Here is a 67,923-nt window from a genome sequence, read left to right as displayed (position 1 = left end):
AAAATCATAAAGGTTACTGCTACACTTAAGTATTTTTGAATTGTACAAAAAAACAGGAAACTTATCTGGTAAGACCAGCAACCTCTTGTCAACAAGGAAAAACTCCAAAAAATCCTCTGGAGAGGAAACATTGGAGAAATTCCAAGGGAAGATGTCGGCAAGAGGGGCCCTCTTCCAGGGCTTGCTGGTGTCCTGACTTTACAATCATAAAGGTTACTGCTACACTTAAGTATTTTTGAATTGTACAAAAAAACAGGAAACTTATCTGGTAAGACCAGCAACCTCTTGTCAACAAGGAAAAACTCCAAAAAATCCTCTGGAGAGGAAACATTGGAGAAATTCCAAGGGAAGATGTCGGCAAGAGGGGCCCTCTTCCAGGGCTTGCTGGTGTCCTGACTTTACAATCATAAAGGTTACTGCTACACTTAAGTATTTTTGAATTGTACAAAAAAACAGGAAACTTATCTGGTAAGACCAGCAACCTCTTGTCAACAAGGAAAAACTCCAAAAAATCCTCTGGAGAGGAAACATTGGAGAAATTCCAAGGGAAGATGTCGGCAAGAGGGGCCCTCTTCCAGGGCTTGCTGGTGTCCTGACTTTACAATCATAAAGGTTACTGCTACACTTAAGTATTTTTGAATTGTACAAAAAAACAGGAAACTTATCTGGTAAGACCAGCAACCTCTTGTCAACAAGGAAAAACTCCAAAAAATCCTCTGGAGAGGAAACATTGGAGAAATTCCAAGGGAAGATGTCGGCAAGAGGGGCCCTCTTCCAGGGCTTGCTGGTGTCCTGACTTTACAATCATAAAGGTTACTGCTACACTTAAGTATTTTTGAATTGTACAAAAAAACAGGAAACTTATCTGGTAAGACCAGCAACCTCTTGTCAACAAGGAAAAACTCCAAAAAATCCTCTGGAGAGGAAACATTGGAGAAATTCCAAGGGAAGATGTCGGCAAGAGGGGCCCTCTTCCAGGGCTTGCTGGTGTCCTGACTTTACAATCATAAAGGTTACTGCTACACTTAAGTATTTTTGAATTGTACAAGAAAACAGGAAACTTATCTGGTAAGACCAGCAACCTCTTGTCAACAAGGAAAAACTCCAAAAAATCCTCTGGAGAGGAAACATTGGAGAAATTCCAAGGGAAGATGTCGGCAAGAGGGGCCCTCTTCCAGGGCTTGCTGGTGTCCTGACTTTACAATCATAAAGGTTACTGCTACACTTAAGTATTTTTGAATTGTACAAGAAAACAGGAAACTTATCTGGTAAGACCAGCAACCTCTTGTCAACAAGGAAAAACTCCAAAAAATCCTCTGGAGAGGAAACATTGGAGAAATTCCAAGGGAAGATGTCGGCAAGAGGGGCCCTCTTCCAGGGCTTGCTGGTGTCCTGACTTTACAATCATAAAGGTTACTGCTACACTTAAGTATTTTTGAATTGTACAAAAAAACAGGAAACTTATCTGGTAAGACCAGCAACCTCTTGTCAACAAGGAAAAACTCCAAAAAAATCCTCTGGAGAGGAAACATTGGAGAAATTCCAAGGGAAGATGTCGGCAAGAGGGGCCCTCTTCCAGGGCTTGCTGGTGTTCTGACCTTACAATCATAAAGGTTACTGCTACACTTAAGTATTTTTAAAAATTGTACAAAAAAACAAAGGAAACTTATCTTGGACTTGGAGCTTGTATCTGGGACTTGGAGCTGAAAAAAACAACAGGAACATGTCAGAAAATGTGTCACCTGCTATTGGATAGTTAAAAACTTATCGTATTAAGATTATAAAATGGAAAGTTAAAACTTACCTTGTCAAGGTAGCTGGGTAGCTGGGACTTGGAGCTTGGAGCTGGGACTTGGAGCTGAAAAAAACAATAGGAACATATGTCAGAAAATTTGTCACCTCCTATTGGATATTTAAAAACTTATGATTATAAAATGGAAAGTTAAAACTTACTTTGTCAAGGTAGCTGGGTAGCTGGGACTTGGAGCTTGGAGCTGGGACTTGGAGCTGAAAAAAACAACAGGAACATGTCAGAACATGTGTCACCTCCTATTGGATATTTAAAAACTTATCGTATTAGGATTATAAAATGGAAACTTAAAACTTACCTTGTCAAGGTAGCTGGGTAGCTGGGACTTGGAGCTTGGAGCTGGGACTTGGAGCTGAAAAAAACAACAGGAACATGTCAGAAAATTTCATATTTCAAACCCACCCTTATCTAATATTTACATGATAGCTCTGCTCCAGCAGCTTGGAGGACTCAAGGCCAAAGCTGATGAATTTGAGGTCTGTATTTTGATTCACCAAAATGATGCCATGTGCTTTCATATTTGTATTATACCAACAGTCTTCAGTCTGGATGGCTGTGAGCAGCTACAGGGACAGAAAGTTAAAGAACCCACCGGAATAGGTCTCAGGAAAAACACAGATTTCCAGACCATTCAATGTAATCATTTTCAGTTTGAAGAAGCACTTATCGTTTCTGATGCTGAGTAAAGCTGCAGATATTTAATAGTCAAAAGAAAGAATGTTATCCACAGTCAGCTTTTGGTAGTAAATAGGTTATCTGTAGGTATAATGATGTTTCTGATAAATCCACAATTCTAAGAAATCTGAACATTATTGTTTTACAAATTAACTTGAAATCAGAGACTTTGAAGAGAGGGTCAGCTTCTGAGGCCACATTCTCCATCAGCTATGAAACACTGATACAGTCAATCAGCTGCAGTGAACAAAACCACTCAGAATAACCAGGGGCGTACCTACCATTAGGCAAACATAGGCAATTGCCTAGGGCCCCGAGATTTCCAGGGGCCCCCAAACGTCTCATAAAATCTGAATAATAAATGCTTCTTTGATTTGAAACAAATACTTTTTTCTTGTCTTAATTTGTGCACTTGAAAATACATTAAAATGGTTGGTCTAATACTGTCATGATCGTTCTCCCCCCTCATTTCTCACACAATGGACTATTCCACGTTACTGCCCATGTGCAGGCTTAATTCAGGAAGACGGCAGCAAAACAAACTTGTTGGCGCGGTTTTGAGAGGTGAGCGGTGAGCAAGATGAAGCGGAGTTATCCCAGTGGAGCAGAGAAGAGGAGAAGGGGAGAGGAAAACCAACAGTTTTTATCACAACTACCAAAGGTATCAACCTTTTTCACAGTGGTGCCAAATACAGGAGGACGACAGACAGAGCCAGATGCTGCTGTCAGTGTCAGCCCAGGAGGAGAGAAAGTGGAAAGTGACGCAAGGGATGCTTTTCACGAAGTTGTGAGTACTACATCGGTCGTGATGGTAAACTAAAACTATATTGAATGTTGACCAATACTCAGGGTTTCCTCTACATTCATTCAGCAGCAGCGGCCCGAGGAAAATATTAGGAACGGTACGTATAGTTAGTAATACAGGCGGATTCACGAGGTAAAATACCGATCGCGTGGGAGGAGGAGGGAGGGATGGGGGGGGGGGCTGCTCCTGCTGAGAAAAATCCTAGAGGAAACACTGATGCTCTTATCAGTTACAGTAAAAGTATTGAGATGATTCACCTACATAATTATCCCCTCAAATTCACACTTTTTAGTTGATTCAAAATCGTTGTTTAGTGATACATATCATATGATATATGAAAACGGTTAAGTAACTAGAAACTTAGGCTGTCAGATAGTTGTAATAACAACTGGGTACGAGATCCTCACTGTCTGATGTGTTGATTCTCAGAATGAGACAGTTTTTGACCCAGGAGAAGACCAGTCTTGCTCTGAGGATGAACAGGAAGTGGATTGTGAGACACCAACATTCAGTCAGCAGATTAGTGATCACATTGATCAACTTTCCCCACTTGAAGATGATCCTGCACTCTGGCTGAAACACCTTTCAGACAATGAGCGCTGCTCAATAGTGCAGAAAGGTCCTGTTCAGATCAAGGAAAGAATATTTCCAAGGAATCAAGAGGGCCGCAGATTTACAAAGAATTACTTCTATATGCACATGAGGAATGGAGAAAAGATAAGCAGGTTCTGGCTTATGTACAGTGAAACTAAGGACAGTGTTATCTGCTTTTGTTGCCCTGTGTTTGGTAACAAAGACAAGAGCACTCAGTTAAGTGGGGATGGAGTTAATGACTGGAAGAATCTTTCAGTTATCCTTAGACAACATGACAAGTCTGCTGAACACATTGTTAACATGGAAAAATGGCGGATTCTAACACAGAAGCTGCAAACAAAAACTGCCATAGATCAGGTGAATCAAAATCTACTTGCTCTTGAAGTAAACCGCTGGAGAGAGGTCTTGACAAGATTAATTGCCATTGTGAGCCATCTTGCAGAGCGTAATCTTTCATTTCGTGGACACTCAGAGCAGTTGTTTGAGGCTGGCAACGGTAACTTCCTTGGACAAGTGGAACTGATGGCTCAATTTGACCCAGTCATGCGGGAGCATCTGAGGAGAATAGAGGCAAAAGAACAAAATGAAACTTTCCTCAGTCCTAGAAATCAAAACGAATTAATCTCCCTTGTTGCAAAGTGTACAATAGACGCAATTGTGGAAAGGGTCAAGAATGCCAAATATTATGCTGTGATCATGGACTGCACACCAGACGTCAGCCACACAGAGCAGCTCTCAGTAGTGCTCCGCATTGTGACTTGTGAGACCTCAAAAGGCATCTGCATTCATGAGCACTTTGTTGGTTTTCTTCAGGCACTTGACACATCGGGAAAAGGCTTATGAATGTTAACTGTGATAAATTTCTGTCTTCCATAAGCTTACTATTGACATGTACGTGTATTTATAATAACATTTAGTGGACATGATCGTTGCACCTCGTTAAAGTGGAGATCATAAGGCATTATAAAGCGTCATTTATCCACTGGATGTGCACAAATTGTAGAGTGGAGGATTTAATCAAAGGGTTAATGCATACTGGCATAATATTACTTGAATATCATCTTTGGATGTTTCATTACTTTGCGGTTTTAGGACACCTAGAAAACCTAGGTTTGGATCTTTCCAACTGTCGAGGCTAGTCTTATGACAACGGCAGTAACATGCAGGGTAAAAAGCAGGGAGTACAAAAGAGAGTGCTGGAGCTAAACAGTAAAGCCTTATGTGTCCCTTGTGGAAGCCATACCTTAAACCTGGTTGTTGGTGATGCAGCAAAGTCATCTGTGACATCCATCAGTTTCTTTGGTTTACTACAGCGACTCTACACTCTGTTCAGCTCCTCAGTTCACCGCTGGACCATTCTCACAAATCATGTGAAGAACTTCACTCTGAAGGCTTTGTCCACAACCAGGTGGGAGTGTCGAGTGGAAGCTGTTAAAGCTGTTCGGTACCAGTTGCCTGAAATCCTGGAGGCATTGACCACTTTAAAGGACTATGCCACAGAAAACGGGATGCTGATGTGGTCTCTACAGCTGAAGGCATACACAAAGAGATGCAGAGATTGCCCTTTGTGGTAAGTACTATTGTATGGTACAATGTGCTCTTCCAGATAAATAAAGTGAGCAAGGTCCTGCAGAGCCCCAAGGTTTCAGTTGAAACTGTTAAGAGGGAAACTAGAGCAGTGACAGACTTCCTTGAGGAATATCGAAATGAGGGATTGGAGTCTGCGCAAACAGATGCCAGGGAAACTGCAGAAAAGCTTGAGATGGAGATGAGTTGGCCAGAGGTGCGTCAGAAGAGGACACCTATGCACTTTGAGTATGAGGGAAAAGAGCAGACCCAGTCAACTGCAGTGGATTTGTTCAAAAGAGAGTTTTTCCTGCCTCTCATAGATACAGCCCTGGTCACATTGAAGGACAGATTTTCACACATGGAAACATTTTATACGTTGTATGGATTTCTCTTCTCCACTGATGCTATGAGAAACACGGAGAAGGAAGGGAGGCTTGCTGAATGCTGTGACAGAGTTGAGCAGGAGATGGATGATGTTGATGCAGAGGACCTCAAGCTAGAGGTTAAGGGTGCAGCCAGATCATTCCCCGCACACATCTCGTCTCCATCTGAGATGCTTGATTACATATATAAGGAGAGTGGTCTGGACATTTACCCAAATCTCAGCATCGCTCTTAGACTACTTCTCACTCTTCCAGTCACAGTGGCTTCAGGTGAGAGAAGTTTTTCAAAACTAAAAATGATTAAAACCTACCTGAGGTCAACTATGTCCCAGGATAGGCTGTCAGCACTTGCAGTTCTTTCCATTGAGCAGGAAGTCAGAAAGTCAGTGGATATGGACCTACTCATTTCAAGGTTTGCTGAGGCAAAGGCTCGAAAAGTCAAATTTTAGTGTGATAATTTTAATAAAATTGAGGAAGAAAAAAATCACAAAGAAAAATGGAAGTGAAAAAAGGGAGAATAGAAAACATCACAAAGAAAAGAGAAGAGAAGAAAATATCACAGAAAAAAGGGAGACAAACCATTACAAAGAAAAGGGAGCAATAGGAAGAAAGGAGAGAAGAAACCACCACAAAGAAAAGGGGAAATAAGGAAACATCACAAAGAAAACAGGGAGACAAAACCATCACAAAGAAAAGGGAAGAGAGAGAAAGAAACAGGGAGAGAAGAAAACACAACAAACAAAGAGGAAGAGAACAAAGAACAGAAAAAAGGAGAGAAAGAAAGATGGAGAGAAAAAACATGATAAAAAAGAGGGAGAGAAGAAAACATCACAAAGAAAACAGGGAGAGAAAATCATCAGAGAAAAAGGGAGAGGAAAAAAGAGGGAGAGAAGAAACATCACAAAGAAAGGGGAAGAGAAGAAAATATCACAAAGGAAAAAGGGGCACAAAACCATCAAAGAGAATAAGGGAGAAATAGAAATAAAGGAAAGAAAAAACATCACAAAGAAAAGGGAAGAGAGAGAAAGAAAGAGGGAGAAAAGAAAACACAAAAAAGAAAGAGGAAGAGAACATTACAAAGAAAAAAGAGAAAGAAATAGGGAGAGAAAAAAACATGACAAAAAAAGGGAGAGAAGAAAACATCACAAAGACATGAGGGACTGAAAGAAAATAGAAAAGGAAGAAAGAAAGAAAGAAAGACAAAAGGTAAATTTGATTTTTAAAAAATTATACTGTTGAAATTTTTGTTCTCATAATTGACCTTGTTATATTTTGTGGTGTCTTCTTTTATAGTAACACAGCGTGCAGGGCAACTCCAGGCTGAACCTGCTCCTGCTGCCACACTGAAGACATGTTGAGGTGAGAATAAAACTTTAGACAGTGCAGTACCAGAATGTCGAGGGCCCCAATGACTGGGTTTGCCTTGGGCCCCCAAATGACTAGGTACGCCCCTGAGAATAACGCTGAACCTTCTTGACATTATGAGCAGTCAGCAACAGGCCTCATCCGAAATAAGCACACAAAAGTGTGAGCTACTGTGACAGTCTCTTATTCTCCAGCTTCGAAACTGGAAATCAAACATCGGACAGGAGGCAGGAAACACGCAGTTACTCACACGGTTATGAAAGAAAACAGCAGAACAGCTCGGTTTGACTCGGAGAGATGAAATAACAGGTGGAGCATCAGACCGACACTGGTTCAGTTCAGCTCTGAGTTCAGAACACAAACCTGACTGTGCGTTTTAAACAACATCGTAATATCCGTTCACAGACAGGATCAGCTCTGAACTGAAAAAGACCTGATGTCCAGACATTTTCAACAACCAGCTAAACTCAGCTACGATCTCTGAGCCTGGACGCTGTGACGTCATAACGCCTCTCCGAACACTTCTGCTGACCGTTCCATGGATTCCACAAATAAACACGGAGCATTTTTTGAAAAATGGCCTCGACGCCATTTTGTTTCTAAAAGTTTCAAAACCAAATTCTAGAAAAATCCATGTCCTCAAACCAAAATATCAGTTTTCCCGAATGACTACAGTAATATTAACACATTCCATACATTTCCCTCAACTTTTTATATAAAATAAATTCATAAACACGGAAATTACACCAAGAAACCGTCTGTATCACCAAAACTGTTTTTCAAACAGGTCGTCAAACATTCCGTTACTTAACAAACTTTAAATTCAACAATTTATTCTAAATTTTCTCCTGAAATCGCGTCCAAAGTGTTTCTGAAGGGCAGTTTAGGAGTCATGCAAAGCAGAAACACCACTTTTATTTTCCTACCTGTGTGCTGACTCTCCAGGTCTGTCAGGCCTCAAAACAGCAGCTGCTCTTCTGTCTGATCCGTTTGTCCAGCGGGTCGGTTTTCTTCTTCTTCTGTCAGTAATCCACTGAGTTTGTTCTTCAACAAGGTCCATTCTTCAGATGCTTTCCATCGTTTCAAATCTCCACAGTTCAGCTTTCCAGCTCCCAGTTTCTCTAACAGATCAGCTCCAAATCCAGGTGCATAATGACAGTTGAAAGATCTGCAGGTCTTTTATAGGAGTTCGGCTGCGCGTCATAGTTGCTTCCATGGTGTTAAGATGACGCACGCACGCGCATGTGCGTGACAGACGTTGATATGAAGTTAAATATATGATCTATACCTAGTGATGAAGCTTAGCAAGAGGCTCTATTTTAACCTTAACCATTATTGTTTTTTTCTTAGTTTTTTTCTTTTCATAACCAAGAAAAAAGCCCAGCAATGACAGGGAGCTACCAAGGTTCGTTGAAGTATGGTCGAAAAAAAAGCGACGATAAAAGGAAATTACCACGATTTGTGAAATATCCTGGCTTTTGAGGGAAAAAAATGCATTTTTTGGGCATTTCAGATGATGTCTGCCATCACGCGGCATCTTGACATGGATTCTCAGAAAAGACGGGTTTGCCAGATTTTAAGAAGGAAAAAAAAACGTCGGTAGTCAGAGGAAGTTACTTTGTAGGATGCCAGACTATCAATATAAAAGCACGGAGACGTTAATAGAAACACATCAGGGTCTTTTCCAGCTGCGAAGAAGATACACAGGATGTATTGAGTAATGGCAGCGCACAAGAAAGTTTGAAGGAAGAGGAGACGACATTAAGCTTGCTGGGTGGAACATTTTCTTCTAACAATCTTCCCGATGGCAGCTTGGATAAAAGTGTGGTTGTGTGCAAATTGTGCAACAAAGAGTTTACTGATCACCTTAATGCAAAGCATGTTGCTGCTAGCACCAGAGTTAACGTTAGCTATGACAGTCCTGCTACCATCAAACAATGTACCCATCCCATAATAGACCACTTTTCAAGACACTGAAAGTGCTTGAGTTTACAAAAAGTCTTAAAATGTTGAATGTAATCGCTATAATTGCACTTTGAGTTTGCAGTAATCTGTGAATGTAGTAGACATGAAAAAAGCACAGATAAATATGAATGAAACAAACATTTTTGTTGTTTAAGATGTCTCTTCATCGATAGCCACCACTACATTATTTGCATTCATAATCAATAATATCATCACGTGTAATATGTCAAATTTGAGGCTAGAAATGGACATGTACGCAACAAACAATGACAATAAAGTAAACAACAACAACTACAATAAATAGACATGTGGAAAAATACAACAAACAACTGAGAAAACAAAACAAAAAACTGGACAAATCAAATGAACATCTGCGAAAATGAAAGAAAACTCGGTAAATAAAGTAAACAACTGGAAAATTTAAAAAATTAAACAAACAACAGAAAATAAAATAAACAACTGGAAAAATAAGATAAACAATTGGAAAAATAAAATAAACAACCAGAAAAATAAAATAAACCAGAAAAATAAAATAAACAACTGGAAAAATAAAATAAACAATCAATCAAAAAAATTTAAATAAACAACTGGAAAAATAAAATAAACAGCCAGAAAATAAAATAAACAACCGAAAAAAGAAAAAAGAAAATAAACAACTGGAAAAATAAAATAAACAGCCAGAAAATAAAATAAACAACCAAAAAAAGAAAAGAAAAGAAAATACTGGAAAAATAAAATAAAAAATTGGAAAAATAAAACAAACAACTGGCAAGATAAAATAAACAGCCAGAAAATAAAACATACAACTGGAGAAATAAAATAATCAGAAAAATAAAATAAACAACCACAAAAATAAAATAAAGCCAGTTGCAGCTGATGAGGAGCATCATCACGGTCCAATAGCTGAGAGTTGGTAAACTCATTGTTTATGTATTAATATTGTCCTGTGGAAAACTGTTCATTACCTCCTGTAGAGCTGAGAAATGTGCAGTGTCAGGCTCAGTTTGTGACAAGTGTTTTTGGAAAAGTTGTAGCTTGTTTCCAAAGGCTTTGATGTGTGCAGACAACTGGCTCTAATCCTTGAAGTCTCATGTTCAGCACATTCAGATGCTTTTTTTAGGTCAACTAAAAACGGCAAATCTGCCAGCCATATAGGATCTGATCAGTTTCCCCACTGAGATAGAAAAAGTGCTGCTGTGAAGCAAAGACATTTTCCAGTTACTTCATGTTCTTAATGCAGTCACTCCTGGATAAGTTGTCATGTGCCCTAGAAGGTTTTGACTGACAGGGTCTTTTTTTTTTTTTTTTTTTAAATCTGCAGTTTCCATTTCAGAAATCGTCTGGAAAGGATGGCACCAAAGTTACATATTCAGAGGGGGTCAACAGAGTCTTGCTGCTAACATTCAGCAACAAAGAAAATTGCATTTTGCATCAGAGATATGCGTATTCTGTTTGACAGCACTGGTGGGCCAGAAATTATACATTATATGATAGATGCATGTTATTAAAGAGACAAGCTAACAGGGCTCCTTCTGTTCTTCTCCTCCACATCCTGACTCTTCCTGCCCAGATCTGCCTTCATAGTTGTGCTGCTTCCTCCTCAGCTTCAAGGTGGTTTTATGGTCACATTTTTAAATTAATATTCAACCCTACCATTCAAATGAAAATAAAGACAGATATTTTGTTGTTGTGCATGTTCTTTATCACAAATATCTGTAAAATACGGTAAAAATTAAGGTGAAAATTAAGGTGAAAATACAGGCAAGTCCACCACCAAGATTTGTTCCTCAAATGAAATATATTTTGCATACTTGTACAGTTATAATTATGTGTCTGTACTGGTGTTTCACAGTGCACTTCAGAAAATTTCCTCAGCCAACGGAGAACAAAAGCAGCAAGGATAGGACAGAGTAAGGTAAGATATGCTGACAGTCTGATAATCTGAAACGGTCAACTAAATCTACAGAATGAAATAACTGTCCTTTTAACAACCTGGTGACTGCCATTTTCAGCCATGTATTGGAAGCAAGTGTTCAGATTTCTCACTGACAAGAGAGTGCTTGGAAAAATCAGTTGCTTATACAGTGCTGCCCTTAGTGTGGTGATCCGTGACAGGCCACACTGTCAGGTGTTTTCTTAAAGTATGGATTGCAGAATCAATGCAAAGGGACAGGCAGCGCATGGTACTTACTAATTTTGGCAATGGTGCAACGGTTGCGGTATCCTAGTATTTTAATACTATTGTGAAAGGTGACTGATCAAGTTAAATTTCCTATTGTGGCTCTGATGATATGCAGAATCTGTCATCCATGATTTGAAAATGGCCAATGACAGAGAGCCAGAAATCGCTGCTGTGGAAGAAGGTGAGAAGGAATGTAGTGGTTCATAGAATCTCATAATATTTTGAAAGAATTCTTACACAATATTTGTACATTTAATTAACTTACCAAATACAGTAACACATCAGTATTTCCTAATTGCTGAAGACTAACAGTGTGCTCCTTTTGCTAAATGACAGCCTATATTATTTACACTCTACTGTCACTGTACACGTGTTCCATCAGGTCTAAGTGTAACAGAAGACCGTGGAAACATTGTTGTAGAAGGCAGTATGATGGATGATGGCATTGGAACCAAAAGTTCAAAGGTTCAGAGGGTGGAAAAAAATCTAGATACAGGTGTGTTTTGAAAAGAGATTGTTGTCTTCATTTTTCATCTATGTGTATTTAGCACTTGTAGTTTTTAGCTTTGGGATATGTAACAATGTGATAAGACAGTGGACAATGATTTGCAGCTTGCTGATGATTTGAATATCACAGAACAATCAAGGGAGGCTGATGACATTGAATTTTTTTTTTTGCCTGCAATATTTTTGCAGATGGACCTAATTGGGTCATGAAAATGGTGAATAGGAAGGAGTCAGTGAGTGGAACAAAAGGTCAATCATAATGATGTGACTTGTAAACTTTTAAATAAGACGTGTTGATCCTCTTCCACAGATGAGGAGATAACTTCAAGAACTTTATGTGCTTAATTTCACTTAATGGTTGATTAAATGTATCAACATAGCAGTTGTCAAACTAAATGTTCAGGGATACCTATGGCGTTCCTTGTTGGTTTACCATAAGGTTTTGGAAGTTACGCTACAAATGTATTCTCCATATTGGGCAGATATCACAGAAGACCCTGAAAGCAACTCTGTGGGAGGCATCGACAGGGGTGGTGGCAAGATCACTAGAAGACAAATGGCACAATCACGGAATGAGGGTATGTATTGAAAAAATATTGTCCAAAATTTGTCCAGAATAGTGACTATAATTTGAATTTTAATACACTTAACAGAGTGCATTAGGTGGAAATAAATGTTTACACAGCACAACATTAACATTTTCAACTTTGTGATGTTGCTTTGTGATTTTGCAACTGACATGCTGATTTCAAAATGGAAGTATTTTAATTTATAATGCTCTCATAGAAGATGACTGGTCAAGTAAAATTTACTCCTGTGACTCTGATGTCATGCAGAATCTTTATGCTATGATGTGGAAAAGGGTGAAAGAGACCAAGACAGACTGGACATTTCTGAGTGAAACTGAACGTGGCATGTATTGATTCATAAAAAACAAGTGTAGTATTATCATGAATCAAGCGTTACATAGTATTTAGTGGCTGAAGTACTTAGGTTTTGAACACAAGAATTACATGTCAAGACTACGTTGACAGGAGTTATGCTACAGAAAGACAGTTTTTTTTCTGCTGGGGTTTATAACATACAAGATTTCTCAAATTTACAGAGATATTTTTGATTTGAAATTAGAGTTACCTTAAATAAATAATATATATTTTTGATACTTTCTTTACAAAACTTAGCTTCAGATGTAGCTGTTGGAAAAGAGCCTGCAAGCCACATGGTGGGACATTTGAACATAGTTCAAGGAAGCAAGGCTGGGAGCAAGAGCCGAAACAGAGGTGGCAAAAGAAAACGTCAAACTACAGGTATGTTTTCAGAATCGCTTTATGTTTGAATGTCAATCCAATTAGGTCTGACTATTTGTTGAGTCAGTGAATTTTATCTTATAGAGCAATGCTTGTATTATTTCAATATTTAGATATTGTTGAAGTGTCATTTGTCTTTGCTTTACATTTGGATGTATTGCACAGTTAGATACTACTGAGTTTACATACCACATTACATTGTTGTTAAGGTGTCTGAATAATTCAGTGAGGGTTTGGTCATGTACTACTATAAGGCCACGCATAAAAAGAAAATCAAATCTGTTACAGTGTTGCTCTAGTTCCCTCTATTAAATGGCATCAATCCAGTGGTCAATGTGAACAAATCATGAGTGTTGACATTTCACTCACAACAGTTCCTCTCAACTGTTCTAATTTTTATCTACTTAGGAGAACAATGTGATGAGTGCACCGAGAGATCCAATACAGGAACCTTTCCTTTTTCAAAGATTATTTGAAGGACAGAAGACAAAGTAAGTTTCAGCAAACAGCTTTTTATTTTCTAATGAGCTAATCTATAGTATTTTAAAGTGCAGAGTTGTTTGTGTTAGATTTGAACAAAATTCTTCCAACAGTTTAAGGACTTAGTCTTTATAGTTTAATTTGCAATTGTTCTAGAAACCTACCATCTGGGTCAGGTGGTAGGTTAAAAGCTTAAAAGCTGCATCATAAGCATTTCTTCGTGTGTTTTCCATGATGAGGGTGTGTGCATGAAGCGCAAAATGACCGATTTGAAGACTTTAGTGTGTGTGCGTTTGATTTAATTCGAACTGTTTCATTGGTCCACTGTGACCTGTTGGGTAATTTCATTCTGATGTGACGAGGCTAAATGTATTGACGGCATGAAGCTCGCCCGTAAAAATCTATACATTAGCCGCATCGTTGTATAAGCCACAGGGTTCAAAGCGGGTGAAAACAGTAGCAGCTTATAGTCCGGAAAGTACAGGGCTCTCCTTCATTCTTATCTCCCCTTCTCTTCTTCTCCTCATTCATTCTCCTTCTCTTCTCCTCCTTATCTTTGTCTAATTTCTCCTCTTCCTGCTGTCTCCTCTACTCTTCCTCATTCTTTTCTTCTCCTGTCTTGTCATTCTTTTATCATCATCCTTCTGTCTTCTTCTGTTCCTCCCCTCCTATTTTTATTTTTTGTTTTTTTGTCTTCGTGCACATCTCTTCTTCCTTCTAGTCAGTCTTCTTCCTGTTCCTTTTCTATTCATATTCCTTCTCTTTTTCTTTTCCTCTTTTGTCTCCTTACACTACTCCCTCTTCTCATGTCTTCCTCCCTTTTCTCCTTCCATCTTCTTCTTTTTGTCCTTTTTCATTCTCACTCATTCTTCCTTTTTGTCATTCTTGTCTTCTCCTCTTCCTCCTTCATTTTCTCCCCTTCTCCATTTTTGTTCTTTCTTTCTCTTCTACAACTCATTTTTCTTCATCTGTTCCTCCCTTTACTCCTTGCTCCTCTTCTTTGTCTTCTTCCTCTACTCTCTCTCATTCTCTCATTCTCTCCTCATTCTTCATCTTCCCTTTACCTTCTCCTACTCCTTGTATTCATTCTTTCATTTTCTTTTTTCTCTTACTAAGTCTTACCTTCTCCTTTTCTACCTCATTCTTCTCTATACCCTCTTCCTTTCTCTGTCATCTTCTACTACTCCTCTTTATCATCTTCTCCTCCTTCTTACCCTCTCTTTGTCTCCTTACACTACTCCCTTTTCTCATCCCTTCCTCCCTTTACTCCTTGTTCTTCTGTATTCTTTTTCATTCTTTTCTCCTCCTTCTTGTTGTTCTCGTCTTCTCCTCTTGCTTATGGGTGTTCGTCTCTTCCTCCTTTTTCTTCTACTCCATTTTTCTTCATGTTCTCCTCCCTCTTCCTCTTCTCCTACTCATTCTTCTTCATCTCTTTTTAATCTTCCTCATTGTTTTCTTCTTCTCCTTCTTTCTCCTAGTTTTTATCTACTTTTTCCTTCTTTGTCTTGTCCTTCTTTCTCCATATCCTTCCTTCTACCCTTTGTCTTCTACTTTCTCCACCTCCTTCCTCTTCTTTCTCATCCTCATTTTGTCTCCGAGTCTTACTTTTCCTCCTCCTATTTGTCAGTGTCCTTCTCCTTTTTTCTTCATCCTTCTCCTTTTTTCTTTGTGTTCTCCTCTCTTCCTCTTCTACGACTCATTCTTCTTCATCTCTTCCTCCCTTTCCTCCTTGTTCCTTCCCCTCCTACTCTTTCTCATCCTTTTCTTCCCTTTCTTTCTCCTCCTGTCTTCTCCTATTCATTTTTCCTCCCTCTGATTCTTGTCCATCTTTCTCACTTATTCTTTTCTTCTTCATCATCTTCTCCCTCCTTCTCCACTTCCCTCTTTCTCCTCCTTTTCTGTATTCTCCTTTCTTCTCCTTCTCAGACTCCTTTGTCTTGTTCTGCTTCCTTCTCCTCATTCTCTATCTTTTCTTTTGTCTCATTCTTTTAACTCCTTCTCAGTCTTCTCCTTGTTCTCCTCCTGTCGCCTTCTTTTTCACCTCTTCAGTCATCTACTCCTTGTTTTTCTTCCGTCTTCCCTTTCTTCTCCTCCTATCTTTTTCTTCCCCTTTCTTTCTTCTCCTTCTGTCTTCTCCTACTCTTTCTTTGTCTCCTTTCTCCTCCTCCTTCTCTGTTGCCTTCTTCCTCTTCTTTTCATCCCTTCCTCTCCTTGCTTCTCTTTCTGCTCTTCCTCATCCTCCTCTTCTCCTTCTGTCTTGCCATTCTTCTCTCATCCCCATCTTCGTTTTCTTCTCCTCTCCTCCTATTTTCCTCCTTCCTCTCCTCTTTGTTCTTTTTTATCCTCTGTGCCTTGTTTCTTTTTTCTCTTCCTCTCCTACTATTTTTACTACTTTTCCATCTCTTCCTCCTTTACTCCTCGTTCTTCTTCTTACTATGTCTCCTCCTTCTCTTCCTCCTTCTGTCCCTCATTAATTTTCTCTTCTCCCTTCTTCCCATTCTTATTTTCTCCTCCTGTTCCCTCTGTCTACTTTCTTTCTCCTCTTCTTTCTTCTCTTCTTCATTCTCCTCCTGTCTCCTTCTTCTACTCCATTTTTTCTCATTCCTCTTCTCTCCTCATTGTTCCTCTTTCTTCTACTTCTGCTACTTTTCCTCCCTTTACTCCTTGTTTTTCTTCCTTCTTCTCTTCCTCCTTTCCTTCTTTTCCTCTTCTTTATTCTTCAGCCATTGTGTTATTTTCCCTCCTTATTCTCTTTTCCTCCTTCTCTCTTATTGTCATCTTCTCCTTCTTCTGTCTTCTCCTTTCTCCTGTCTTTATCGCCGTCTTTCTTCCTTCGCCTCCTTCTGATATCTCCTTTCTTCTCCTCTGTCTCTGTCTGCATCTCCTGCTTCCTCCTCCTCCTTCTTTGTCACTTTCTCTTTCATTTCTTCTTTTCTCTTTTCCTTGTTTATCTTTTTCCTTGTTCTTTTCTTCTCCTCATTTTCCTTCCCTTTTCTCATTTTTTTGAAGATGCTTCATTCTTTTTCTACTCTTCCTTCTACATTTATTTGCCTTTTCCCCAGTCTTTGCTTCCCCTCTTGTCGTCTCCATCTTTCTTCTTCTATCTTTTTCTCCTTTCTCCTCCTCTATTCTGTCGTCTTCTACTTTGTCATTCTTCTCTTCTCATCTTTCTCCTTTTATTGGCCTTCTTCCTGTCCTTATTCTTTTCTACATTTTGTCCTGTCGTTTCGTTCTTTCTCCTCTACCTTCTCTGTCCTCTTCTTCCTGCTATTTTTCATTTTCTCCTTCTTTTCCTTTGTTCTTTTCCATTGCTTCATTTTTTCTTCATGTTCTCCTCTTCCTTCTACTACATTTCTCTCTTCTTCCCTTTCCTCCTTCTTGTCTTCATTCGTTCCTCTTTCTGTCTTCTCCTTTCTTCTTCTCCTCTGCCTTTTTTCTCTATTATATTCTTCTCATCCTTGTCTTTTTTTCCTGGTCATTCTTCACTTCTCGTCTTTTTCTTCTCATCAAATAAATATCGAGTACGGTAAGTATGGACTTACAGACTTAAGAGTGACATCTTTGAAGTACAAACTCCTGAGGATGGGAGGATGAATGGTGACTATTCTGCAATCTGAACATCAGCGTCCTTGATGATGTTGCATCTTGGTGGTGGACTTGCCTGTATTTTCACCTTCATGTTTACTGTATTATACCGATATTTACAATAAAAGAGCATGTACAACAACAAAATATCTGTCTATTTTCATTTGAGTACTACAGTTGGACATTAAAATACTGCCATAAAACCACTTTGAAGCTGAGGAGGAAGCAGCACAACTATGGAGGCAGATCTGGGCAGGAAGAATCAGGATGTGGAGGAGAAGAAGGGGAGGAGCCCTGTTAGCTTGTCTCTCTAAAAACATGTTCCTTATGTTCATCTCAACCAGGCATGTCCAAAGTCTGGCCTGTGGTCAGATTTTACACAGCCGCTGTCATATAATGTATAATTTGTGGCTCATCAGTGCTGTCAAAGAGAATATGCATATCTCTGAGATACAAAATGCAGTTGTATGTTGTTGAATGATGGCAGCAATGCTCTGTTGCCTCCCTCTGACTATGTGACTTCTCTGCGACCCTTTCCAGACGATTTCTTAAATGGAAACTGCAGATTTTTATTTTTATTTTTTTTAAAGAAAGGAAAGACACTACCAGTCAAAACATTCTAGTGCATATGACAAGTTACTCAGGAGCAACTGCACTAAGAAGGTGAAGCAACTGGAAGCGGTCTTTGCTTCACAGCAATGCTTTTTCTATCTCAGGGAGGAAAAAGGACAGTTCCTGGCAAACAAGGGACAATGCATGCCACAACTATCAGATCCTGTACGGCTGGCAGATTTGGCATTTTTAGTTGACTGAATAAAGCATCTGAATGCGCTGAACATGAGACTTCAAGCATAAGATGCAGCGGTGAGCCAGTTGTCTGCACATATGGAACCAAGCTACAACTTTTCCAAAAACACTTGTCACAAACTGAGCCTGACACTGCACATTTCTCAGCTCTACAGGAGGTAATGAACAGTTTTCCACAGGACAATATTAATACATAAACAATGAGTTTACCAACTCTCAGCTATTGAAAATGAGATGTTGCTTTTTTCTTCTCCTTTCTCTGTGGACCCTGATGATGCTCCTCATCAACTGGAGCTCATTGAGCTGTATGTGAACTGGTTATCTGTTTTGAATTTGATAGTTGACAGACAGCATTTCAGTGTCCATACTAAGTCATGTTTAAAATGAACCTATTATGATATTTATAAGCTTCCTGGAGGTTTTTTCTTTATGTAACTGGGCCCTCCCGATATGAGAAGTATTGATTTTAGGACCTGTTTATGTCTGGGTAACTTACGTTTATTTGCATTCCCATGTGAATAAATGAAAATTGTCATCCATAAAACTTATACAAAACAGTGCATTTGCATTTAGGTTTGTTGAATCCTAGGGCCAGTAACCTCCTAAATTAATTGAATTCATCAAATAACCATCAGAGAATTACTGGACCAGCTCTCCATCTAACGGGTCCGGTTCCTGCAGCCCAGAGGGTCTAACCCAGATGGGATCTGAGGAACGTTCAAGCTGGTTTGCGAGAAAATTCGCCTAGCTTCTAACTGCCTCCATCCGGACGCCTATCCTGCTTCCTCTGATAACTAACTCAACTGAGTAGCCACTTTCGAATGGTCACGTTAATTACCAGTCACGTCTGTTAACGGCAGCTTTTCTCTTAACGGATTTTGTACTTTATAAGTTGCTAGGTTTAAATTTAGAGTTTAACGAACGGATAACCCCAAGGATAAGTTTAAAAAAGGCCACCCTCGGCCCCAACGACTAGGTAACCTGACAGAACCTTTGTTTTGATGTAATGCACACATTAACCTGACTTTTTACAAACTGAGAAGATATATATGGTTAATTCATCATCATGATAAAAATAGAATTTCCAATCTGTTAACTTTAATTGCAGGATGAATATTTTATTATAATATTTCAGCAGGGAAATAGCAATAGCCCATAAATCATCAGACAATCAATGAAACATTAATTCTTATAAAAATCCTCTAATATGACTCCTCAGAGGAACTATGCTTTTATCTAAGAAGAGTAATAATCACCCAGACTATGTAATTTGGAGGGGGAGAGCAGACGGTGTGGCCACACCTGGCTGCTCACTTGAAGACCGACGAGCCACCGGGGCTCTGCTCCAGGGGGGAGGTGGAGAGGGAGTTCAGTCCTGATTTAGAACTGCTGGTATCCTTTATGTTGTTTGGACCAATAAAAACTTTGTTATAATCCACTCTGGTGTCAATCCTTTGGAAATAATAGAGTTCAGTATGTTCCTTCAGTCAGTGCTATTGTTAGATCCCAGTTCTGTAATCCTCAAACAGTGCAGAAGAAGCAGTCCTTAAATCCATAATTCCTGTGGAATAGTTATTCCATTGCAGATCGTGTTGAATTCTCTTCCAAGTTACGTGGTAAAATCCCTCATGCTCAGAACATTGCTGCCTGGCTTGCATCCAGTGACTACCTCGTAACTCTCCCAATAATTCTTTCCAACAGGTGCATTTTATAGCAGAACTTCTCTCTTCAGAATTTACATATGCAATGACAGCATATTCAATTTACATACGTGATGATGGCACACTTTAATTTACATATGTGACGACAGCATACCCAGTTTGCATACGTGATGACGGCACACTTTAATTTACATACGTGATGACAGCATTCATCCCCCTCCTTACTCGTGCACTGCTCCCATCCACCGACCTCATGGCCTCTGCGTGCTCTGGAGGAACCAAAACCACCTGCTTGGACTGTGTGGCCCTTTCACCCAGTCTCAACTTTCTATTGACGTATTTGTTCCATCTGCAGCTCAGAGCAGACCTCCGGTCGGGGAACAGAAGAAGCTGATGTCAGCGCCTAATAATCACTGTACATCTCTGCACAGTGCGCACAGACTTACGATAACCCCCCCCCAAAATATATTGTTTATTAACTTTTACGGTGACCCAAGTTTGTCTTGTCTCCCGACTTCTCGCTTCACCTCCAAGTCAACAACCTAATTTCACAGGGTGATCAAACTCTTCTGTAAACATCTCTATTTCATAGTAATCAAAACCTTAAAAGCATTTCCATTTTCATAGTAATAAAAACCTTAACACATCAATTCTCCTGGGGGTCCGTTTCACGAAGCAGGTTCAACAAACTCTGAGTTTAACCCTGAACTCTGAGTTGATCTACTCTGAGATAGAAAACTCTGAGTTTTCGGTTTCACAACGGCTGATTCGAGTTGGTTAAATCAACTCGGAGTAGTTTCACCCAGAGTTAAGCGCGTGCACCACAACTATAAAAAGACAGCATCAATGGAACCCCAATTCGACGAGTCACCATGGCAACGAGGAAGCGGAGGACTACACCATTTGAATTGGAAATCTTAATGCGCTTATATAGCGAGTTTGAACACGTTTTTAGAAAGAAGTGCAACACCTGCAGCTGCAAAAGAGAGGTAGACGCCGTGGGAGAACATTGCTGTCCGGGTCAATGCGTAAGTTTAAATCACGATAATATTACAGGGGAAGACTATTAAGTTCATTCATTTAGGTGCAATCCCACGGGGGTGAAGCGCACGTGGCAGCAGCTGAAGATGAAATATAAGAACATTGTTCAAACAGGTAAGAAGTCGGCATAATCTCATGGAGCTACCTCATTTTGATCATGTTTTACATTGTAAAGTAGCCTAAATATTAGGTGGCTATTTGTCTGTGTAGTGGTTTTACCCCGCACATAGCCTAAATGTCTGTATCCATATCGTGTTCTGTTAAACAATTAAGCCTATTTAAACTAACACATACTTCTACTCAGCCAACAGAAAGAAAGGAGATGCCTGTAAAAAGGGAGGTGGCCCAGCACCACCACCTCTAACGGAAGCAGAGGAGCTGGTCCTAAGCCAGAATTTGGGAAGGCCAGTGGCTGAGGGAATCCCTGGAGGGAGCTCATCCTCTGAGACCACATCCCAAGACACAAGTGCTTTTATAAAATGTAATGTCTCTGTGTGTGTAGCCCATGTATATGTATATATGGAATGTTTTCAAGCATATTCATACAAATATTCATTTCTCTTTTGGGTCTTTTTTTCTTTTGGCCCAACAGATTCTGATGGTACTATCTGCCTGGTGGAGCCCCTTCACACCACAACAGACCTTGTAACTGTAAGTAGGCAATACTCCAAAGATTTAGCCAAATGGTAGTTTAAGTCCACTGAAACATATCACTCATCTAGGATGAAGAGGATGAAACTGTGTCTGCTGCCTTTACAGAGAGGGATCCAGAAAGGCATACAGAGGTATGTTAGTGATAGTTCTCTTCCCATTCACATTTCTTAACATTCTGGTGGAATATAGAATGGCATTTAGCCTACACTGAAGTATTGCACATTCTCATCCTTTTTAACAGAACATGGCTGGACAGCAGCAGGATGGTTCCTCAACTTCCACTGCACAGATTGACACAGTGAGATGGATGTTCAGTAAACACCAGAGGTTCAGTCCATGGAATTCATGTGCAACTGTATAATTTAACGTCCTTTATGTATTCCCAGTTACCAGTAAAACAAATATACAAAATCCACTTGCTGACAAAAATACAAAAAACAGATAAAGAAATGCAATACTTGGACCACCAGATTAAGAAGGCAGATCTGGAAATTGAAATACTGGAGCACAAGTTAGAGGTGGGTGCAGGTCACAGGTGAATTATGTTAACTACTGGAACATGAACTAAACTAGCTCTTTTATTTGTAGGAAATAAGGAAGACCAAATGAAATGTGTATCATGTCTTTATTTGGTGTGGTGGTGATGATGGTGACTTAAACTCTAAAGTGATTATGGCATATGGTGTCTCTGACTGCTCTGCTGTCCTGGATAGCTGGCAGGTGGATGAGGTCATCATCTGGGTCTTCAGTTTGTAGGGCAGGGTGTTGCTCTACTCTAATAGTGGTAATATTATGAAGAACAACACATGCCACAATAATATCACAGGCCTCTCAGGAGTCACCCAGAGGTGATGTAGACACTGGAAACAGGCTTTCAGCAGGTCTATGGTCATCTCCACCCGGGCTCTCGTCTTGCAGTGAGCCTGGTTGAAGTTCTGTTGGGGGCCTGGTTCAGGGTCAGGGTATGAGGTCATCAGCCTGGGTTGGCATGGTAACCCCTGTCACCCAGCAGAAGGCCATCAAACTCTCCTGTAATGTATAGTGGATACATTAGAGTATATTTAAGGAGGGAGACAAGTGAATTATATTGTTAAAATCTTTAGGCTGCTTACCACGTTGCAGTCTGTTGCTCAGGTTAGACTCATGATAAATCCTCCAGTCATGAACAGATCCAGACCACTTGGCCTCCACATTAGAAATGATGTATGCAGCATCACATATGATCTTGACAGTGCAGAGAATGACAGATGTTGAACTATGATGCAGTCTTTAACATTTTGAAACCGTAGTCAATCTACCTCTAACCTACCTGCACATTTATACTGTGAATGGACTTCCTATTCACATAATCAGCTTCATTATGTGAGGGAGCTGTGATGGGGATGTGTGTGCCATCTATGCAGCCAATCACACTGGGAAATCCTAAAAGAAATTAAATTTACTAATCACAGTCTGAGGTTGCAGCACAATGTCATTAACTGGATATGATTTAAAATTAATTTAACAGATCTCTACATCATTCACCTGCAATCCTGTGGAACTCCTCCTTGATGGCTCTGACAGGTTCATGTCCAGGGAAAACCACAAAGATGGTAAAAGTCGTTTCAGGGCCAGACACACTTTTCTGACCGCTCTGCATACAGTTGTCTTACTGAGGTGCTCTGCATCTCCGACGTTGTATAAAAAACTCCCATTTGCAAAGAACCGCAGCGCAACACACAATATCTGCTGGGACGTTAGAGCATGACTGTGGTTGGTGATGTTGTAAATGTAAGGACGGAGTAGGTTGTGGATGTAGGTTATGGATTGTGATGTGAAACGGTACCGTTCAAAAAGATAACTGTCCGGAAATGCGAGAACATCTATGCGCGGTCTGATAACAATCTCCCGACGAATATTTAATTCTCTGTGCAGTAATTCTCCTCCTTCATCCACTGGATTGTTCATAAAAGGACGTCATTTTGACACACGGCAGAACTAGACTTCGCCAAAACTCGCCAGTTGACTGAACGAATGAGGAAATGAAATGGCGTGTGTGACTGAAAGAGGGCGGAGACTGAGAGAAACTCGAGGTTTACTGAGAAAAACCTGGTCCCGACCAGGTTAGTTTCATAGAGTCTGTTACTACGGTAACTGACCGAGAGTTTAAGTTACCCCTCTTTGTGAAACAGGGTAGAGTTACCCCTCTGTCTGTGGTTTGAGTTACCTCCCTTTGTGAAACGGAAAACTCTGAGTTTCCCTCATTTCAGGGTTAACAAACTCAGAGTTTTCACTAAACCTGCTTCGTGAAACGGACCCCTGGTAACCCTAGACCTCTCTCCCTACAGTGAGTTGCTGCCCCCATGTGGTTACTTCTTATACCAACATTATAAGGATATGTAGTCAGACACTCCTGTAACTCAGTTACCCCTAAACCAATATTATAAAAGACAAGTATTAAAATAATCAACTCCCCACTCCTCTGATTTCTACACTGTTCAAAATAAAGATTGTATAAAAGAGACATGTTCAAAAAATAATCAACTCACCACCTTTCACATTGAGGGACTCTTCTGATTTCTACGCTGTTTCAAATAAAGATTGTATATATAAAAAATAGGCATTTGGTTAGTTTAAACACATTTATTATGTTATAGCATGAATCAATCATAAATCACAGGTTATAATATCATACTGTGTTCCCTTATTTTGCTGTTATTCTGCCAGAACCCCACACCTATGGCTGACTCGGGGATCTCATACCTCTATGATCTTTGACAGGTTTAATGGTTCAAAGAATGTGAGACAGGATGGTTGGCCCTCGGGCATTATCACATTATCAAATGTGATCCAGATTCAGACTGAGATATACAAGAACAACCCAGTAGAGGGAGCATTTAAAGTCTATGAAGACTTTGTATTGTGCAAGTCTGGCAAGAACACATGCACCAGTAAGAGATGTAATGCAAACACGCATTACACTGAATATTGAGTACAGGGTGAACCCTAACTGCATATTCTGCTCAGTGATTGTGTAGAGTGTTGCTTGGGACCTCGTGGTTCCCACTTGTGTTTCCTGTGTCCTCTTCCTGTCTCCAGGTGTGTATCAACACGTTTCAGGCTCTGCTGTGGGTAGACATGTCATCAAGATCCTGGGCTGGGGAGAGGAGGATGGTGTTTCCTACTGGCTCTGTGTCAACTCCTGGAACACTGACTGGGATGATAATGGTAAGCAGAGACATGTATTTTACTACTTTCAAGTTGCACAAAATAATCACTTTCATTATAAACAGGAGCTCTTCTACACTAAGACAGTGGGATATTAGAATCACTGCAGTATAACACACCACCTGCAGCCTTAAGTGACCACACTGTTGAACCAGCATTTTTCTCACGGTGTCTCAGAAACATAACCTTCATAAAGACTTAGATTGTCTTGGACTGTGATAGGGATTCTCAGATAAAACCTAAGGTAAGACAACAAACCAGCATGTGATAAGGATGTGAAGTATTTTCCATGAACAAGTCTGTGAATATTTTGTACCTTGAAAGTATAACTCAACTATTGTGTTGCAGTAATTTCTCTTAACCCAGATTGGCTTGCATCGTATTGGAGCACAAGCCTTGCTGGTCTTAATTGACAGTGAATGAATAAATGCCTTTTTCCCACCCCTGTAGATCCGATTTCAAGTTTTGAGGTGCAGCGTCGTTACATCATCACTAGAGGGGGACACACTCCTCTTGTCTGTCATAGAACTGTGACCGCGATTTACTGCTTTTAGTCTCTTTAGAGCCGACTGATGGCTTTGCTGTCAAAAGAAAGCCCCATGTTATGTGTGCAAATGTAAAAAGTCAAGCAGCCTTCACTTCACTCAGGTGGATTTGCAGATGTATTAGCAAAAATAGCAAGAATGTGCCTCCACACAAATCTCCATTGTTGAACGGATGATGTGTCTCTGTGAGAGGACATAAGAAAAGGTTAGACAAAAGCTTACACAGGAAGATCATTTTCAAAGACACACCTGTGCAATTAATTATATCTCTGCTGCTTTGATGCCAGTTGTCACTGTCTTAGAAGTGATTGAATTGTTTTGAATGAAATAAAAAAGCAATGAATCTTTGGTCCTTTTGTGTTTTTACTCAAGCTCCAACATTTTTTAACTGATTTCAAATCTTACAAGCCTTCCTCTGGATTAAAATACACACACACGCGCGCGCACACGCACGCACGCACGCACGCACGCACGCACGCACGCACGCACGCACGCACGCACGCACACACACACACACACACACACACACACACACACACACACACACACACACACACACACACACACACACACACACACACACACTCGCGAGGAGGGAGGATGAGAGCCCAGGCAGCTCAGCACGGTTCCTGCGATCACAGGAGGGTTATCCAGATGATAGCATACACAATAACGCGGTACGAGATAGGACACATACCAATGCAGCCAGGAGCGGGGGACGCACACACACACACGAACTCGCGGCACACCAAATGGGAACACCAGTCGCTCTAGGGCACAAAAACAAATGCCCTTAGCACAACAGCAAGAAACCCTACCAGAGCACCACAGGAGCCGACATACCTGTCGCACGGAAGTAACGCAGTTGTGAGCAGAGGGAGAAGCAGGGGAGGGACCGCAGCTTAAATAGCCAGTCCCTCTTCAGTAATTGGGTACCAGATGCATAGCATCAAGTGAAGCCTTACAGCATTTTAAGAGATGCCACATTAATGCTGCTACAATATGATCACGGTTGGGTTATTTATCGGTGGAGCAGCAGAACATTTTCCACAGACAGTTTTTCTGTCCGTTGGCTTGTTTTAACCAGTTTTCTACCTTCGGCTGATTCTACCAGCAGACACTGAAAGGACTGTGATAGTTTGGTAAGTGTTTATTTTCCTATCGGTGCTGCTTTTAATGCACTTTATATGCAACTTTAGCATCAGATATGTGTGCCATGCACTCTAGATGTTGGTGGGGTTTATTTCAGTGTGTGTTGACCAGAGAAGAGAGTTAGCATCCAATAAATATTAGCTTTAATGTGAATTAGCTGTCATTCAATGCTTGGAAAACTATATATGACAGAGGAAATCTTTCCAGGGTCACTTTAAAATGAACCTCTGCTGTTGATGCTGATACTGTGACGTCTGTCTTCATCTCAAGTGTCTCATTTTCACTGTGACGATCTTCTGAGTGAAGCCAACAGAAGGAAAACCTCATCTGGTTGTGAAGAAGGAGACTGAATGGACGACATCCTCAGTGAACCTCTTCCTTTTTAACTTTCACTTACAGAAGGACAGACCAACTCTTTCAGCTGTTTATTATTCTCTGTTCTTGGTATTCACAGGTTCCATTGATCACCTTTAACTTAATCTCTGCTGTTGTAGCATAATGATAATACAGAGTACATGTTGCCATTTTTTATGGGTTCGCCCCGAGAGAGGGGCCCGTGCCCTGGAAAGCTTCGTGGTTCTGGCGGCGTCCGGTGAGCTCTCACTGGCCCTTGAAAATCCGAGGGAGATGGTATAAATCTCACGCCAGTGAGAGTGAGAGATGGGGCCATGGTGGAAGAGAGAGAAAATCTGCCCCCGAGTGAGAGACAGGGCCGTGGAAGAAAAACTTCTGTCCAAGCGAGAGCCCACCACACCATCACACCATGGCCGCAAAGGGGTGGGCGGGCGGGCAAGTGGGCGGGCGGGAGGAATGCCAGGGGCACGGAGGGCTGCACGGCTACCAGGGGCACCAAGAGTGACTTAGGAAACTAAGACTGACTCGGGACACCAGTGGCACGGAGCACTGCAGGGCTACCAGGGGCACGGAGAATGCTCCAGGGGTACCAGGGGCATGAAGAAGCTCCGGGGTACCAGGGGTACCAGGAACATGGAGGGCTGCAGGGCTACCAGGGGCACAAAGAGTGACTTAGGAAACTAAGACTGACTCGGGACACAAGCGGCACAGAGGACTGCAGGGCTACCAGGGGCACAAAGAGTGACTTAGGAAACTAAGACTGACTCGGGACACCAGCGGCACGGAGGACTGCAGGGCTACCAGGGGCACGGAGAATGCTCCAGGGGTACCAGGGGCGCAAAGAAGCTCCGGGACACCAGGGGCACGGAGGACTGCAGGACTACCAGAGGCACGGAGAATGCTCCGGGGTACCACGGGCATGGAGAATGCTCCGGGGTACCAGGGGCACGGAGAATGCTCTGGGGTACCAGGGGCGCGAAGAGTCAGTTGGGGTGCTGGCTCTGCTTCTACTCTCTGCATGGCTGGGGGGGCTTAATTGTGGGTGAGCAGGGTTGAACGGAGAGCCAGGTAGAGCCAGGGCTGGGTCAGGCCTGGCTGGAGCGCACAACATGGGTGTACAGGCTGTCACGGAGCCAGGCATGAAGCTCCTGCCAGTGCGGGAGATCCAGCCGTGAGCGGCATTTTCCAGGCTGCTGAGTGCCGGGCCAGCCCTGGCATGGGTGAAGCTGAAGCGTCTGTGTCCCTTTCTCTGTCTGTGGGTGAGCAGGGTTGAACGGAGAGCCGGGTAGAGCCAGGGCTGGGTCAGGCCTGGCATGGGTGAAGCTGAAGCGTCTGTGTCCCTTTCTCTGTCTGTGCATCAAAGGGTTTAAGGACATAAAGACCTGGATGACCTATAATTTCCTACTACTAAATTCAGACAAGACTGAAGTCATTGTATTTGGCCCCAAACATCATAGAAAATTGCTTTCAAAGCATATAGTTACTCTGGATGGCATTACATTGGCCTCGAGTACTACTGTGAGGAACCTTGGTGTTATCTTTGACCAGGACATGTCCTTTAACTCACACATAAAACAAATCCGTAGGACTTCCTTTTTCCACCTGAGAAATATTGTAAAAATCAGGAACATCCTGTCTCAGAGTGATGCAGATAAACTAGTCCATGCATTTGTTACTTTTAGGCTTGACTATTGTAATTCCTTATTATCAGGTTGTCCCAATAGCTCTCTGAAACATCTACAGCTGATCCAAAATGCTGCAGCCAGAGTACTGACGGGAGTTAGCAAGAGAGATCATATTTCTCCTATACTGGTTTCTCTTCATTGGCTTCCTGTTAAATCTAGAATAGAATTCAAAATCCTTCTTCTGACATATAAAGCTCTTAACAACCAATCTTCATCATATCTTAAAGACCTGATAGTACCATATTATCCTAGCAGAACTCTTCACTCTCAGACTGCAGGCTTACTTGTTGTTCCTAGAATCTCTAAAAGTAGAATGGGAGGCAGAGCCTTCAGTTATCAGGCGCCTCTCCTGTGGAACCAGCTTCCAGTTTGGGTTCGGGAGGCGGACACCCTCTCTATTTTTAAGACCAGGCTTAAAACCTTCTTTTTTGACAAAGCTTATAGTCAGTGCTGACTGGGGGACCCTGAGGGGGTCAGCTGGTGTCTTCATTTGCACAATTGACTTCCCCTCTCGACATCCCTTAGTTATGCCCCTAGTAATGCTGATATAGGCCTAGGCTGCTGGGGGACCTCTCTTGATGCACTGAGCCCTTCTCGAACTACCTATGTATTTACTATATATACCACTATTGTATTACACTCATTATTGCATTACACTCACTCTGTTTCTCCCTGTGTCCTTTCTCCGAGTGTCCCTGGTCCCAGAGCTGGATGCTTCAGATCTGTGGTTGTTCTCCCACCAACTGGTCTAGTCTCCATCTGTGGGATGCTGCTGCTGACCTTCCTCCAGCCCACTGCTTCCAGCTGCCCATTTCCACCAATCTACTCTGCATTGCCCTTACTATACTTGATTTGCGCATCTACATATTTTTGAATTTACCACCAGCTATATATAGTATATTTAATGCCAGAGCCGTACACCATAACAGTAAACCATGAATCAGTTTCCATGTTAGCTTGTACTTTGCATGTATCATCTGTCTTATCATGCATGTATCAAAAGCGAGTTTCTAAGATGTTTGGGGCCAAATACAATGACTTCAGTCTTGTCTGAATTTAGTAATAGGAAATTATAGGTCATCCAGCCCTTTATGTCCTTAAGGCAATCTTGCAGTCTTACTAGCTGATTAGTTTCATCTGGCTTCATAGATAAATACAATTCAGTGTCGTCAGCATAACAATGGAAATTAATACAGTACTTCCTAATAATATTGCCTAAAGGAAGCATGTACAATGTGAACAGTATTGGTCCTAAGACAGAACCCTAGGAACTCCATGATTAACCTTAGTATTCTCAGAAGAATCATTGTTGACATGCACGAACTGGAACCTGTCTGATAAGTAGGATTTAAACCAGTCGAGTGCTGTCCCTTTAATGCCAGTACAATGCTCTAGTCACTGTAATAAAAGTTTGTGGTCGATTGTATCGAATGCTGCACTAAAGTCCAACAAAACAAGTATAGAGACCAGTCCAGTTATCTGACGCTATGAGAAGGTCATTTGTAACTTTCACCTGAGCTGTTTCTGTGCTATGATGCAATCTGAATCTGACTGAAACTCTCCAAACAAGCTATTCCTTTGTAAATGTTCACATAATTGATTTGCAACTGTTCTCTCCAGAATTTTAGAGAGAAATAGGAGGTTGGATATCGGTCTATAGTTGGCTAAAACATCTGGATCTAGAGTGGGCTTTTTAAGTAAAGGTTTGATTACAGCACCCTTAAAAGCCTGTGGCACATAGCCTGATACTAGAGAGAGATTAATCAGATCTAACAATGAAGAATTAATTCAAGGTAAAGCCTCCTTGTACAGTCTTGTTGGGGTAGGATCTAAAAGACGTCGATGGTTTGGATGTAGAAACTATTGAAATGAGTTCAGAGAGATGTATGGGAGTGGAAAATTCTAAATATCCATCTGGTCTTACAGCCAATTCTAAAGCAACTGTACTCGATGATACATCTGTGACATTTGTAGGAAGGGCCAGATTAATTTTTTCTCTCATCATAACAATTTTATCTGTAAAGAAGCTCATGAAGTCGTTACTGCTCAGCGCTAAAGGAATACAAGGTTCAACAGAGCTCTGACTCTTTGTCAGCCTGGCTACAGTGCTGAAGAGAAACCTGGGGTTGTTCTTGTTTTCCTCTATTAAAGATGAATAATATGTTGTCCTGGCATTACTAATAGCTTTTTTATAAATTACTAGGCTATTTTTCCAAGCTGCATAAACTTCTTCTAAATTAGTGGCGTACCACTTCCTTTCCAGCTTTCGGGACGCCTGCTTTAAAGTCCGCAGCTGGGAATTACACCAAGGAGCAGGTCCTTTCTGAGATAAAACTTCCCTTTTTACAGGTGCAACATTATCAAGTGTTGTACGCAGTGAGGCTGCATCATTATTAACAAAATAATCCACTTCTGTGGGGGTAAAATTATAATATTTGCCTTCCATTTTATCAGTAAATGGTGCTAAAGTAAATAGAGAGGGTATTACTTCCTTAAATTTAGTTACCAAATTGTCAGACAGGCATCTATTCAATTCAATTCAATTCAATTTTATTTATATAGCGCCAATTACAGTCAAATTGTCTCGAGACGCTTTACAGAACCCATATGCCTGACCCCCAGAGCAAGCCAAAAGGCGACAGTGGCAAGGAAAACACCCTTTTAACAGGGAAAAAAACCTCGAGCAGAACCCGGCTCTAATGTGGGGGGACCCATCTGCCTGCTGGCCGGGCGGGTTGAGAGGGACAGAAGAGGTAGCGAGGTAGAGGTAGAGGGATAGAGGTAGAGGGGTAGAGATGGAGGTGTAGAGGTAGAGATAGAGAGGTGGGGGGCGGGACACAAGGACCATAAAACACACAGTATAATACATGCATGATAAGACAGATGATACATGCAAAGTACAACTAACATGGAAACTAATTATAGTTTACTGCTATGGTGTACAGCTCTGGCATTAAATATACTACATATATAGCTGGTGGTAAATTCAAAAATATGTAGATGAGCAAATCAAGTATAGTAAGGGCAATGCAGAGTAGATCGGTGGAAATGGGCAGCTGGAGGTGGGAGAACAACCACACATCTGAAGCATCCAGCTCTGGGACCAGGGACACTCGGAGAAAGGACACAGAAAGAAACAGAGTGAGTGTCATGCAATAATGGTATATATATTAAATATAATGGTAGCTAGAGAAAGGCTCAGTGCATCAAGAGAGGTCCCCCAGCAGCCTAGGCCTATAGCAGCAGAACTAGGGGCAAACTAAAGGGACGTCAAGAGGGGAAGTCAGTTGTGCAAATGAAAACACCAGCTCACCCCGTCAGGGTCCCCCAGTCAGCCCTAACTATAAGATTTGTCAAAAAGGAAGGTTTTAAGCCTGGTCTTAAAAATAGAGAGGGTGTCCGCCTCCCGAACCCAAACTGGGAGCTGGTTCCACAGGAGAGGCGCCTGATAACTGAAGGCTCTGCTTCCCATTCTACTTTTAGAGATTCTAGGAACAACAAGTAAGCCTGCAGTCTGAGAGCGAAGAGTTCTGCTAGGATAATATGGTACTATCAGGTCTTTAAGATATGATGGAGATTGGTTGTTAAGAGCTTTATATGTCAGAAGAAGGATTTTGAGTTCTATTCTCGATTTAACAGGAAGCCAATGAAGAGAAACCAATATAGGAGAAATATGATCTCTCTTGCTAACTCCCGTCAGTACTCTGGCTGCAGCATTTTGGATCAGCTGTAGATGTTTCAGAGAGCTATTGGGACAACCTGATAATAAGGAATTACAGTAGTCAAGCCTAGAAGTAACAAATGCATGGACTAGTTTTTCTGCATCACTCTGAGACAGGATGTTCCTGATTTTCACAATATTTCTCAGGTGGAAAAAGGAAGTTGTCGTTGTTTCTCTGATGTCCGTGATGTGCAGGTGGAGAAGAAACGCCCGTTGACACTGACTTTCTTAATAAGAACTTTATTAAAAGAAAGAACAGTATCATACAGACAGAAGTTGTCTGGAAGGATGTCGCCCAATGATCCTCCTCGAACAAAGACCAACGGTCAGTTTTTATACCTTCTGAAAACGTATAGAATTACAGCATCTGGTTTACATCCCCACTAAAGAATGATAACTCCTCAGACAAGACTCCCCTTCTGTGCATTCCTAAGGATTACAAATCAGCAATAGGTTAACAGTGGACTCCAAGGTCAACATAACATAGGATTTCTGGAGCCGAAAAGACATTCCTCAATACTCACTACCTCCTGTTAGTTAAAGGTTCACTTTATGGTCAACAACTATCAGAACTCATATCAGATCAGATACTTCATATTTCCCCCCTTCGGCGCTGAAAAAGCGTCGAAAACATCACTATAGTATCGATTACATAGTATACATGACAATTCCTATTTAGCCGTGCTAATCACAGCATAAACTCAACAGTATAACAATTTAACGGAGTGTGAGAGCGAAAAACCTGCCCGGCAGCTATCTTTCCAAACCATCCATCGAACAAACAAGACAGGAAAATTCTCTCACGGTCCCTCTGCCCTAGGCGACCACATATAGTACTCCAAGCCAATTAGACAAGAGGTCCAAACAAGTATGTAAACAAGTAGAAGCGAATACACATGGGAATCCCAGAAATAAAATCAAAAATATCCAATGTCAGGCTGGTCGACCCATCGTACCCTTCAATGGACCTGACCCTGCCTAGCATCACTGCCCCTAAACAATCGAAAAAAAGAAAACACCTGAGATCCCAACATACTCACCTCTTAAGAGAAAACATCCAAGTAATGAACCCCCTGTCATAAACACCTCATATCAGTCATATAGGCATAAAATTCAAAAACTAACATATTAATAGTATCACTAACTCATAATATAATAGTGTAAACAAGAATAAGCATCCAATAATAAAACAGATTATATATGAAAACAGAATCCATACAATAGGCATACATGAAAACATGAATATATCAAACTGTCGTCCATCAACAGTTCCAGTCGTAGTATGCCATCACTGTAATGTCCTCACTCCGGATTCTTCCTCCATTGCATTGTCCATATTCAAGCATATGAGTCCATTTGGCTGTAGAGATCTCTGAACGACAGCCGCTCTTTACTCGATTTCCCAGATAGTCTCCTGGGAAGAAGACAAAACACACCAACCAGTATCTTGCAACAACAAACACATCAAACACAGTATAATATATTGCAATATACTAAAGGATAAAAAGTAAAAAATAAAAAATTCAAAATTCGAAAATCAACCATAAGTACCCATTTCCCCCTGTAAGGAACTACAAAAAGAAAAAGCAGAACCACACCAAAAGAGACAGTCAAAAGGGATATATATCCACCATCCGACTCTCCATGACATCCGCCACATCTTCACTCAAGGAAGCCCCATTCAATAATGGCATCTGAACGTTGTCACCCGGCATCACAACACCAACCCATCTCAATATCATAGCCTTCGCAAAGGTCAACAACAACGTACAGAAACAAAACATCACACACAATGACAAAAGAACCGCTATCAAAATTTGGATTAAAACAGCACCCACTGGACCCAATTGGTCCTCCAGCCAAGCATTAGCAGACCATCCAGCACCTTCCGATGGACCAAACGCATCCCTAATGGCTTGCAACGCATCTATCACACTAGTGATATTATCAGAAGTATCAGGAACCAACGTGTAACAAGCATCCCCAGTTAAATTCAAAGCCACACATAAACCACCCTGTCTGGCCAAAATATAGTCCAGAGCCATATCATGTTTCAACAATGTCAGTCTATGACTCCTCTGAGCATTCGACAAATAACCAAACCCTCTTATAGTCTCATTCGCAAAACCCTGCAGGGTATAAGTGATATTATCAATATGATCAGCCAAAAACGTAACGCCATACCACGGAAGGAGTCCTATACCCCATTTTTCACCCAAACTTATCCTCCAATGGTAGGACTCCAAACTATGAAACTGCGCCAACTCTCTTCTCTTCCTATTCGTAGGAGCAACATTAGACTGAACTTTGTCAGTTGCATTAGTGTCCTTGACAGCCAAAACCTCATACGGGAGTTTCAATGTTGCCATATAACAACACCCTGTCCATCCATTTGGCAAAAACAAATACGCCTTGTCACCACAAACCCACCAAATATCCTTAAAATTTCCTACAGTAACGTTCGCAGGCAAAGGACGATCCAGCACCCACACAGTCTTATTTTGGTTATAGGGCAAACGGAAAGTTACAGGAAACAATTCATGAGGATTTATAAGTTTACCCTTACCCAAATGCATCCTATATTCATTACAGCGAGATATTCCCATAAACATTCCAGATCCCATATATGTCGTATTGGAACAGAAACAACCAAAAGCTCTCACAGGTTTCACATCTAATGCATCAGGGAGTGCCGTCAGTACATTCTCATGTTGGTCCATCAAATTCACATATGGCAATGTCCTCAGCCAAGAACAAATAGAACCTGGCTGAAATAAAGTCCCCCACAAAGCCTTCAGGGCAGCTGCCGGTGACCCCTGTTGATAAGACAACCATATTAAGGCATTCGATTGACATGGAGCCGCCAACGGATTCGGCACCGTCTCCAAAATCGAAGGCCATGTGCCTGGAGATGGAATTTTCACCAGACATGGACAATTTAGCCTACTAATAGATCTCACAGAGTGGGTCACCTGCTGAAACCACAAATTCCTACTTGCCCATGGGTCTGCAATTTTCATCACTGAGGAGTCAAAACCATACGCCTTCCAGTTAGTGTCTCTCTTCCGTAATGTACGCAAAGCCTCAGTCCCATCTACCGATGTCCAACCATCATTATGTACCTCTGATACGTTCATCTGAACTGTCTGCAATAAATCTACATCAGCGTTCTCAACAATTGGCTCTCGACTGTCCACTTGCTTACTAGTATGAGACAATTCATCCTTCAACTCTATCTGGGACTTTTGCTTCACATCCACTACATCCTTCAATGTCGTGGGCGTCATAGATATAGCAACAGGTATCGGTGTCATCTTTGCGGGCTCTAAACGCAATGTAGATGTTGTTACCTTCAGTTTTGTCACACTCTCCCCTACCATAGTAGTAACCAAAGTAGTAACTGGAGTAGACACAACTGTGGTTAAATATAATACATCAGCAACCTTCGGAACCAAAGAAGTAGATGTCTGCTTTACTTTGTTAACTTTTGGCAAAAGAGTTGGTACCATTTGTGGTTCTTTAACAACTTGGGATTCTTTATTCCTACTCTCATTTATCTCCACTAAAGTCACCACACTAGCCCCCAACTTTAACTGCACACCATGTTCCTGTGATTCATGGTGAGAACATCTATAATCACCTTGATCCTCTAACTGAAATCTACGTAAATAAATACTACAGTCTCCTCCCATCTTCAACCTCTTGGGGTCATTATTGAACACAAACTTTCCTGAGGGTGATGTATCTGACAAATCAAGAATTTTACCATGATTATCTTCCCACTGAACTTGATATCCCTCAATACACTGACATGGAAGCCGAACAGACTTCCTCAGGGTCGCTTCAATCCTAGTCCTCATAACGTCTTGGTCTAACCTTTCTCCGGACTGGCCTTGGGCTCCTCGATCCAAGTGGTTCCGCTGACCCTCCTGGAGAGGCGACACAGCCCTCTGGAGTCTTTGACTCACATTCTTGAGAAACAGATTCTGCTGTTTCTGGGACGTGTTGTAAGTCAACGTCCTCAAATCTCCTTTCCTGTCCATTGACTGAAAAGTCATCTCCGGCATCATCAAAAGTATGCTCAAAATCATCAAAAACATCCACTTCTCCTTCTGGAGTGTGACCTTGGAGGTCCTCATGTACCACTGCTTCTTTAGCAGATTCTCCTGGTACTCCTGAGTCCTCATCTTCTCTGCTCTGTAATCGTGGTTCCTCTCCCTTTGGTGCTTTAACACAATGCGACAAGTGATACCACGTCGGGGACCCTTTAACCTGTACCGCAGTTCCAGTGCTGCGAACAACTTCAAATGGTCCCTCACGGCGTTCGTTAAACCACTTCCTCCTAAACACCTTCACGAATACCTTGTCTCCAGGCTGCACCACGTCCTTCTTTTGCTCATCGAGCTTCTCTTGCACCTCCTCCTGTTTTTGCCTGTCAGAAACATACGTGGATATTCGCTTATGCAAAGCAGCCATGTACTTAACGTACGCTCGCATTTCATCTTCCAAAAGTTCCAAACTTGGACCCTTTCCGCTTGTGCGCAAACAAGGTGTTGGCATCCGTCTTCCCGTAGCCAACTCATGAGGTGTCATACGCAAATCACGGAGCTCGCTTGAACGACACACCATTAATGCTAATGGAAGCGCTGCTACCCAGTTCAAACCTGTGTGTTGACAGATTTTAACAATGCGATTTTTCAACACACCATTCATTTTCTCACAAATACCTTGGCTTTGCGGATGATAAACAGCACCCAGACGTTGTTTAATTCCCAATTTTTGTAGGATTAGTCTCACCGTTTTATCCACAAACTCCTTCCCATTGTCTGAAGATATTCGATCTGGAAGTCCCCACCTACTTATGACCTCACGGCACAAGAACTTAGCAACAGACTGAGCATCCTTTCGCTTGGTTGGACACGCCTCAGGCCAACGTGAAAACCTGTCAACCACGACTAGCATGTATCTCTTTCCTCCCACCGGTCTTATCATGTCAACAAAGTCCACAACTAGCTCACGCATTGGGCCCTTTGGAGTTGGAATGTGCCCAGGAGGAACCATCACTCCCCTCCTAACATTATGTTTCAGACAAATAATACATCTGCCTATGACATAATCAATCTGCTCAAGCAAGTATGGTGCCCAAAACCCATACTCTTTCGTGATCTTTCTCCTAACTTCCCCCCTTGCAACATGAGCTGGTCCATGCGCTTCATGAATCATCAGACCCAACAGATCTGGCGGCGCCACCATCAACCCCTCATGATTTCTCCATAGACCGGTGGAATCCTGGGTGGCACCTCGGTCCAACCAAAGTTGTTTGTCCATGGCAGATGCAGCTTCTTGCATCAAAATCACATCTCTGAGCGTAACATTATCCTCCAAGTCCACTTCATGGGAAACTAAAAGAACTCTACCCATCTTATCTGCTCCTACAACTGTCCTGGCTGCTTCATCAGCCGCTTTATTACCTTGTGTGACCCTTGAAATGTCACTTTTATGTGCCGCACATTTAGCTATTGCTATTTCCTTAGGCCTCATCATTGCATGCAGCAACTTCATAATCTGAGCGTGATGTTGTATAGGAGAACCGTCTGTCTTCTTGAATCCTCGATTCTTCCACACTGCTCCAAACAAGTGACACACATTATGAGCATAGGCTGAATCTGTGTATATCGTCACCCGCTTGTCTTCTGCCAACAAACATGCTTCAGTCAGCCCCACAAGTTCAGCCAGCTGTGCAGAGGCAGGTTGTGGTATTACCTCCGCTACCTCAACAACAAATCCATTCCCCTGAAATTTCACTACTGCATAACCAGCACACAATTTGTCCCCTATTCGATAGCAGGATCCATCAGTCCAGTACTCCAAGTCTGGCTCATGCAACGGAAAAGCTTGCAAATCTGACCTGAGCCTTGAGTATTTCTCTGCTTCCTGAACACAATCATGTGGTTCTCCATCCTCTTCCCCAACTCACATTCATCACAATCAAATAAAAGAAAGGAAAGAGAAACAGAACAAAAGTTTAATGTCTTATATTCACTTTAAATCATCATATAATAAACAATTCAACAGAATTCGTTCACATTATTCACCAACATTGATATTATTTCATTCTATCACAATAGGAATGTTCCCTACAAGGTCTCTCTATAAACAATTAATAGGCACAAACCTATCGTATCTATCATATTATTCTACAAAGAAATCCCTTACTTTCATTTTATATTCATTCTAAACATACATCATAATCATATTTATATTATGTATTATTGATTTAAAATCAAACGAGGGAGTATTGAAGTGCGCTCAAATCCAATTGTAGGTTCTCAACCACAGTTCTCTTTTTCTCTCATCCAGAAGGAGAGGAGGGAGGGAGAACCCCTCCCCTCAGGATGAGTGAGCTTAAAACAGAACAGCACTCCTAACTCCACCTCTCAAAATCAACAAACACTTCCAGTCTATCTTGACCACTAGAGAGTGAACATCAAGCTTCAGCTCCCCGTTAAATCACCTCGGCCCCATATCACAGGCACAGAGTCAAAAAGGTGCACACTAAGACCAAAGCAACATCCACATCAACAGCCAAAATACAGATTATTATTATTATAAATTATTATTATTATTATAAACTCGAGTTCAAATTCAAATATATTGTGGCGAACTACGCAGAACAACCAACACTAAAGAAGGAATATTCACCTTTTCCACAATTTGCAACTAGCAGATACTTTTATTTTGTAACACAAATAAATTACCAATATAATGAATTCAGCCAGGAAACATTAAACACACTACAGGTCACACCCATGGTCTTTACAACATAACACCACGCTAAACAACTTACAGAAAAACAAATATGTTCTACCAGATGGTTTGCAACAGATATCCATGAAAGGAAAGATTACACACCACACAATCAACCAATCAATCCACCAGTACCATCCACAAAATCAAAATATACCATCTGACCCTGAGGAACTTTATTGGTTTTCTTTCCCTATGTGTGTTTTCCCCCCTAAAATATTTAGTTATGCTTATGCAAACAGAATGTCCTCACTGGTCTCTCGGACTCAGCAAGGCTCATATATCTCATCAAATATATAAACGTCCACCATGAGGCTCATACACTTTATTAGTCCACAATAGTCCTTTATAAGGCTCATTTATTTTATTATATTAGCAATGTTACAGAAAGTCCTCAATGTGGCTCATATATGTGTTAGCAGACAAAAAGACTAATAAATTTAACACTAAAGAAACGACAATGTCTTTCCTTCTAAATTGTTAAATCCCAACCTATATGTATATATTCATTAACAAGAAATCTCTTATATATTCCATTCACATATTACAGCACATACCAGTCTTTCACACATTACAGCAGCACACGCACACACGCAAGGCGGGGGCAGCTAAGACAGAGCGCTGACAAGACACAGACGCAGCTACTGGCGCAAGCACAAACCAGAAGCAACCAATCAACCCACAAGCCAACAAATCAGATCCACAAAATAAAACACATAGGCCTATTTAACATCATCCAAAAACACAGTCAACCTTCGATCCCGGAACCAAGTCATTCACACATATCCTAAAAGCATGCTTGAGCCGCTTCTTTGACTTTTACTCTTTCTCTTATCATCTAAATTTATAAGGCCTCTGGGGTGTAAAATACTCAATTGAAAAGCTGCTTCGTTTACAGTACGTCTACTTATAAATCGAGTGGGAACTTATCTACAATTGAATTAAAATCTACACCCCCAGTTCTATGAACTGACCCATACAAAAACAGGTTTCCTTTTTTTTTATGGCCAACTGCCTCCCTGAGGACTTTATCCGAATCTGCGGCTTGTCCTTCCTTAACTGCTTACCATTTCAACTCCGTAAAAAACACATCTAATCATAGGCTCCTCGAGCCCTCTATTTTTTCTCTACTCTTTTTTCCTATTCTCTATTATGCCAATCACTAACCCTGGCCAGGGATAAAATCTACTGCTTTGGTTTCTATACTGTTTTCCTACAGTCTCACTTCAACATTTATATATCTCACTTCAACTTCTATTTCTCTTATCCCAACATTTATCTGTCTACTCTATTCTATCCCCACTTTACCTACTTATGCGCAATTAACCCCAATTTAGACGGAACATCGCTCCAAACACCAACACAGCACAGGACATCAGCGCACACACTTCTAACAGTGCAGCACATCAGCAAAAGCCCACAGCCCCCATGAGCAAATCAGCGTCCCAATAAAGTGAGAAACCAGCTCACCTGACGCGTCGAATCAGGACGGTGAAGAGCGACCAAGGGAGCTGCCAGCTGCCGAAGAATCCTGCATCTAATCCTGTTCGTGACGCCACAAATTTGTCGTTGTTTCTCTGATGTCCGTGATGTGCAGGTGGAGAAGAAACGCCCGTTGACACTGACTTTCTTAATAAGAACTTTATTAAAAGAAAGAACAGTATCATACAGACAGAAGTTGTCTGGAAGGATGTCGCCCAATGATCCTCCTCGAACAAAGACCAACGGTCAGTTTTTATACCTTCTGAAAACGTATAGAATTACAGCATCTGGTTTACATCCCCACTAAAGAATGATAACTCCTCAGACAAGACTCCCCTTCTGTGCATTCCTAAGGATTACAAATCAGCAATAGGTTAACAGTGGACTCCAAGGTCAACATAACATAGGATTTCTGGAGCCGAAAAGACATTCCTCAATACTCACTACCTCCTGTTAGTTAAAGGTTCACTTTATGGTCAACAACTATCAGAACTCATATCAGATCAGATACTTCAAAGTCCTACAGATTTGTTTTATGTGCGAGTTAAAGGACATGTCCTGGTCAAAGATAACACCGAGGTTCCTCACAGTAGTACTGGAGGCCAATATAATGCCATCCAGAGTAACTATATGCTTTGAAAGCAGTTCTCTAAGATGTTTGGGGCCAAATACAATGACTTCAGTCTTGTCTGAATTTAGTAGTAAGAAATTATAGGTCATCCAGGTCTTTATGTCCTTAAGACAATCTTGCAGTCTAGCTAGCTGATTAGTTTCATTTGGCTTCATGGATAAATACAATTCAGTGTCGTCAGCATAACAATGGAAATTAATACAGTGCTTCCTAATAATATTGCCTGAGGGAAGCATGTATAATGTGAACAGTATTGGTCTTAAGACAGAACCCTGAGGAACTCCATGATTAACCCTAGTATGCTCAGAAGAGTCATTGTTGACATGCACAAACTGGAACCTGTCTGATAAGTAGGATTTCATCTACTGTAATGATATTTATTTTCAACTCCTATACAATCCATTGTTGTAAATTGAAATGTTATCATAAAATGGTCAGAAAGAAGTTCCGGGGAAATACTGAGTGTAGAAAGCTGCTATGTTTGATGCACTGACAACAGTGAATATATTTCTGTGTGCATAGATCTCCACAAAAAATTCATTCTTGATTTGTTCTCTTTATTCTCTCAAAGAACTTGATACTACTGCTAATGTTTTTTGGATAGGCTATTGTTAAAATCAGTACCTGCTACCACTTACAAAAAGACAAAAATATTTATTTTTAGAAAAGGTAGCATTTTCTGGGAAAGTTGGAGAGTTTTTACAGTATGCTCTACTTGTCTGTCCTTGTCAGTCTTGTCAAGTGATGCACCCTGAGGACAAACTTGAACCTTCCAAACTATGTGGCAGTGAGCAGCCACACCTTAAACTATGTCAAGCATGTGACAGCTTAACTTATAAAGCCATAGATGAAACCAGGGGAGGAGGAGAAGGGGCTGCACATCAAGGAGTTGTGTGCAGATGTGAAGGGAGGGGGCTGAAACTGACATAGGTGTGTCTTTGAAAACATTATTTATTGCTCATTTATTTTTCCTTCTTTGCCACGTAACTCAAAGTCCTCAGTTCACACAAAGAGTAACAACGGGCTGGCATATGCTGTTGATTTTCTGCAGTCATGGCTGGGTTTTCCCTCGCAGAAGTGGGCCTGCTGCTCCTGTTATTGCTGGCTTTGGTGAGTATTCACCCTGAAGCTACTTGTATCCTTCTCCTTCACACACCAGACATTCTGCAGGGACTATGTTGTTACTGGAGCAGGATTAATTTTTCAGTGGACTAGACTTTACTTTATTAAATGTAATTACTGATGATAATAATTTAAGTAGATATGATGCATGCTTTCTCAACTTTTTTTTTAAGTTGCAGCACGTATAAAATGCGACATTCCTAAATAATGTATTGATAAACACAAACAATGGCCAATTGGTATGTCTTCTTAATTCATGGTTCACAATGTAGCTTCCGAACAGTTGTATGTTATCAGGAAGTAACTTGTTGCTTGCTTTGAATATTATTTGCACTATATTAAACTGAACTAAATCCATAAATTTCAAAGTATTTGGAAGACCATGTATTAGTGTGCTCATTAGATCTGACATTATGTTCTATCCTAGTAGTTTTTTTTGTAACATGTTTACTGGATATAATGTAGTATTATATGTGCTACCCATACTTCTGAACAGTAGATCAAGTACAGTGAAAACAGTGAGCAGCATAATGTATAGGAGGCTTTTGAATTCAGAATGTGTTTTGTCCTTCATGGTATATTTTATATGAGGTTTTCAACTACGTTTGTGATCCAGTACAGGAGCCAGAAATTCATTTTCATATATTCTTTCAATATTAGCGTTATCGATTTATCTGAATTACGGTTTATTGTAGGATTTCCAAACAGCATAAATTTTCATTTTTCAGATTTAATGATAACTTATTCCTGTCAAACCAATGTTTTACTTTTGCCATCTCTGATTGAATTTTGTTTAATAGCATCTCTAAGTTGTCACTTGAGCAAAAAATCTTTGTATCATCTGCAAAAACCACAAATTTCATTTCCCTCTGAGACCTTACACAAATCATTGATATAGACAATAGACAGTTTTTGTCCAAGCACTGATCTATGCAACATCTAAAAGACTTGACTTCTGTTGTCAAATCTGCACAAATTGTTGCCTGTTACTAATATAACTTTTCAACCAGTTCAATGCTACTCCTCTTTTGTCATACCTTTCCAATTAATTAATTAGTATTTTATGATTTAGAGTATCAAATGCTTTTTTAAAGAACTAAAAGATAAATTCTACCATAAATTCCTTCTTGTTAATGTAAGTTATTATTTCTTCTGTTAAATGGTCTACCTTTCTGCCTTAGTGGTACTCAAAGTGCTTTACGATGTTTCTCATTCACACACCAAAGCACACAGAACTTCCATGCAAGGTGCCTGTCTGCCATCAGAAGCAACTTAGGGTTCTGTGTTTCTTTTACTAACCATAAGTAGTATTTCCCTCTTATCTACGGGTGTGAGAAACATTACAGAACTATCAGCCACTGTACTCCCTGGATCTTTGATTTCATTTACTAGTTTTGGTCCAACACTTACAAAGAATGTATTAAACTCATTTACAGTTAAATTACGATTATTTATGGTTTTATTATTTTCCACAAAATATTGTTGGGAGCTTTCAGCTCTTATTCTCTTTATAATAACACTATTGAATACTTCCATGTGACTTCAGTATTATTTTTGTTCTCTGCTAATATTCCATCATAATATTCTTTCTTACAAACTCTCATAATATTTAATATTCATTAATCCATTTTTATACATCTTCAATCTGTTTCCAGCTTCTATTATTCTCTCTTTATAAATATAAGTCAGTCCCTCCAGGATTTCACAGGCGTTTTTCAAGATTGTTGTGGCCGAAAATGCCTGAATTCGTGGCAGCTTTTCTAAAAAATTGCGATGTAAGTTTCGATGTTTTAAGTTGTTTTGTTGTGATGAAATTGCGGGAGACAGCGACAATTGCTAAAAAGTTGCATTTTTTTCAGCTTTTAAAACATGTTTCAACATTGTAATTGACAATATTTATTCCAAAATTAATTTTTTAATTCTCCAACCCATTTGCACAAAGCTGACATACCATGGTGGGAAATTAGCAGCAGCCAGTTACTGGCTCATCATGAAGTGGTTGGTACATTTAAGGCACAAAATGGAAATTTACTATGGAATGAATCACATTTGGACATATCTGTCAGTGGCTTAAAAAGTTAATTTCACTTTCTGGCACACATGTATTCACACACACACTAACGCCTTGTCACGTCAATTAGCAAGAAAAGCATCCAGAGAGCGCAGTACTCCACCAAGACTGTTCATTATGTGACCTTGCGCTGAACACAGGCATGTGTTATGCATGTGTACATACCGAATTGCATGACGTAAATATGTAGCGGGCAGCGGGAAGTGATTGGACTCAGAAAGACTCCCACAATTTATTCAGTTGTTCCTTGCATCATTTCATTTCCGATATGTCCACAGCGGCGTATTTGTAGTAGGATTGCAATGATGTGATCATCAGTAGGCTGCTGAGGTAGCGTTTACTTGTTGCCATGGTTACGATGCCGCTGTCAGACGCCGTGTTGCTATCTCAATGGGAAATCCTTAACAAATCCGTGGATCCAGACTTTATGCCGCATCAGTGGCAAAATCGAATCACTTGGTCCTTGTGTCATTTTTGACCTTCCCTGAAAATTTCATCCAAATTGCTTAGTCCGTTTTTGAGTAATGTTGTTAACAGAGGAGTGATTCATATATGCTGATCGTCACATAACTTCGCCGTGTTCCTTGGCGGAATAATTAATCTAACTTAACTTCATTCTTTCAGTGCTCCAACAGATCTGGATCCAACAGTTTCCATCACGGTGATTTGTCTGGTCTGTGGTCCACTCGTTTCAGCCATTATCCTAATATGTTTCGTGGTACAAAAGTGTTCATCAATCAATGATTTTTTTTTTTTTTTTTTTAAATTTTTTTTGGTATTCCACCACAATATTGCACTGGTGTAAAACAGCTTATTTCCACTTTGGTGAAGAACATCAGGGAATTAATTGTTTTGCATGGTCTTTAGCAGTAATTTTTGTTGATAAAGGAGAGACATTAGAATGGGACATGTCTGCATCTTCAAACCAAAAACAAGGAAGTGAATTCGGTGACGTACATGCATTACATTTGCGCTGGGGAGTGCTATGATAGGCAGAACTCATGGGAGGCTGGCCAAAATTGTGAAAAAGTTGCGGTGATTGGACAAAATTGCAAGGTCGTGCAGAATTCGTGGAGATTGGTTGAATTTGCGTGAATTCGCGCGATTGCAACATGACGAATTCCTGGAGGGACTGACAAGTTTTTCTTCTTACAAGTATTTTGAAGACCCCTGGTAATCCAGGGTTTCCACTACATTTTAGGTTTTCCTAAATCTTGATGGGACAGTATTTGTTGTACAACGTTACAAATACATTCAAAAATATCTCTTATGCTGTGTTAACATCATAATCCTTGTAAACAATGTTCCAGTCTTGTAGAACCAATATTGTTTTTTATATTTCCATAGCTGATTAACTTTGCACATGCTTGTATTTGAGTTCCTTGGTCCATTTACTCTCTTTACAATTATAACGGCAAACTGTCTTCAATAATACAACATTTGAAAACCATGGCCTGTCTGTTTTCTTTATTAAACTTACTACAAAGTTGTTTTTCCATGTTGGGATAAAAATTTTACTTGTATTTTTTTGACTAAAGATCTAATTTTGTTAACCAGTAATAATGATTAATGGAAGGCAAGTAGAGGCAATTTAGTTTAATATAGCCCAAAATTCCAAATTTTTAAAAAGGCAATTCCTTTTGACACAATGTACACAAATCAATCAATCAATCAAAAACATAAATACTCAACTAAAAGTTTTTTTTTTTTTTTAAATATTGAATTTGCACTTTTTTTGTTGTTGATTTTTTAGAAAGTCTAAGGCCAACAGTACTATTATGGTAATAGTGGGATAAAATATTTTCATTTTTAGAAGTTATCATGAAGACTATACTTGCTTTTGTCAGGCTGGATAATCCACACAGTAAAAACCTGCTCACCTTTAGCAAAAACATGAGGGTGGAAACAACTTTGCATGTGTTCTCAACTGGACCAACTGGAATAGCACATTATGGGCTCTGAACCCTGAGGGCCTCCATCTGTATAGTTTTCTTAAAAACACAAAACATGGGCAGCAAAGAGAACTGAGAAACTCTCGATGTAGGCACACAAGCAGGAAACCTGGGTAACAGTAGCAATAGAAAAATATTAAAATGCACAATTAGGAAAAGTATGAAAGCATTAAATAGAGCATGTAAGATAAAAGGTGAAACATAAACAAGCAAAGTGGACGTAAAATAAGCTTAAATTAAAAACTTGAATTGCCCTAAGGATAAAACTGAGTCAAGAATTTAATTATTCTGCTTGTTAATTCATGTTGCTGGTGCACACTGTGTAAAATGGGATTTTTATTTATATATATATATATATATATATATATATATATATATATATATATATATATATATATATATATATATATATATATATATAAAAACTATGAAAACATGAATATGCAGGGCTGTGCTATTTTACCTGATTCCATTTTGTTGTTTTTCACAGTAAAGATCAGGGGTGTCAAACTCATTTTAGTCCAGGGACCACATAAACCCCAATCTGATCTCCAGTGGGCCCCACTAGTAAAATCACAGCATAATAACCTATAAATAACCACAACTCCAACTTTCCCCTTTGTTTTAGTTCAAAAAAAGTACATTCTGAAAATGTTCACATTTAATGAACTATCTTTTTACAAAATATTATGAACCTGAAATTTCTTAAGGAAAACAAGTTCAGTTTCAACAGTAGCCTATTATGCCTCAGTTCATCATTTACACATGCATTGTAACTGCCAGATCACAGTTTATCTACAAAAATACAAAACATTCAGTCACAGCTATCTGGAACTGAACAATCTAGTATTTCACTTCATGATCAGAACAACTTGTCAAGTTCTAGAAATTATTTTAAATTTACAGTTTTACAGATTTACAATTTACAGTTAATGTTGTAATTTTTATCATTTGGACTGTCTGGTGGGCCCACAGGCCGTATGTTTGACATTGCTGGTAAAAACAATCGGAGGAGATGAGCCGAGTATGTGACGTGATCGAGTACGCTGGTGTTCCGTCTGCACATTAACGATGCGTTCTCCCGTTCTCAGGAGTCTGTACTTCGGAGTCTGAACGACCAGTGCATACACCATAGATATATACAGAAGATCATTGTTATTAATATTTTTTTTTATATCTATGGCATATACAGTCTATGGGCCAGCACAATTTCAGTATTGTTGTACGTCGCGAAAAACAGGCTGACGTTAAAACAATAGTTCAGCTAATTAGTTCCGTGTTGAAGGACCTTTTCCTCCCAGTCGCCCGCGCCCCCCCGACATGCCTCTGTGCCCCCCCAGGGGGGCGCGCCCCACTATTTGAGAAACACTGCACCATACCTCTAACCCTTTATATCTTTACATATTTCTTCTTCAGCTTTAAGCTTTGAAATAGGACAGTACACCACAAATATTCTCTCAAAAAAAAAAGATACACAATATCCATTAAAATGTATCATTAGGAAAACTAACTGAACTGTGCCATTATTGTCAGGTAGGTCTCAGTAGACCTAGATGGCCTCTCACTGGTCATGAGGGGGGCAGGGTTAGGGTCAGAGTTAACTGTGGACAACTATACAAGCTGGCTAGTCACATTTAGTCAACCTATTCTACAGCACAGAATAGTCTGCAAATTTACCTGCCTAATTTAAATGTTAAGGTTAAGACTCTACATTATTATATTTCATACAAGTTAAAATATTATTCATTCCTTTTACATTTGTCTTTTTAGAGTTTGATAGATGGGCAACACTGGTTTATAAGAGAACTGCTTATTGCGTCTTCAGTATAACATATGATTACAAGGGGAATTTTTTCTTTACATATATGCCAACATTTTGATCGCACACAGAGCGAGTCTCTTTTTTTTCTTTTTATCAATCAGTAAATATTAATCCATAGATTCACTCATCATGAAAATTCTCATTTAGTATTAGTTTAATTCAGTACTTTCAATGACTGTTAGGAAGCTACAAGTTCTTTTTTCTGAGATCTTTGGTGTATCTACAGAGAATATGCTTTTTTCAGCCACATATTTCATTCATCTATCTCAGATATGTCCCAGAAGCACATTTTTGCACTTCAAGTCTATTTTCATGTATTTTATGTTGATAAATATAGTACAGTAATGATCTAAAGGGCATTACTCTGATGAGTGCCTCCTGTATAGACAGCATAACTAACCGGCCAACCAACAATACTGCTCATAATAATCTCCTGTCCGGTTTTAGGTGGTCAATGCTGAGGCAAGTGAAAAGAGGGAGAAGACACTGAGAAGGAAGAAGAGAGAGTGGATCCTTCCTCCTTGCAAGCTGGAGGAGAACACTGACTACTCCCATTTATCATTCATTGCAAAGGTTATTTGACTTTTACTCATTAAAATATCATGTCATGCAAAACCATGGCCTCCTGATGTATTAAAAAAAGTATCTATGCTTTAAAATCTGAAAAAAAAAAAAAAAAGTTTCTGTCCCATTTGTGGCTGATATCCCACTAACCCTACAATGAACAAAGACATGCTTATACTTGAATAGAGTCTGTTTCAGTTATTAAAGTCCTCAACTTTGCCTCTTCAGAGAATTTGGCCCTAAGCTACTGAATGATAGATGCTCCCAACAATTTGCTTTTTGATGGTGTGGAAAGAGTCAAACAAAACTTCTTTTGGACTGGATACTGTTTTGTCTTAGCATAGCTTCGCAAAAAGCTTGGGTTTAATTCTTGTAATATGTGCCATTACAAATGTGAATTCCAAATAAAGGACATTTCCTTTTGGTGAAGTGTTCTGTTAAAAAGCAAAATGTCTGGGTTCCAAATGCCTGCAATGCTAATAGTCTGCATGCAACATGTGGTCTCATACTTGTAATCAGTTTATTTTGTATTTGTCATCAATATATGGCTTCTTCTTAAAGCAATACTTAAAAAGGTTTTTTTTTAAAGTGTTTTCTGAAATGTGCTCTCTATGTTTTTTTTTTTTTTTTTTTTTTTAGATTCGCTCTGATAAATCAAAAAATGCAAAGGTGGAATATTACCTCTCTGGACCAGGAGCTGACAAACCACCCTACAACCTGTTTGTGGTGGATCATGAAACTGGGTTTGTACGCGTCACTGGTAAACTGGACCGGGAAAACCATCCATACTACAATGTAAGTCTTTCTTTAAAAGGGACATGCTTTTACTGATATTCTCTGTTCATGACAAAAGTTCCCAACATTGAGGTGAATGTATTTTTAAATGCTGGCTGTTAAACAAAAGTCCAGATTTCTCTTTTTTGAGCATAAAATTCCTGTATCTTGCTAGAGCCACTTATGCTAACTATGACTCTAAAAGTTGTTCGCTGACGAAAGCAAGCCAAATCTTCTGTTGTTGACTGCAAGAATGAATACCTGCACTCCAAGCATCTGATGAAATGAAGACCTAGTGAATTACTTTTATTTTTGATTGCAATGTCCCCACAATAGGAAAATTCTTTAGAGCATGTCTACATTGTCATGCTTAGGGACAATTATAAATTATAAAATTTGGATTTTTAACCAACAGACAATGACTGGATGGGTTAGTGTGGTTTCATGTCACCTTTAGTGCTTCAGTACAACTTATACTCAAGCGGCTTATTATCTGCTATTATCTACTTTGCTTCTATTTGCTTCACTCCCTCTCTCTCTGCTCACATTCTATACACTTTTCTTCAATACAGCAGCTACAAAAGACAGTTTTGGCCTCTATAGTTAATATCCCTGTTCACAACAGGAGTGATTTTTTATGTAACTCACTCAAGGCTTTGCGTAGTGAAGGGTGTGGTAACTTTGAGTTGCGGGTGTCATGATAGAATAGTCCATGACTTAGAGATGTTTGCATGGCCCGTCTCAGCTCCACTTACCCTCCACATCTTTATTTATTTTAGGGTTAGTGGTAGTTAGGAGGAATCAGACACTGCCAAGATGATGATGGCCAAAGCCACGACAACTTTGAACTTTGAAATTGCTTTCCAGAGTGATGTCACAGGGGTTTCATCCATCTTTTTTTTATTTAGTCAATAATCTCAAAAACCTAATTGCAAAGATTTGTGACTCTCCCTTGCACAGTTGAGACAACAAAACAAACAAACAAGTTGTTGTCTTGTACACTGCTGATTACTCAGTTTCAAGCCTTTGTTGTGTGTGCGTGTGTGTGTGTGTGTGTGTGCATTGTGTTATTATTGTTTAATAAATGATAATGATATTTAATCAAGCACAATTGACCAGATACATTTTATGGCCTAATTGATGAAATGCAGCCTTATGCTGGTGTGACTGCACAGGGAAGTCAAACCTGACTAGAAGGATGTGAAAACAGCCACGCACAAAAGATTGCATTTGACAAAATTAGACACACACACACACAACCACACGCACGCATGCACGCACACACACACACACACATTTAGGATTGGCACTTAAGATTGATTCTGAGAGCGTGCTGTGCTCTTAATGGAGCAGCAATCAATCGACACTAACAGCTTTTCCTGTAAGTTGTTTTTTCTGAAAGTGGAGTCACTGCAGTTGTATGAGGATGTGAAAAGCAGTGGCAATAGCATCCTCTATAGACCTGTTGGCTCTGTAGGCAAACTGGTGTGGGATGAAGGTGAGCAGGAGGCTAGCTTTGATGTGCTGTAGGACCAGCATTTCATAACAACTAGTGTGAGACTACCAGACAGTAGTCATTCAGCCTGCTGATTACAGACTGTTTTTTTAGTGTTCAGATCTTGTTCTCTAAGTTTGTTCTGTTGGCCTGTTTCCATCGTCAGATTGTGAGCAACAACAATGATATATAATCTTGGTAATCTCACTGTCTGTCTGAGAATGTAATAGAAACCCCTCACAGATAGAAAGGTCTCATTCTGAGTTAATGAAAACAAATATACTTATTTTTAGGTGATTATACACTCATATTTTTAGCAATTACTATTCCATTTCTGACAATATGTCTCCCCAAATTTGACACATCTGACCTTTGAAAGACTAATTAACTTTCTGACCTTGTCCTGTCACTTATGTAATACATGCAGCTAACAGGTGTCGCTAGATACGCTAATGGAACCCCAGCAGAGGATGACATCCCACTGACTGTCATAGTCCTGGACCAGAATGACAACCCTCCTTACTTTGAACTGCATACAGGGAACATCTCAGAGTCAAGCAAAGAAGGTAACACAGGACTTTAAACACATATATTCTCCATCAGTCTCCTTCTGTGAGTGATGTGACACAATATGTTCTGCCACCTTTATTTCACATTACAGATTTATGTCTTCATGGACTTCATCCTGCTTTCCTCTCTCTGGTTTTAAGTGGCAAGGAATTAGTATGAATAATATGTCACATTTTGTGAGTTTAGCAGCAAACCTCAAGCATTTCAACTATTGGTCAAAAGACAAAGATTAATGTCCCACACTGAAATATTACAACTGTTAGTGAACACAGAAGCTGACACTAAGTAGGGTAGATAGATTCAAAGTAAAGGCTAGTTTATTGTAGCAGAGAATGATGGTGAGAAGCCTTAAGAGAGCTGATAACTAAAGAGAAAGGACTGAGGTGGAGCTGAAAGCTGGGTCAAGCATAGGAGAGAGTTAACCTAGCCAGGCCAAGTGGTATCCAGACAGCAGGCAGCAGAGCTGAGATAGGGGCACTATACTACAGAGAGGAGCAGGGTTCCAGGGAGCAAGGCTGATTAAGAGTGGGGTTCACGGGGTCTGAATTGTGCAGGGTTTCAGGGCAGGAATCAGGGCTTACCAGAGTCAGAGCAGGCTGTACTACAAGGAAGGTAGATGACATGGATGTGTCGGGGGATCTCAAGGACTGAAAGCATGTTCAAAAACTGGTAAATAATTTGCCTCAAAGCATAGTTATACTGACAAGTAGCAGAGACTACAATATGCAGTACAATCATAGTGGCAGTGGCAGCACTGGGTGTGTGTAGAGGTTAAGGAACTGGCTCTGCTCTGATTCCAGTACACCTGTCTCACACACAGGGCTTATCTCATTTCTCTATTGTGAGCTTTCTCATTCCTTCTGTCCTCCTGCCTGCCACCTGAAAATCAATCTTAGTGCTGCATCAGTAGAGGAAATCTTTTCTGCACAGAGATGGTGTAAGAGGTGTGTGACACACAACTGAATTACACAAACCATTCTCCAATTGTTTGTGTAAAGCAGGCCTGACAAATGTGTGTATACAATCTATGGTATATCACTTACTAAAACGGTTTGTTGTGATTAATCGTCTGTTGAAAGCTCGGAGAGTCAGAAGTTGTATTGGTTTAGTTTTATTGTCAGCGTGGTGGCTGGTGAAGACTTTCTCTTAAGCTGTCTGAAGACCAACAGTGATCTGGATGGAGATCTCATGTGGAAGAGAACTATTAGGAATGAGGAGTTTGATGAGTGCTTCTGGGTGCGATGAGAGAGTGATTCAGCTTCTCTGGAGGCTTGCTTGCTTCAGGCATCAACAGTGTCTTTTTTTTTTTTTAACTGGGTGGAGCTACAGGTAGCGCGATGACGTCTTCTTCTGGTGTGAGTGTCGGTGTTTGCCGGATGGGGGATTGTTGTGGTTTATAACATGATGTAAGCTCCAGGAGTTTGACAGAAGTTGAAAAAATTTAACTTTGTTTTCAGTGAGGTAGCAGGTAAAGTCTTTCTCTTTGCTTTCTGAAGACCCACGATGGTCCGGTCATAGATTTCGTATGGAATGATGTCAGAGCATCTGTCAGGCGTGGAGGAGCAGGCTGATTGTTTCCTGGTACGGTGAATTCTGTGGACACTTGCCTGCTTCGGGCATCAATGCTGGAATGAGTGGAAGCTGAGGAGGAAGTAAATATGTTTTGATCTTCCCTAAGAGTCTCCCTGGTTGTAGCTGGGATTGGATGAGGACTGTCTGATGTGGCTGGAGAATGAGGAGAGGAGTTGTCTCTTTGGGACGGGTGGCACGGTTAATGGCGTTTCTGGAGCAATGCCGATCCCTTCATCTCTGGTGACTCGTTGTGGATTAAGCTGATTAGCGTGGAGGAGATCCGGAGCTGGGCTGAATGTTCCCCTCATGTGATCTGATGGATTAGCAGTTCGTGGTGAACCAGAATTTTCTAAAACTTTCAGACTGGCAGCGTGGCTGAGCGATGCCGTGTGTTGCTCTGTGTACAAGAAGCGAGTATGAACAAGTGGGAGGGGCAGAGTGGTATGTATAGACGTACAACAGGAAGGGGAGTGATTCAGGTGTGGACCTGCTCCTGAACCTGAGCTCAAGATTTTATCTCCATTTAGATTTAGGCAAAAATGAGTATAGGAGTCATTAAAACTGGAATTGATATAGTTGTATTTTTAATTGACTTATGAACCAAAAACTGATATCAATCTTCAGATCAACTTTCAAGATCTAATTATAATTATTTACAAGTTGTTTTCATAATTACAACTATTGTCCATCTTACAAAATTTTAACACAGTCTGCATAAACTGTATGTATGTAGGTACTACGTACTGTTTTATGTATTTGATGAATTTTGCTGAGATGATGTTGGTCTGTTGTGATCCACTACAGAAACCTTTATAATGCAGATTGAGGGCAAAGATAATGACAAACCTGGATCACCTAATGCAGAGATTGCCTATCGCATCCTTAGCCAGGAGCCAGAGGGCACAGGGAACATGTTCCGTCTAGATGAAAAGACAGGCAAGCTGTATGTCAAAGAGCCCACATTGGACAGAGAGGTAAAGCTGTCACGCACTGCATCCATAATAAGACACAATGCTACCTGTATGCTTTAGCTTTCTTGTACAAGATAATTTTATAAGTTTCATGACTGTATACCTGTCTGACAATGGGAAGTAATGGCAGATCTTATTTTGAATTTACCCAGTCATTGAGTTTGATGTGGATTAAACATTATTCACTATTTTCACTCTTTGCCCATTAGAAAAACTCACAGGATCCACCCTGTAAAAGAGTGGAATCAACCCATTCCCTCAATTAATGGTTTCCTCCTTCAGGTTACAATAACATAATTACATTTCTATACAGTTTGATTTCTGTTGTTATGTTAGAACTTAAACTAACTCTTTATGCTCTCCAAAATCTAATAAGTAAGAATTGATAAAAGTTTTACTGCCGTGCTGTTTGCCCTGAGCTACTCTCTGACCCTGGAACGACAAGACTGTTTAATTTCACTTATATCTAATCCCATTAACTTTTGCCACAACCTGCACCCTATAATAATATTCTGTTTACAGTAGAATGAGTGTGTAATTCATGCTTTTGATTTGCTGTTTTTCTCTGACAGACTCATGACTTCTACAAACTGGTTGTAGAGGGAACTGATATGGGAGGGGCAGCAGGGGGACTAAAAGGTACAGGAACTGTGGAGATCAAGATTCTGGACATCAATGACAACCTCCCTACTTTGGAAAAATCTGAGGTAAAACATGCCCCATTTGTACAGTACACACGCGCACACACGCACACAAACACACACACACACACACATACACTAGGAAGCAAAACTGACAGTATTACTGCAACTGTATGGTACATGCTTAAAATCTTGTTCTGTTTGCAGTATGCTGGCTCTGTGGATGAAAATGTTGCTGATGTAGTGGTGATGAGAATCAAAGCTGTGGACAAAGACCTTGAACACACAGACAATTGGCTAACTAAATTCACCATCGCCAAAGGAAATGAGGACAATCTCTTTTCCATCGAGACAGACAAAGAAACCAATGAGGGCATCCTGAAGTTGATCAAGGTATTGAGATATGTGTGATGTGACTTCAAACATTTGAAGGTCCCATATTGTGCCCCCTTGTAGCAAAAATATTGACAGTCTTACATAGTCCCCAGAGTGTGTCTTTCAATTTTTCAGCTCAAAACACTGCAAGGATGGTTCATTTTATCACAACTGTACAATCCCTGGTTTTAGCCCTGTTGTAGTGTCTGTTTCACTGTCCATAGCTTTAATTACAACTAAGATGCTTCTGCTCCTCTCTATAGTTGATAGCATAGACAAAGCCCAGTGACAGATGGAGCAAAGAAGCACAGCTAACCTTGCTGCAGCTGATATAAACATAAAGGAGTGTATAAAATGTAGGTGGTCGGTTGTGTATATCTTTTTCCGTGAGTGATCATTTTACATGTAAATAATGCCATAATCCCTACCATGATCTTTAACTTAGGCAGTGTGTATTATGAGTTTGTAGGATAATGCTGTGGTTATTTATAAAAGCAGTAGTTTAGCAGTGCAGAGCAGCTGTATGGAATTAGTTATGAAGTGACTGCTGGTTAACATGTCTAATGGGCTGCGTTTCAGTCACTGTTTCATATCCATTTCAATGTCTGACAACTGAAATAGAAAAATATGTAATTGAAAACAGCTTTGCTGGGGATTGGGCTGTATTAACAATACTTAATATGCGACCACCAAGAGCAAGACAGAAGCAAACATTAAAGATTTTTCAATGAATGTAATAAAATTGCTGTCACAACTAAAAGTAATCCACCGGATTTTCAATTCCCCTGATACTGTGAGTGCATAAAGACTCTTGTGTTCATTCTTGCAACCAAGAGTAGAATGCATGATGAGCTTTTCTCATGGCTGAGACATTTTAGTTAGCAGAATAATCTCTTAAAAGTGAATAAACCTGGTGAACTGCAAGACCGCTGCTGTTTCTGAAAGACTCATCTTGGAAGCAGCGGGCATTGAGGAAGCAGGATTATACATAGTTGGAGCTGGACTGCTATTGATAAGTCTTTCTGGCTTGTAAAGCTGGGAGGCTTGAGGGATGCTTTGAGGTGTGGCAGAAGTAAGCATCTTCATATTTTCACGGCTTTTATTTTAGACCGCCTAATTTATAAAACATAGAAAACACAATAAAATTGGATTTTTACTATATGGAACCTTTAATTTGTTTTTAATTGCAATATTGTAAACAGTATTGGGTTGGTATCTTATGTGTGTTTCCTGTTTCTTATTTCTTGCTGTCTTCTCTCACAATCTCATTCATTTTTTGTTTCGGACCAAACAGGCTGTGGATTTTGAAGAAGTCCAAAATCTTGAGCTTGGCCTGCTCATTGAAAATATAGCTCCTCTTGTGAATGGTGGTGCTGTGCTGATGGATGTGGATGTCCAGGTTGGAGAGGGTGGTCCTCTGGCTACCGGAGCTGGTGCAGGGGCAGACCTAGGACTAGATATGGGACTGGATGCAGATTTGGGACTGGATGCAGGTTTGGGACTGGATGCAGATTTGGGTCTAGATGCAAATTTGGGTCTGGATGCAGATGTTGGCCTAGATGCAGGTCTAGATGCAGATGTGGATATACATGCTGACCTGGAAGGAGGGGCAGATGTAGGTTTGGATGCTAAACTTAAACCTGATTTAGGACCAGGCCCTGGAGTTGGACTTAAACCTGGTATTAAGCCTGGTGTTGGACCTGGTGTTGGACCTGGTGTTGCACCTGGTGTTGCACCTGGTGTTGGACCTGGTGTTGCACCTGGCGTTGGACCTGGAATCGGGGTTGGACTTAAGCCAGGTATCAAACCAAAGCCAAAAAAAAAAAAAAAGCCGAAACCAAGTGTACCATCAAAAAGCTATCCCATAAAGATAGCAGTGAAAAATGTGCCAGAAGGTCCAGCATTTGTACCTGACACAAAGGATGTTCCTGTGTCTGAGGACCCAAATGAAGCACCAGACGATGGAATAATTGCTGTGTTTGCTGCTGTGGATCCAGATACAGGAAAACCGGCTGAAGATGTCAGGTTAGTGAAGTTGCAGTAGTCACAGCCAAGCCAGCAACGCTGTATGACTTGTACTTGGGACTAATGTTTGACATGTTTGTAATGTTTACCATGAAAAGCATTTTGACTTGGCGTGTTACTATGCTAGCATATATTAACTACCACTGAAAAAAAGGTGCAGCTTAGAATGAAGGGAACATCTTTAGTTTTGCAGGTTTTTGATTATAAACCAAAATGCCACAAAACAGAAATTTTGACCCGGTGCATATAGCTTTAAAGACATTTCTTTCAAAATCAGAACAATCAACTTTGCACTGTAGGAAAATTAAAGTAATCACCAAAGACACAGAGGCATGAAACTTGAATCAAATTATATTCCAATCCATGCAATTAGTGGAGCAGTCATTAGCGTTGTCGCCTCACAGCTAGAAGGTCATGGGTTTTGAAAATTGGCCTGGGGTCTTTCTGTTTGAAGTTTACATGTTATCCCTGTGCCTGTATGGGTTGTCCTCCCACAATCCAAAGGCACGTTGAGGTTAATTGGTAATTCTAAATTGTCCGTAGGTGTGAATGTGAGAGTGCTTGGTTGCTTGTCTCTCTATGCAGCCCAGTGATAGACTGGTGACCTGTCCATGGTGTCCCCTGCCTTTAGCTGGGATAGCCTTCACGGCCCTACAGAGGATGAAACAGTGTTTAGATAATGGATGGATAGATTCAGTGGATTCCAAAAATTTTGTTCCTAGTCAGAATAACTTGGCATCATTCAAGAATTTTGGGATATACATTTAGTTGTTTTCTTGCAAAGACTTAGATAAGAACATTCACACCACTATCCTGCCTGCCATCAATGTGTAGGTGAAGCCAGGAGGTCATTAACTAACCATAAAGAGTGGAAGGAGGGGCCAGCAGCTGCAATCTGTTACTGAGCTTGAGAGGCATTTGTGAATGTTGGACAGTGCTTGCTAATGTCTTACTGAATTTATGCCCAGAAAAGTGAGATAAATGTCAGTGATATCAATCTTGTCACGTCACTGTCAAAGTAATTGTGCATTTTTACCAAAATGTTGAATTATAAATTTAATTGCTAAAATACTGATCATTTTTAATTTTGTTATTGTTAATTGTTGCTTTTGCTTCATACATATATGTTGTGTGTTTCAGTTATGCTAAAGCCTATGATCCAGACAACTGGTTTACTATAGATGAAGAAACTGCTGAGATTAAACTGAACAAGGTACCAGACAGAGAGTCACCATTCTTGGTGAATGGCACCTACATTGCCAAGATTCTGGCTATGACCAAAGGTAACACTCTTTTCAGCAACAATGCTTACTTTCTGCTTTATTGACAAATTTCTGTTTGAAGAGCATCTGCCTCCGCACTGAATTACTTTACTTCAGCACTTTATGCATGTTTTATTACCTATAGGTTTATGAATTGGATGAGCAGTTCATACATGTAGTTCACAGAGGTGATTTATGAAATGAAGTACACAGATCATGACAGAACTTGTCAAACTGCTTTGCTACTCAAAGTGAGGTAACCACAGAATGCATAGAAGCCCTAGAGCAAAATAATTTATATGCAGTGCCAGGTGTACCAGATTTCCATGCAAACTATGAAACGAAAACACATTGACAGGGTTTCAAAAACAAAATTTAAAATAAGAAATATTCAGATGTTTTTAATAGCAGTGTTGTCTGAAAACAACAACATTTTGACAAATGTGCAAGACATAGTGTATATTCTACATGTAAGTTCTTCAGCAAGAAACGGGTACACCCCAGGTGTTCACTTTTGCAGTGCCGTGTATTTTCATTGTGCTATGTTTGTGCTTACAGTCTGTGTGCTGGTTGACTAACTAAGCTGTTGTCACCATCAGACATGCCATCAAAGACAGCCACAGGAACAATAGCTATTCAGGTCAAAGACTCGAACGACCACTGTCCTACCCTGACAACCACCCACAGTGACCTATGCTCTGATGAAAAAACTGTTATTGTAACTGGCTTTGATGAAGATGATAGTCCCAACGGTGCTCCATTCACATTCAGAATCATACCTGAGGGTACGCGTGGCAGCTGGGTTGTAGAAGTGCTCAATGGTAAGAAAATTAAAGTCCCTTAAATTTCAGTGATAACTTACAGATTTAAGACATGTATTTGCAAAACTCAAGGAACAAGAGAAGAAACTTTGCCAAACACTGACAAGTGCCACCAAATTGTGACTTTGTTTTGAAGAAGATTTTTAAATTGCAATTGGCAAACCTAAACCTAAAGTGATTTTAAAACCTGACCTATAAATTCCAAATAAATACTGTAAAGTCTAATTGTGACCACAAGTGCCTGCAACCTTGCAACCTGGTCAGTGTTCATTGTTTTCCTAGTTATCATTATTATCACTGTAACAACCAGTTTAACAGAGTCAAAATACAATTCACTATACATGGGTGTCTGCCTCACCCCTTCATCTTTTCTCTTTCTGCTCTGCTCTCATTATAACTGGTTGAGGCAGATGACCACCCACTCTGAGTCTGTATCTGTCAGAAGTTTCTTGATGATGTATTGAGATGCCATATGTTTTAGCTATAAAAAGCTAAATTTAAAATTGAAGTGAATTGAATTCATGGTAGTATACAATAGTGAAAGTAGTTGTAGTATTACTGAACACCAAATTAAAACGGCTAAAAATTACAGCTAATATGCCTAGTAACAATAGTAATACAGTGTGTGCTTGACAGCTGTCTGTGTTTTGTTGCTTCCAGAAACTAGTGCTGCTCTTCATTCTAGTGAGGCGCTGTGGCCTGGCCTATATAAGCTACAAGTGGTGGTAGAGGATGCTCAAGGTGTCTCCTGTCCAACCAGTGAGATTTTTTCAGTGGATGTTTGCACCTGTGTGGAAAGAGATGACTGCAAATTAAAGGCTGCGAGACAAAGAAGTACATCTGCTGAGCTTGGTGCACCAGTCATTGGTCTGCTGTTAATGGCAATGTGCTTACTGCTGTGTGAGTGGAGCTTTAATAAATATCCAGTATTAATGGGGATAACATACAATCCTTTGTATTGTAATAGTAGTGTTTAGATGTAATACTAGTTTATGGGAAGCCATTAAGTGAAGTTAATGAACATTAAACCATTGTGTATTGCATTGCTGCATTTGGTTACTGGCATCATATTTTATATTTATGAAGAGCCTGATGAAGATATGTCTGTCTTGTTTTTGCTTTTGTGTCTTGCAGCAACCCTATCTCCACAAAATCATGTTCCTATATGACTAAACTGCATTCTCATTTATTTTGTGAAAAAAACATTTGTTTTATTCTGAAACAAATATATTTTTACACCTGTGCCCTAGTAAGAAAGCCTTCCAGTTTGAAAGAGCCACAAAAATACACACAAGAATGTAAGAGGGCGGGATGAAAACAAATAGGGCAGTGACCTCATAGTTTTGAAAAATATAATGCTTTGGCTGACACTTAAACAACAATAGCAATATATTAGAAGCTTAATTAAATTTAGGTACTACAACTACATTGTTTATGAAAATGTCATGGTTTGGGTTAAAGTACAACCCTTTCACTACATATCTGTAGGTTCACCTCTATTTTCTGGGTTACCAGTTGACGAGTCCTGCCCTGTCTAATCTATGATTGATTGGCTTAAAAGGAATAACAGTGAAACAATCAAACAAATGGCAAAAACATGTCAAAATGTACTAATTAAATGAAATTAAATTCAAAAAACTTTGTCATCTGGCATCACTTTAAAGCACACAGAGCAGTTGGATCAATAAATGGTTCAGAGGCTAATTTTAATGTGTTATTAAAAATTGTGCCCAGGTATTTTTATTCATCCTCTTTCTATATCATCATCCTATGGATTGTCCTGATAACTGTTTTAGCCAGCTCCTTCTGCTTGCTGGAAAAGGTCATCACCATCTCTTTGGTTTTTCCATGTTTAGCCTCATGCAAGATTTATCCCACCACTCCACAGACTCATGGAGTGCTGATCTCTAGTAGATGAATTTTGGGACAGTCTGAGGATAGGAGTTTGAGTTCATTTGCAGTGTGAACAGTGTATGTACAGTAGGATGAAGAATTGAGGCAGTCCTATATTCATGCATGTAGTTGACATTGGCTTGCAGCATGTCTGTTTTGTTGTGCAAAGAGTGCAGGTTGGCCACACTGACCAAGGGGAGCATTCAAATAACAAGCAGCAATCCGGAAGAAAAACAAAACAAAACAGAAAACCCCATAAACATACATAATCTGACTGAGAATCCATTTTAATCATGATGTAAGTAAGAAAAGTAGTTGTATAGGAAGGTAATTTTTAGGAGAAAGGGCTGCTTGCAGTTAAAATCTTTACAGTCATTGAATATTTTTCTTCTTTGTGCAGTCATACCCCTTCTCCTGCTATTCTGTCAGTGTGGAGGAGCAGACACCATATTTCCTGACCAATTTAGTGATCTACCATTTGACACCAAAGAACACCTGATATCCTATCACACTGAAGGCAAAGGCGAGGATAAGGTGAGTTTCCATTTTATGGGAAAAAAAGACATCTAACCTTTACTAATTTAGTTCAATTTACCAAATATAATTTTAGTATTATTGAAAGTGAAAGTGTGGAAAAGTGATGTTAAAAAAAAAAGGTCCTGACTGAGTAACTTTCAAGCCTTGTGTGAACACTGCTTTTTTGTTACCACACTCATATTTCAAGCCAAAATCATACATAATATGAATTCATAGAGAATATTTTTATTCCTTCTTATATTTTTTAGGAAGTTCCACTCCAGAGTGTCCCTATTATGCTGGGTACCCAGAAGAAAATAGAGACAGCACCAACACTCAACTTTAACACTATGCCTTCAGCAATCACAGACACTCATCATACAGCAATCTACAATGAAACTGTGAACAAGTTTCAGGAAACATCCCGAAATTTAATGGAGGTTGATGACGCCTACATGTTTTCAAGGGAGTCATTCAACTATGGCAACGACAGTGCAACATTCAACAAGCAAACATTTGGTTTCCCACATACAACACCTCTGTATGAGGATATGGCCCTTCCAGATTCTTTTCTCAATGACTACTACTCACAGGTACTATGTTGGCTTTGCATGCAGCTGTTTTTTTGTCACCAGATCTTCTACATACACCCCTGTGATGAGATGTTATTCACAACGGTGTTTGTACTGTTTCTTTGGTCCAAACAGAAAGCTGTGTTTGCTGTACCAGTGAAAGATGGTCTGCTGGAATATGAATTTGAGGGCCAGGGCTCCCCTACTGGCTCACTGGGCTGCTGCAGTCTTCTAGACTCTAACAATGACCTGCTGTTCCTCACTGACCTTGGGCCAAAGTTCAAGACTCTGGCTGAGATCTGTTCCCCTCCTACACCAACACCCAAACTGACATGCACATCAACAGGTGCTGTCAAAACCACAGTTGACATAGTAGAGCCAGTTTTTAAGTCCAAACTTGAACACATTGTTGACACAGAGCTAACTGACATAAAGACTGAGAAAGTAATGTCATCTACTAACATCTTAAAATCATCTGTCAATACTGTAAGCACTGGCCCACCACCGATGACAGTTTCTCATTCCAAGATTACTAATACCAGCCATTCCTCAAACATTACTCATTCTGGTAAACTGCCCTATCCACCTCAGACAGTTGTACTACAGCAACAGCCAATTTACTATACCACCAGCCCTGTACTGCAACCCATGAACTACGTAGTTCAACCACATCTACAGAACACAGTTCTGTTGGCAGATGGGTCCCGTGGAGCAAATTTTCCTGGCCTGTATGTAGTCAGTGGTCCCCAAAATCCTTCTGGATTTGTAATAGGTGGACCCCAAGGCTCTCCTTCTGGACTAATCATCCAGCACACCGAGAGCTCCAGAAGCCCCGAAAGTCCCCAAAGCCCTGCAGGCACAACCAGTCCAATCAGTCCCACCCTGTTGCAACCCGGAAGCCCAGATGTGTCACCGGGCTCAGTCCCAGCAGAGGGCTGGAAAATAATTGGGCCAAATTCGGATGGCAATTATATGTTAGTCAAAAATAAGAGTAGTCCTGATGAAACAGAGGGGTTGGACCTAGGATCATCTCAGGGCATTTTGCCTGGAGGTGCTATCCTGGTGAAAGAGGCTGCTCCCCCTCAGGGGGTGTTAGGTTTGGCAGCCCAGGGGAGTCTGCCAAGTCATGCTGCTGCTATAAAGAGGGGTGATGTTATGATAAATAGATATTTGGGGCAAACATGGTTTGAGCAGCCAGGGCAGATGGGGTTAGGACCAGTCACTGTTTTGAGAGCTGATAAAGGGCAGCCAAAAATGGGGATGGGACACATAGGAGCATTCAAGCTAGAACAAAGACATACTGGAATTTGTCCAGCTGGGATAAGCACACTTGGAATTGAGCAGGTCAGCATTAATCAGTTCCAAGGAAGTCACACATCAGAGCAAATCACTAGTACCACTACTATTCCCAAATTACATAGACCAGATTTCCCAAACAAAGGCACCATTTCAGATGATAAGGATCCTAATAAAGTAATCAAAATAGCATTTGATGATACTGAGGGTGTACAAGAATATCTAATACAAACATCAACCAAGTCTCCCATTATAAATCTTACAGAAGATATTGTAAAATCATTATCAGGGTCAGAAGTAGGTCAGATATCAGAACAGCCATGTGACACAGTGGTGGTGAAACCAGGAGATACAAAAGACAAAACTGGGCCCAATCAATTGAATAAAATCACTGAGATTCAAACAACCAGATTTATTGATGTGGTAAATTGGACAGCAGGACACATTTATCCAGAAGAGAATCCAGAAGAGGCAAATGCTCCACAATCAAAAAAAGAGGAAAATCAAGTCTCCCCTGAAACTATTTCTGGGGAAGATATGTCTATGGTCACTCAAATTTCTTCTATAGAAGTTTTCCTACCTGTGTCAGAAGCCACAGCTTTAGTTAATATGGATAAAGAGAAGGAAGAAAAATCAACATTTCCTCAGGCAGAAGAATCCAGTTGGACATCAGACTGTATCGACAATGTCGATGATCAGACATGTAATGACACAGCACAAAATGTAAACAGACAGGAAACAGCTACTTTGGAAGAAGAAGGAAGACTTGCTCAGCTGACCATAGCTGAAGGTCTAGAGGACAGATATTCCAAAATTGGGTCAAAACCTCAGTCAAATAAAGTCACAGGCAATGGTGAAAAGGAGCAGGACAAAAATACCCATCCAGGAGAGAAATTTCTTTCAGACTTACAAACAAATCAGGTTATTGCCACTTATTATTGTATCCAGGCAGAAGACAATATGGTGGAAATGTCTACCATCACCAGTGAGGTGAGAGAACAAGAGCAACTGCTTGAATCTAAAGAACTCACTATTGTGGCTGATGAAATGTTAGTGACCTCTCCAAATGAAATTTCGACAGACATTGTGAATGAGTCAAAAGAGAGGGACATACCTGACCAGAAGGCAATGCCAGAACAGGTAGATCTTGGTGATGAGAGCACTACTATGACTAACCAAGAGAAAAAGCTCAATTTGATATCGGAGTCACCAGGAATTGTCCCTCAAGTGCCAGCAGAGGACTCTAATGTACAAACCATTTCAACATTAGAGCATCTACACACAGCAATAGACAATAACCCCGGCTACAAAGAAACTGTTGTTGATGTACAAAATATAAAATCAACATCAGCAGATCAGAACCCAGCCAGTACAGATTTAGGCAGTATTGGTATTAGAAGGGAAGAGGAGAGTATTTTAGAGGAAAGAATGTCACAGCAGTGGTTTAGTGCCTCCAATCACCAAGATGAAGGCATTGAAAGACCTGATGCATTGGACATAAGTTTTCAGATGGCATATTCGTTCATCTCAGGTGACAACATTACTGAGGAGAAAATAGATGACAATATTGTAGAGGAAATGGTGTCAACTGTACAGCAAAATATAAGCTCAGCTGACCAACAAGAAGAGATTGAAAAACAAGATGCATCAGGAACAAGTTCCTCAATGCAAATGATTGAAAATGTCAGTGCATATATTGGAGAGAAATGGGAGCAAATTGGGAGAGAAGCTGTTGTAACTATCCCACATCTTAGCATCTCAAATGATGAAGAAATTGAAAAAGATGCGGAAAGTGTGGTTTCTCACTCTTTGTCAGAAGACAGTGTAGTTGAGGAAGTGTCACTTGTACAGCATATAACTACTATCGCAGATGAACAACATAAAGACTATGGGGAAAAAACGCATTCCACATTTTCTCAAATACCGGATAACATTATCTCAGATGAAAGTGTAAATGATAAAGATGAAGAGGTGTCCCTCAGACAGCAAACGGTTTATGTTGCAAATGACCAAGAAGCAAATGACATGCATCAGGTTCACAATGTAAACATCCCAAATGACCAACATGAAGACAGTGCAAAAGAAGACCTGTCAAGCATCAGCATAGAGGAAATAGGCACTGAGTCTGGTCAGTTTATATAGTAGGTTGGTTAAAATGTTAAACAACACCAAATATTCAGTGCTGGAAAAAAAGATGCAAGAGCATTGTCAAAAGCATTGGATTACATGTAGATTGAGGCAAGTAGTGGTCAAGTGAGTCCTTTATAGCCCCAGAAATCAATCTGTTATACTTCTCTGAACAATTCTAGAAAGGTTAGACTTCAACAATAGTCCTTAACATTCAAAAAAAAAAAAAGTCCATCTGGAAAGTGTGAGCTACAGTAATGACTTTCAGAATGAAGCTGCATTGACAACTTTAGAGTTTTTTCTCACCCCTTAGAGGGTTTAATGTAGAGGTTCTCTGCACAAATTGAATTTGGTAAATGTGCTTTCAATACGTAAGGCTTCTGTTCAGACCTTTATCCAGTTCAGTGATAAAAAACACAAGTCTTTGAAATAAGACATACTTATATTTGTCAGCTAGTACTGACAGAGAGACACAGTACTAACAGCCCAACTGTGGATCCTACACATAGTGTGAGAACAGATATCTTGCAGGTTCACTGTATAATACAGACACATGCACAAAGTAAAGCAAGTCACATGTATGTGAAAGGTGGTGTAGTGTAGGGTAGAATGGCAGTGTTTAACCCACTAAAAATGTCTGCCAAATCTAAGCCTGAATGTAAGAAATATCTTTTTTAATCCTGAGAGATAACACTGCATCTGCCTGCAATGACAGAAATCAATGGTAGGGATGGCTTGCCATTTCTGCAAACCAGTTTTCTGCAGGAAACGCTGAATTAAACATACAGAACAATTAAAACAGCACACCACACTCATCACCCTTAAAGCAAACAGCCCTAGCAGGTCTGCTGTTAAGTTATTCCACAGAATACCTAACTGGCAAGAGTGTAAAAAGATCAAACAACAGAAACCAACACAGGATGGTTATTGAGCTGTTACCATTGCTAACACTGGTCACCATAAGCTTCTGAACCAAGTGTAGCTATAAAAGGAAAATCCCACACCCTTTCAGTTAAATAGTGGTATTGCTAATGAAAAAGGAATAAATGTGATATTTCTGCTTTCAAAATGTACATGATCTTGCTTATATTAGAATTAGACATTTTTGACCACATAAATTTGAGGTAAATTCTTAGATATAATTAAAGAGTTGTGGATGGAAAATTATGTTAAATAGTAATGTTACATGTCACATAACCAGAAAACATTTAAAATTCTATTCAAGCTACTCGTTGGCACTACTCATTGTAATAAAATACTTTTATTTAGGATTCTGGTGGTGGGTAAGACCCTTTTTTTGTCTTCTTGCAATGCACATTGACATTTAATATATCCAAATGTATCTTTCATTTTAAAATACAATATTTTAATCCGAGGTATTTCTTTTTTCTGTTAAATGAAATGTAAAGAAGCATATTTGGAGTTTTTCTTGTCATTGCTAAACAGAACATGTCCAACTGGTTGAAAGATAAGCCTGGAAAAATATGTTGGAATTTGTGAACATGCTTTTCTACATCTAGGTGTAGTGTGTTAAAGCAAAAGTATGGGAATTTGATCTTCTGGTCAGAAGATACAATTTCCATTGTTCAAAAATGATCACTGCTGTTTGTAAAACATAGTGGGAATGGGAATGTTAAGTTCTGCCATTATTTCATTTAAGAAGTCAGTCAGTTTGATGTGCAATATACTGTGTTTTGTGTAAAGTAAGTGTGCTCTGGGGTTTACATGTCAGGGTAAAGCTGATATTAGAATGGAGTGGTGACAGTGATATCAAACTCAGCTTTAAGCTTAAGGGTTATCATTTATTCATGTACTAATCATCAGTTTATAATACTTTGCTTTATGTAAAAGGTCAAAGAGGGACTGTACAAGAGCCTCAAAAGAAGTTATTTTTCAGTTCAGCTTATGGTCTTTATCTTATATGAAAAGTATGTTTAATATTGTGTTGCATGGTTTTAAGAAAATATAGGGTGAACAATTGAATGATGTTAAACAAACAAGTAGAATTTCTGTCTTCCATTTAACTATAAAAACTGTGTTTGTACTCTGTACTCTGACACACCTTGAAGAAAATACTTGCTTATTTTACAATATAATCCATCAACAACCTATAGTGGTTTGTGTGTTTTTGTCGAACAGTTGGTGTCAAGGTCTCTACAACTGTCACGATGCTGGTTTCTTTGAATTCACAGTTGCTGCTGTACAAGATTCATTGTAAAGAAATTACCAGCAAGCAACTGCTGAAAGAAACCCTTGGATTCACTTGGACACACATGTTAAGGCAAGGAAACAGTAAAGGATAAAATGGATAAATTAATAAACAGTAGTGTTTGTGGAAAACTGGCTATACAGCTCTACAGAGTTAAACTTCAGAACTTTCACCTTTCAGTTTCTTTGTTGACAATGGACTGATTTTTGTTCCTATTTGACCAGTAAGTCAGTTGGATTTACTTTCAGCTTCTCTAAAAAAATTAATTAAATTGCTCATTATAATTTGATTTAAAATAC

General features: G+C 40.0%; 1 protein-coding gene, 1 long non-coding RNA gene and 1 pseudogene across 4 annotated transcripts; 1 reads left to right on the top strand and 2 right to left on the bottom strand.

Moving 5' to 3' along the window:
• Window positions 1-21,996: 21,996 nt before the first annotated feature.
• LOC129350821 (putative nuclease HARBI1) lies at window positions 21,997-23,337 on the bottom strand (annotated as a pseudogene).
• Window positions 23,338-23,992: 655 nt separating this feature from the next.
• LOC118470403 (uncharacterized) lies at window positions 23,993-26,040 on the bottom strand. 2 transcript variants are annotated; one of them, XR_004847461.2, is made up of 3 exons: window positions 25,986-26,040; window positions 25,840-25,912; window positions 23,993-24,583 (listed from the first exon to the last, which is right to left on the bottom strand). It is a non-coding gene; the product is annotated as an uncharacterized LOC118470403 (long non-coding RNA). The 2 variants fall into 2 exon arrangements; XR_008604351.1 differs by having other exon boundaries at window positions 25,840-25,992.
• Window positions 26,041-26,141: 101 nt separating this feature from the next.
• On the top strand, window positions 26,142-67,524 carry LOC111569640 (uncharacterized). 2 transcript variants are annotated; one of them, XM_035948877.2, is made up of 15 exons: window positions 26,142-26,284; window positions 42,026-42,084; window positions 48,389-48,514; window positions 49,145-49,300; window positions 51,202-51,340; window positions 53,721-53,890; window positions 54,460-54,594; window positions 54,736-54,921; window positions 56,198-56,928; window positions 58,069-58,211; window positions 58,790-59,011; window positions 59,672-59,911; window positions 61,305-61,438; window positions 61,690-62,013; window positions 62,128-67,524. In XM_035948877.2, exons 2-15 carry the CDS (start codon window positions 42,028-42,030, stop codon window positions 65,428-65,430), a joined length of 6,066 nt encoding a protein of 2,021 aa, XP_035804770.2. In that variant the 5' UTR covers window positions 26,142-26,284; window positions 42,026-42,027; the 3' UTR covers window positions 65,431-67,524. The 2 variants fall into 2 exon arrangements, with proteins under 2 accessions (XP_035804770.2, XP_035804769.2); XM_035948876.2 differs by lacking the exon at window positions 26,142-26,284 and adding an exon at window positions 41,830-41,904.
• Window positions 67,525-67,923: the final 399 nt, after the last annotated feature.

The sequence above is a fragment of the Amphiprion ocellaris genome, chromosome 2 (assembly GCF_022539595.1).
Source record: "Amphiprion ocellaris isolate individual 3 ecotype Okinawa chromosome 2, ASM2253959v1, whole genome shotgun sequence".
Taxonomy (NCBI): Eukaryota; Metazoa; Chordata; class Actinopteri; family Pomacentridae; genus Amphiprion; species Amphiprion ocellaris.
The sequence above is the reverse complement of the archived record's forward strand: the minus strand, read 5'-3'. Positions and strand labels throughout refer to the sequence as shown.

Bases quoted from the DNA above. Each gene is read 5' to 3' on its own strand.
- LOC111569640 (XM_035948877.2), top strand. From the start codon at position 42,028: ATGGCTGGGTTTTCCCTCGCAGAAGTGGGCCTGCTGCTCCTGTTATTG. The intron at 51,341-53,720 runs GTAACACAGGAC...GATCCACTACAG, and splicing joins CTCAGAGTCAAGCAAAGAAG to AAACCTTTATAATGCAGATT. The intron at 53,891-54,459 runs GTAAAGCTGTCA...TTTCTCTGACAG, and splicing joins AGCCCACATTGGACAGAGAG to ACTCATGACTTCTACAAACT.